The following is a 60,948-nucleotide window of genomic DNA, read 5'->3' as shown; positions in this document are numbered from 1 at the left end:
GGCGTGATTGAGTAACAGACAGACAGAGTTACTTTCGCATTTATAATATTAGTATGGATTTTCTGTTATCTATTATACTACTTTTGCAAAAAATAAGATAAATTAATTGATCATTATTTTTTATGTATAAATTTATTACATAAATGGTTACCTTAGTAACAAACGTGCAACTCAAGGACGATGAGACGAAATTTTATGAACTAGAATAGTAGGATTACTTAAAAGGCGAAAAATCATAAAAATACGAGGATAATTCATGAGACACTCTCAAATTTTCTGTTAGAGATTATATGAATACAAAAACTGTTGGATAATAGTATGAAAAAAAGGGACTTTTCTTCATTCACAGAAGAAAGTTAAAGATAGAAATAAAATTTACTTCAACAGCCTTTTACAAAATACCTACCTATATTACTCTATCATAAAAGCAACGATAAGATTTATTGATTCAAATATTTTATTATTCGATGTATTAGAATTAAGATAATCTGGGAAATACCCTGCTGATGAACGGCGCAAAAACGAAAGTTGAAAATATGTAGAATACCACAAAACGAGCGGTGAGGTCGTGACCCAAACGAAAATAAGATTATTATTGTATAGCTCTTAGTTTTTTGCTTATACCTTAGGCGCCACTTGAGGAAAATTCCTCAAATACTTGTGATACTGCGTATTATTATTTAATAAACATATAAACAAATAACTCATGCTAATGAGACAAAGTTAGATAACATTTTATTTTCTTATTGTAAATTACATTCTTTCAAATCGTAAGAACAAACAATAATTATACATTGATACAGATGTTTAATTAGTTATTTTTAAATTAATGAACCTATGGACCTCCTATCGATAAAGATTAAAGAAATACATTCACCATAAAAAAAAATTCTTAAGACTTCAACATCTTCTAATTTTTCTGGTATCTTTGTTTCTATAGAAAAAAATGCAGCGTCACCATCAGTAGGTTCTTCAATAGGAACTACATTTCACTGGTTCAATACACTCAACAAGGATGTACTTGTACAATTACAATAACCGGATCTTTTGAAACGGCGTCAAATTCAAAATAAAAAAGCAAACCCCACGCAGGCTCATTTGCATCTCGTACATTCCAAAAATCTTGATGCTGATGCATTTTATTGGGATATACAATACAATTATTTTTGTGAAACTTAATAACACTGGGAATCAATGAGGAATAACGAAACTCTACATATATACTCTAACATCATCTATCTACATAATATTATATCTCTTAATATTATTTAAAGTAGGCTCTAGGATTCTACTAGCTAATAGAAGTATATTATATTTATTTATTCATTACTCTTTAATAAAACTATACATGGGAAATTTATTGCTAATTTATACCAAACAAAACAAGAAAAGTATAGTTTATTAGGCGGCTTTATCACTTAGAAGTGATCTCTTCCAGGCAACCTGGGCAAAAGGTAACAAGCTTACTGAAATTACGATGGTAGGTAGAGAAAAAGGAAGTATATTGTAATTAGTTTAACAACTGGCAAATTTTTATTATGTATTAGTTGTTTTTTGAAAGAAATTAATGAAATTCAAGCGAACATTCCTGCTAATTAGGAAATTTTACCTAAAATTAATTAAATCTTGCAGTCGTGTATAACTTTTATTCACATTAATAGGTTCGGCTAACTGGTATACTTCATGCAAGTCATAATTCAGTTATATTTCCACATCCTACTAATATTATAAATGCGAAAGTTTGTGAGGATGTGTGTGTGTGTGTGTGTGTTTGTTACTCTTTCACGCAAATTCTACTGAACCGGTTACAATGAAATTTAGCACACATTTAGAGGGTAACTTGGATTAACACATAGGATAGGTTTTATCCCGGAAATCCCACGGGAACGGGAACTATACGGGTTTTCCTTTGAAAACGCGGGCGAAGCCGCGGGTGGAAATCTAGTTCAAGATAAAGCTAAAATTATCAACTTAAACTAATATTATAAAGCTGAAGAGTTTGTTTGTTTGAAAGCGCTAATCTCAGGAACTACTGGTCCGATTTGAAAAATTCTTACGGTGTTAGATAGCCCATTCATCGAAGAAGGCTATAAGGCTATATTATATCATCACGCTAAGACCAACAGGAGCGGAGCCACGCGGGTGAAACCGCGGAGCGCAGCTAGTTAAACATACATTTTACCTTTAACGTTTTAGCCACATCACATGGATTACATATATATTTCTCGAGCAAAGTAAATAAAACATTTATTTATCAATTAGTAACAAGGTTTAGTAAGTCATAATAATTCAATATTTATCAAAAGTTATTCACCAGGAATCGAACCCACACACCGAGGGTCAGACAGGGTCACTACCCACTTCGTCAATTGACTGTCAAATTGGTCTTAACAGTGATAGCACTCTAGTTCAAATTAGCAGGGTTTCTATTTAGTTGTCATGTTAATAAAATGCGTAGGCAATTATAAATATTTAATATTTCCAATTTTAATATCACTAAACTAACTCAAAGATTACTTACTTAAAGATTCAACGCCTACTCTATTATATAACAAATCGAAGACATTAATAATTCAGACAAAGACAGTTCTATAATTTACGATGTCAGCTTAATATAACAACTTTCTTTTTATTATAAAACCATATATGCAAAATGCATACATTTTTCATACTTGTCAACAAATAGGTATTTCCTATGTGATTGTAAATTTAACAATAAATCTTATACTTACAAGAAACTTGCAAGTGTTTGTTTTATATTTTCTATTGCCAGAACTTTAAAGTAATTCATCGACTCTACTACTATTTCAGCATCTCTATATTATAGCGGTAGTTCCATTCATTAAATTTTTAATACGTATATTGTATATTAATTATTCATTTATAATAATTTATTATTTTGGATGCACATCGCTGCCTGCGACACAGGATTAGACGGCTCATGAAATATGTTGGAAAACTGAAACAAGAAGAAAAATCCTTTTGAGAACAGACTAAGCTGTGTTTCAGCTAGTATATTTACCTGATGAAAATAAAACACTTGGTGATCTTCTGTGTAGCAATAAATAATTAGATTTAAAATATATAGATGTAAAGTGTAATAGTGAAGTCCCATGTCCCCTAGTGGGGTAAGGGGCAGATGCATTATTCATGTTTCACTGATCGAATTTCTTTAAAGACATGTAGGTGACCAGCTTTCTGTGTTTGTCTGTCTCCACCGGAGATACCAGGACCCCTCGGTTTTACGCTCACGCGTCAACCACTGTACCAAGGAGGCCGTCAAAATATATAGATGGGTACAAGGTATAATATTATGCTCTCGAAAGTTCCAATCTATCTTTATTTAAGATTTTATTTTTGAAGTTAAAATGTAAGAGGACTATAATTAAGTTTTGCATCGTTGCTAATCGATTATATTGACGGCAATTAGAGAAATTACCATGTTCTCCATAGCAGTTAACTATTTTGCATAGTTTTAAAATTAATTCGCTGGGCACATTTATTTCCTAACGAGCTATTCTTACAAATTAAAATTTCTAATAGGTCATTAGTCACGTATAATTTTAAGAATTATGTGGCGATATAATATTAAAATAAGCTATTATTAATATTAAGGGTTTTATGCGTATTATTTATATTTAATGTGACGACGAATTACCACGATGAGGGGAGTCATAATTATGTATTCGTGGACAGATGGGATACCAATGTCTTGAGACATTGGGTCAAAATCCATGTCTCAAGCAGGTTGTGATGTAAGATTGTTTTTAATATTAGATAGAATTGTAATACTAACATAGTTTTTAAGGCCAATTACTAACAATTATATGGATACTTTATCTGAAATAAATGAAATAAAAAAAAAAAATAAAAAAAAATAACTCAAAAGTGAGTAGACCAAAGTAAAGTCCAAAGCAAATGACGACTCCAATACATTTACGTAATTATTTCAGAATAACTTCCTGACCAAACGTTACGTGGTTAATCAGACAGTTTCTAAGGACGTAAACGGATCTAAGAACTGGTAATAATAAAAATGACGTTTGTTTACATCGGAATGATGAATCACCCGTATTTCCCTCAAATTCCTTACAGCGTCGTGACCTTCATAAGGCCGTTTACACACTGTGCGACGCTTTCTTCAAAACTACGTCTTATGAACTAGTTTTACCATTTCAAACGTTAGTGTTTTATCAATTTATTTCGCGTAGTAACAACTAACAATATATTAGATAGTATATAATATTTTATATTATAGATTTAAAGCCCAATAAATTTAATATTCAAGGTTCGCAAATATGGAAGGATAAAAATTAAATGACTTCCTTCAAATTTGAATATGAACAATGAAGTGGAATACATTATGCTTTATAGCTTCGAAATTATATCGTTATAGAATTAATTATTCAGGTTATAAAAAGATCCACGTGAGGTGAATAAGCTATAAAACACCTATTAAAGTAATTAAAAAAAAAGATGAACAGATTTTTAATTAAATAAAACATACGAAAATTGAAATTTAATACAACATCATACTTGACTGCGATAATCGCTCGCGTACGCAGAATTAATTACTTCAACCTCAATAAGAAAATCTCGAGTAATTTAACAACAAAGTTCATTAAAGTATTATCCGCGTAAACGGATTAATAAACAATATGTTTTGCATATCGCCTTTGATATTTTATCGGCGACGTATATTGTATTTTGTTCGTCGTAGTCGAAAGTATGTGGCCGGCCGGTTGAGCATAAAAACATGTGTAAGATACGCAAATGGTCAGTCTCTCTTGATATATCTTAACGGACGAAGCCTTGACACGGCTGTATCTGCTAAAAATTAAAATGGTGTCGAGGATTGTGTGCCTTGCGTTGTTAGTGGCTGTGGCGAGCGGAGCCACGTGGCGGGGCAAGCTACCGCCGAAACCTGAACATCTTGGTGAGTACTTATCTCATTACAGTCAATCATTTTATTTAAATATAGTTCATGAACAGCTGACGGAAGAATCATTAAATTATAGGTCCGTTTATGTATATTGATATTTATCGAATGTTTCAATGTAAACATCCGCATATACCGTTATTTTGTATTTGCTACAATTTGAGGACTACATTCCATAAATTCCATACATTTGTGTGATAGATAAAACTTATGATTCGCTGTTGCTTCTGAATAATGAGCTGTTTGAGGAAAAATGTGTTAGTAAAGCTCTTAGTACACTTTATTATTAAAATTTTTGATTAAGTAGGTATTTGTTTGTGTTTCTGTGGAATACTTAGGATCATTTCGCGGATATACTCTTACATTTCTCTGTATTGATTTATTATAAGTGATTGATATTTATTATGAGTGATGAAGTGAAGTATACTCTACTTCACTTCAATATATAAAACTGAAATATTAATTGCGATATAAGTTTATTTGTACAATTTGTATTTCTATAAAACGATTAAACTATGTGACATGATACGTAATACACTCAATTAGGCTTTAATTATATCCTGTATCGTGTAACACAAGAAAATAGCTAGTAATATGAAACTTTTTACGAAGCGCTTTCCCGCTGAAATTTAAAGTTGTCTGTTATACATTTTGGTAGGAATTTACGTAATATAAAGCCTCTTTTAATCTATATTTCAATATGTAAAATGATCCTCTTTGTTATTCAACGAAATTTTTAATGAAAGGTACTTTCATAGTTTTCGTTTCTTTTTAATTCACAATATTTTGGACATTGTAAAGGATTTTATAAATTTAATAATAAGCTTCAATAATTAAAGTAATAAGTTCAATATTTTAAGAATTGTTATGTACTTATTCGTATATTACGTATGATTAAAATTTTTAATACGTCTGTGGTTACTTAAAGTTTACATAATAGTGATAAGCCACATATTTCGGATGATTATGAATAAATTTAAATGAATCGAGTACTATAGAATGGATTATATATCTTACTAGCGGTCCGCCCCGGCTTCGTCTACGCTTCGTTTAGGTTTTTTTTCATAAGAACCATCCTCGTACTCCGCAGCGCACGCGATGACAGAATTTTTATTAAGGAATTTTTTGCACCTTGGGTTATATTATTGCATTTTTGCTAAGTATCTCTAATTTTTTTGAAAATGCAATATAGCCTATGTTGCTCAGTGAAGATGCAGCTTTCTAATGGTGAAAGAATTTTTGAAATCGGTCCAGTAGTTTATGCGTGAAAACCATACATACATAATTACAAACCTTTCCTTTTTATAATATTTGTATAGAAAACTGCTTGACCGATGTGGCTAATTCTTACACATATAAGAAAATGTTGGTATTTTACTCTATTCGATTTATAGCTGCCATTTATTTTTTACGAACTCGTTACAACTTATATAGCGGGCTCATTTTCTTAGATTTTGGAACTTTTTCATTATCTTTTCATGCTCATTTATCCTTGTTCTAAATAATTTAATAAGATATTGTCAGCTTTGTCGATCGATGTTGAGATCATGCGATCATGAACTTTAGGGTTATCTGTCATTTCAATAATCACTTGAAAGGCCAAGTGTGTGTAGTATGTATTCATCATGATTATTAGGAAGGTTACTTCGTCGAGATCGTGTTAAATGTAATAAGTGCTCATTTAAACTTGCTTGTAATTATATATTGGCAATGTAATTCAACAGCTTTGGTATTTTTGTGTCATCAGGGTCGATTGATTATTGTTTATGTTTACATTGTATTTATTTTTATTGTACTCTATATTGTAAGCTCTACCTCCATGTCTCAATAAATATAATATAAGTAATATTTCCAGAGTTTTAGAAATGATTATTTATTATCGACATTATTAATTAATCAGTCAGTACTTTTATTTTTATCGAACAAACAAGAAACGCGCACTTTATAAAAAAAAACTAAACATTTTTACAAAAATAACATTTGGCTCATTCTGAATATAATTAATTTGTTATTCAATAAAACGATACAATATTACGGAATTAAAAACACTAATAGCTAACGAAGCGATGTGAAAAAATTAATGAATTAATCATTACATCGTCGGAAAATTCATCACTCATTGACAAGGATGGCAAGCGACGCAGAGACGCCATTTTGCGAGTCAATTACACGTTAAAAGTAAAATGAATGGCGACAGAACGGCGCCAACGTGATTTAAAACATCGATCCAGATCTTTTTTCCGCGCGATTGTCTTGTTAAACGAATAAAAAACACATTTGCATATTAATAGGACGGATTATGTAAAAATCGTAACGATGCGCGACGTCTAGTCTTTGGTTTGGCGCCAATTCTTTATCGTGACGGATCTTTGTTTTTTTTTCTAATTGTCTACGTCGAGGATCCTATCTCCATAAACATGATGCTAATTTAACAGACACATTTTAATTCTAGAAAGTTTCTATTTTTAAAAATAACATCCCAATTGAATTTTTATGATGGTATTTTTTTAATAACGTCAAGAAGCACTCAATGTTATGTTATGTATTGAACGCACAACGAACATACACAGTACATTAACGCTGAAAGTTATGTTTGCGGATTTACCACCGTGTTTTGATGACAATGTGTATTTTTAACTTGAAGCTTTCATCCAGAATCTTCCTCGGAAAATATTTTTTCAAATGAAAACAAAACCCCCGTATTTCCATTGAAGTTAGCGTGTATCTTTCATCACGAAACCGAAAAACGTACCTTTATGCATGCATACTTATTTCTCAGCACGAATAAGCTGGCTGAGGTCATGGTCCTCATTTGTAAACATCCTTCGAGTTACTATTGAGGTTTTGACTGATAGACGAACTTTTTGCTGTTTACTTGTTTATTTTGGCATCTAAGGATTGTCAGTTCCGCTTTAATATAAACAAGGTTGTTTTTTATATGTAAACAATACCGGTCGTTGGTTTTGGCGTCACTACGAATTTATTTACATTATGAATAATCGCCCATTTAGAAAATCCATATTACAATTTTACGTTTTAATCGATACTTTGTTTTTGAAATAGTTTTAATATCACTTTAGGAATATAAATAAAAATAGTCCATGGAAAAATAATATGCTAATTAAGTTATTGATATTCATACGATTTGATAACGTTTTTAATCCGCTCAAGTATATTATGCATTATTATATAGGATTATTTAAATATAACTATTGATTGAAAATCCATTAATTAATTTAATTGGTTAGCAATATTTTTAAATATTTTATTAACTTCCTTTAATTATATAGGTATTTTAATTTAAGAACGCGAATGCTTCGTAATTTTTTCATATTTATTTTAACAATATTTTTTTCTTTATTTTCAGCCCACAAAGAAGGTTGCTATGTGAAAGAAGTTGGTGACGTCATACCTTTCGGATCTTACGTTTCCCCTGTTGGGGTTTGTTATAGAATAGAATGCGGCAAACACTTGATACATTATGCCTCGTAAGTATTTTATTTTAATCTAACTGAAACTTTAATATTTAATTTCATAACACATAGATAAAGTTACTAACTACTGGTTCTCAATAGAAAAAGCTGACAAGAAACTCTACTGATTCTCTTTTCAAATCTTATTTTGATTTGTTGTAACTGGTTCAATATTTACATATACAATATTTTAATATAATTTGCAGGCATCATACACATTAAATTGATCACTTTGTATTTGAAAAAAAAAAAACAAAGAATTTCTCTTTAATCTTTCTGTACCATACAGGTATTAAGTCGAATATGTTTTTTTTCAGGTGTGGCGCTGTATTGCCACCCGAGGTACCAAACTGTTATCTCACAGACGTTGACCTGAGTAGGAGCTACCCAAGTTGCTGTCCAGATATCAAATGTGATGTAGATAATAACCTTATTTAATAACCAGAGCCAAAAAAACATAGAGGAAGTTTGTGTCTCTTTGGAATAGGAGGGACGAGAAGCAATGGTTACCATGGCAACGTTAAATGCCAGACATTAGAAGTTATCTAGGCAAAAACTGAATTTAGTGGACCAACACCAAAAATAAGACCGCATAGAAGTCACTTCGGCGTAGGAGGTTTCCAACGGTTACCATGGCAACGGCAAATGCCAGACATCAGATGTGACGTTGAAATTAGAGTAACCGGCATTAAAACAAGACTACAGAAAGAAGTTTGGGTCTTTTGTGAGGAGGTGAATTATGCGGTACGGATTGCATGGTTACCATGGCAACGTCAAATGTCGCTCACGTATTGGTTAAAACTTGGTTAAAACAGTGGAGTATGTTAGGGTAATTCTAGACGGACAAAACTTTGTAAAGTTTGTCATTTTACAGTGGTAAAGCTTTTTTTACAATTTTATGGAAATGTCCCAGAATATAATATAGTCTAGGCTTACTTGAATTGGCATTTTAAGATTTTATTTAAATAACAAATGTAAATTAAGAAGCACCACTTGGTAAAAGTTAGAATGTTTATATTTGAGAATATATTAATATTATAGTTATTTTCCTGTTGAAGTTGCGAGTATTATGAAAAACAGTATAAATTAACAAAAAAATAGACATTGAGTGTTGTTAAAAAAATGATTGAATAATCAGAAATAATATTATTTTAAGTATTGTTTTATGTTTAAAAGTTTGAATTCCTTGATAACATTACACTTAGATCAGGTCTATACTTTAATAAAATTTGAATGTAATTTTGGTAAAAATATTATGATTGTAACCTTGGTCATGTGTTTAAGGCTTCATTTAAATTATTCTCTATAAAATATAGAGATTACTCATACACGGACCAATAATATATTATGTGTCTTTCTAAAACACACAGCGTTGGTGAAGAAAGCTGTCTATGAATCCTATATATCTCTATGAAAAAGGGTCACCTTACCGAATATCGATGGATCTTTCACCTCACTAGCAAGAGCGCGTCCCTAGTATGTCATCTGTCATCGCCAATTTGACATCACCTTTGAAGCGCTGTCATCTGCCTCTGCCGGCATAGCGTTTATGAATTCGTGCGCAATAACATCGCGCAGAATATAATTAGTATTTATCTCTAGTAAAAGTGATAAAAAAGTGTTAAAACACATTAAGCGTTAAATTTTAGCAGTAATTGGTGGTTTTCTAGTTGTTAGAAACGTAATTAGTTCCAATATGAAACACAAAAGACCACGTTGTCGGAAGAAAATTCGAAAACCGGTGCTTTGGTATGTATAATAGTGGCGGGAACTCTTTGTCGTCCTCGGAGGACGAGAAAAGCAATGGTTCGTTACTGCCCAAGAGACCGGGAGACGAGAAATTCCGTAAGTACAATCAGACTTGTCATGACATGTCCGGACTCGTGCATAGAATTCCATGCAACACGTGGCATACATTTCAGTACCTATTTGACACAAATACATCAATATTTAGATGTAGGTAATTAATAATAAAACACAATGCATACAATGCATGCAGACACATTGGTTACTATGTCAAGTATTGCTTTTAATCAGACTTGTGAGATAGCGTTATTACTTATTCTACCTAGGTAGAAGGTACTTAGGTATAAGGAATCGACCGTGTTCCCCTATGGCTAACGAGCCCCAGCAGCAGGTAGTGAGGTATCTCAATCACTTTGACCATTCAATTGTAACTACCTCAACAAAAGTGAGTACCTACTACTTAGATTTTAGACAGGTACAAAACCAATCTATTACAATATTCTAAAGAGAAGAAATTGTTAATTAACTATTATAATATTATTTCAATATTGATACATGTCACATATAGATTTTACATTACTTAACTGTTTTAATATCATTTCAATATTGATACATGTCACATATAGATTTTACATTACTAAGGATATGATATAGAGTGTATAATATGAGCAACAGTCTCACACAATATTCAGTAGGAGCTACTTATTATTGCAAGTTGAGATTACCTAATTTATCTTATGGTAAATAATTCTTAACATAAAGAGCTTATTTTCATAGTCAATTGATACCAGAATAAGCCTTGGTTCTATGGGTACTTATTTGAATAGTAGTGGAAAATCATAAGAAATAGACATGGCATATTATGAGAAGTAGATATGATATACACTATCATCATCAAGGACCCATATTTACCGTACCCCGAACAGTTGAATGACATCATTCTTGCTTATAATGTTACCGATGATAATGATGTTTATCTAGTTCCTTTCTTACTTAAGTGAAAGAGCTTGCCTTAAAATTAACACTCAGGCGTGATAAAATTTTTATAATATCAACAGTAAAGTAACCAAAATCTTTGTATTTTTTATTTGTATCTTCTACAAAAATATGTACTGAAAATATGTACAAGGCGTCCTTAGCCATGATTAGCTTAGTATGGTTATGCTGAAAGAACTGAGTGTCCAGAAAGACACAGAAAAATATATGCCATACTTACATTCAGATATGCTTCTGGCAATAAGAGCTGATGGCTCCGCCAGGTTGATATTCAATCTGAGACACCTAAACACCTAGGTATTAACCAGGTAATTTTGATACATATCACAGGTTATAATGGTAATTAAATTTTTACAAAGCCAGGATTGGCTTGTAAAATTAGACATCATTGGTAACAGTAATGAGATTCTTCCAAGGCCAGGATTGGCTTGTACAATCAGGCATCATTGGCCTATTTTCTGCCTGCATATTGCAGCCATTTCAAATGGTCGCGGAGACCCTACAAGCTAGAGGTGCCCTCTTTCTATTTTATTTAAGCTATTAAGTTTGGTCTATTGATACCGTTACAAAATTAACTTCACAGGTCTTGTAGACTGTGAGGATTTTGGAAAAGCTTGATTGGCACTACAGCCACATAAAGTCCATTGCCTTCTGGTTTAGTTGGACAATTAGCTTTTGGGTCTACCATGACTAATCCAATTTAATTTCACAGGTCGCGGAGACCATGGAGGTTTTGATAAAGCCTGATGGGCAGGACTATTCCAATTCAACTTTACAGGTCGCGAAGACCATGGAGATATTGGTAAAGCTTGATTGGCACTCCAATCACAAAAAGGGCCACAGCCCTCTGATTTAGTTAGACTATCAGGATTATTCTAATAATTTAACTTCACAGGTCTCGGAGACCATGGAGATTTTAGTAAAGCCACAGAATGAGCCACAGCCTTCTAGTTAGACAATTATCTTTTTGTCTACAAGGATTGTTCCAATTAACTTTACAGGTCCCGGAGACCATAGAGATTTTGGGAAAGCAGGTTTGGCACATCAATTACAAAATGTACATTGTAAACCTGGATACTTGTGCCTCATGTGTGAAAGTATAGAAATGTCTGTGTTATTGCTAGTCCCAAAAGCTTCAAAGATAGAGCATACTGTGGTAGTCATTAAGAGGACCATGTCTTGCACTAAATAAGAGTTGCAGACAGTTCTAGACATCTAACACTGAGAGGACTGTACAGTTGTCGCCTCCAGGTATTTCTCTAGAGTTTCGCGCACAGCAGACCAAGAGAGAAAGGCTTCCCCTCTACATGCTATACAAGACTTACGAGCTGTGGAAAAGACAACATACACAGAAATGTCATAGTCTTTGTAAAAGAACAAGTTTGTCACTTCCTAACTACAGACACCGCGGATGCGGGCTGAGTAGGACATCTGAACAGTACTTACCTGTCAGAGAAATGGAGAGGGAAGCAGGGGACTTGGCCTTAGAATTTCTGACTTATATGTAGTGTACCATAGGTATGCAATAAAAATGCTTCTGAGTAGATTGAAAGGGGCGCACATCCTGTAGCCCAAGCAACCAATCAGACTTTGGTCGCCCACATACAAAGGTTGCTAACTCTCTTAGCCCTCACAACTGAGTAACTGTACCTAGCTGAGAAGTTCAGAATAGCTCTTGGCACGCTTCCAGGACGCCTAAATGGCTTTTGATTTAGATTGCCTCTCAAGAAATCTACCTGTACCGGAGTGGCTTCTCCTACCTTGTACAACAGGAAATATATTTTGGAGGCTCCTGATATGGTCCATTCCGCTATCCAAAGAGGTGCTTTAGTGCCAGGGCATATTTGCCAAAGCCTGCTCCGAATTTTGCGACATCTGCAGTCGTTGATAGAGCTGACGCCTAGGCTGAATATTCACTTCCAAGGATAATCCTCCAAGTGTACTAGCGCACCTCACACCCCGGGACCCGGGCAGATACATAGCACCCACGGGTGGCTTATGGTTAATATAATAAATAATAATAATATACGGGCATTTCTCCGCAACTCGATGTCAAGCGCCTAAATATGGCTTATGGTTATTGACTATTATGGTTATATATGGTTATTGACCCGGAAGTCAGGAGCACTCAGACCATTGGTGAATGGCCTTACCCCCCAACTGCTCAGTCAGAAAAGGGGGGGGGGAGAAAAAAGCCCAGTGTAGAGCAAAGGAGAAAGAGCAGTTAGGTAGTGGTGCCCCTCCACAGTGCCAACATATGATCCTCCAAGCAGGAGGTGACTTTCATAATGCAATGCAATGAAAAAAAAAAAAAAAAAAAAAAAAAAAGAATGCATGTAATCTAGTGCACAGAGATTCTATTTAGCTAATTAAATTAAATTAATTAATTTTAATTAGCCTAGGTCTATCATAAGCAAGCTGACCCTATTCTCTCAGGAGCTCTTATGCTATTACTGGGGTCAGGCCGAGAAGCTCATGACATGAACATGACTTCTGAAGATCTCAAAATAGAGTTTTTTATCACAGCAAAATAAGATTATAACCTGACCTGAATTTGGATATAAAATGGATACAACAACATATTATCCATCAGGGGTCGGTTGTAAGGACAACCAGACACATAAATATGCCCAGTGACCCATGTGGAAAGGTTGGTTCAAGTAACAAAGGACTGATTTTCAGTCTTAAAAGTAGATAATTGATTCTTATCTATAAAGGGGCGGACCCTTTAAGCTTGCAACACAAACCTTTATGTCTGGCTAGATAAGGTCCTTCTAGATCTTAAAGACAGTAGCAACTCTGTCCAGCAGTGGCTTCAAAAAGGTGGTAAGGGCACCAACCTGTTGAGGCAATGGAAGGACCATACAGTCCTTTATAAAGTTTTACTGTCAATAAGTCAATTTAGCCAGTGCCAGTGAGTCTGGTTTACTTTAAGGTAACCTTAAACTGTTTAATTAATTATTTAATTAATTGTAATTAATTTAAGATCCAAGTAATGATCAATGTGTAACATACATGCTTAATGCTTAAGGCACAGTTGTGTTAACATTGGTTATTATAGTTATTTTATATACAGATGTTATTTACTGTAGTATTTAGCCTTAGAGGCTCCATTGTTTATCCTTGATGACATTGATCTTCCTTTGAGTTATAATTTTTAAAAGGTTATTTTATCTTATTATTTGAACTTTGATTTGTTTCAAAGATACAGAGAAATAATGAATCAGTTCTTAGGTTCTAAGACTTAGTTCATTAGTATTGGCTTATGATTATCTGAGGAGAATAATTTAAAATTTAGAGGATATATGGTTAGTTCTTACATGAAAGAAAAACTATTTTTGTTGTTGCTACATAACCCCCTTGTATTGTTTTTAGAATTTAAAATATAACTTTATTTTACAATACAAGAGGTTCATTTAACATTCTGAAAGGAATGAAATTTAAGTTGTTAATACTCTTAGGTATTACAATATTAACAAGATAATTTATTTTCAACATAGCGTTTGTATGTCTTTCTTCACCAGCAGATATCAAACACATCTTCACCAACGCTGTGTGTTTTAGAAAGACACATAATATTGATGTTTTGCATTAAAACAAAACATGTATTATGTGTCGAATAAAACACACAGCGTTGCAGTTTACTGCTTGCTGATGAAGATGCTATGCCGGCAGAGGCAGATGACAGCGCTTCAAAGGTGATGTCAAATTGGCGATGACAGATGACATACTAGGGACGCGCTCTTGCTAGTGAGGTGAAAGATCCATCGATATTCGGTAAGGTGACCCTTTTTCATAGAGATATATAGGATTCATAGACAGCTTTCTTCACCAACGCTGTGTGTTTTATTCGACACATAATACATGTTTTGTTTTAATGCAAAACATCAATATTATGTAGTATTAGTCTACTTGATAAGTTGAAAATGGCGTAAACTAGAGATAAGGCTCTTAAAAATACGTGCGATAGCTCATTTGATTCGGAATGACGTCTAGAAAAATGTATCGGAAATGTTTATTAGCACACAAAAAATTGCAAAAGTTATAGGCAAATTAAGTTTCAAAAAAATAGGTATTTCGTTTATTGTTAATAACTCCGAAATTATTAACATTTCAGAAATTTTGAAAAAAGATTCTTAAAGAGGAGTAAATTTCCAACGAAAATCTCCCAACTCCCGGAATTCTATCTCCATTATTTATAATTTTAATTTAACGCTTAAAATAGGCCTCCGCGCGGCATTTTTAGTTAGCGCGCGCGGCTTCAAAACCGAGCACGTCACACTAATTATTTTTTTTAAGGTATTAAATATTAATTTAAAAATTTAAAAAAATTATGGTGTATTCCGAACACTTCAAAAAATTTGCTTCCGTTGGAAATTTTACTTAAAGTTAATTTTCCAACAAATGAGACAAATGTTAACTAACGAATTTTTTTCGAACTTCCGTCCTTATTGCACATTAAAAAAAATGTTTAAATAATTGTCGGTAAAATTTTTCACTTCGTGGAGCCCTTCATATAAATATACTTAACAAGATCGCGCCATAAAAGTTTAAAAAATGTTAATACTTTGTTTATAATAATTTTTTCAAGTTAACAAAAAACTAGAAATTTCTAGTTTTTTGTTCAAGTTACTTAACTTTAAAAAATTATTATAAACAAAGTATTAAAATTTTTTAAACTTTTATGGCGCGATCTTGTTAAGTATATTTATATGAAGGGCTCCACGAAGTGAAAAATTTTACCGACAATTATTTAAACATTTTTTTTTAATGTGCAATAAGGACGGAAGTTCGAAAAAATTTCGTTAGTTAACATTTGTCTCATTTGTTGAAAAATTAACTTTAAGTAAAATTTCCAACGGGAGCAAATTCTTTGAAGTGTTCGGAATACACCATAATTTTTTTAAATTTTTAAATTAATATTTAATACCTTAAAAAAAATAATTAGTGTGACGTGCTCGGTTTTGAAGCCGCGCACGCTAACTAAAAATTCCGCGCGGAAGCCTATTTTCAGCGTTAAATTAAAATTATAAATAATGGAGATAGAATTCCGGGAGTTGGGAGATTCTCTTTAAGAATCTTTTTTCAAAATTTCTGAAATGTTAATAATTTCGGAGTTATTAACAATAAACGAAATACCTATTTTTTTGAAACTTAATTTGCCTATAACTTTTGCAATTTTTTGTGTGCTAATAAACATTTCCGATACATTTTTCTAGACGTCATTCCGAATCAAATGAGCTATCGCACGTATTTTTAAGAGCCTTATCTCTAGTTTACGCCATTTTCAACTTATCAAGTAGACTATATTGTTACAACATAGCACAGAGAAATAAGATGGTATGCATTGTTACAACTTAAATCCGCAAATAAATAAATATTATGTTACGATTTTTGAAATAGCCTTAAAAAGCGTATTTTTTTATTTGTAATTAGCGGACCACTTATTAGGAATAGAAAATAGTTATTTAACGTTGCTTGTTTAAGGGCTGATTTTTCAATCTAATCAACTTATTCGTCGAATAATGTATAAAACTACCATTTTAAAAACGTATTCTAATTGCCCGTATTTGTCAGTTTACGTGACATTTTAATATTATCGTGTAATACTTTATTGGACGGATAAGTTTTAACCAAGCATTGAAAGATCGGCCCTAAGTGTATTTGTGAAAAAATAAGTATTTTAAGTTTTTAGTACGTGTGAACGAGTGGGTGCTCAAAGACTTTTTGTTAAGAGTTCCTTTTTTTAAGAGTTTGTGATGATTTCGATATTATCTCGCTCTAGAAGCTATCTTGCCACCAAATTGTTATTATTTATTTAATTAAATAAGTTATTGTAAATTGTTCTTTATTTTAATCTACTTAAGACATCGTATTGATTATCAATTTGGTTTCTACGATGTTAAAGGACGATTAAAATGTTATGTAACTTAATGTTTAAGTGATTTTATTTGTAACTAGTATAAAAGACTAAAATAGAAATTGTAAGGTTTTAAAAATGCAATAAAGTACTTTGTTTACGTTTAATGGTGTGTGTTTTGATTTCAAACAATATTTTACCCAAATAGGTAATTGAATAGTTTAACAAACAAATAAATAATTTAAGAGAAGCAATCCTTAAAAGTTTCTTTATAATGACAATCATTAAATTATGACAAGTATAGTAGGTATTATCTGTGCTATGACCTAAGGCTCATAAGTCATAGTAGTTTTACACTAACGTATTTGTTCCCTGAAAATTAAGAAACCCGCATTTTATAACAATCAATAAAAAGCCAAAATTTCCTATGACTCCTCCATTTCTTCACATATTATGTTTAATGGAAAATAATGATAATCCTTATCAGCATAACTGCTTATATGGTACTGACCTCAATGGACTTATCTGGACGACATTGGAGGAAGGAAGGATGATTCGTATACGACATTGTTAATACGACATTGTGACATAATTAATGTGATAAGGAGTAATGTCTTGTTATTTTGATAAGCTTACTTAGAGGTATTTTAAAGTGAAGTGAAGAAGCGAAGTCCCGTGTATAGGGCAGATTCATACAACCGTTTCACTGATCGATTTTCTTTAAAGGCAATCCCCAAAATATACAAATATTAATGTTACTTATCTATAGGAAATATTAAGAAGTTATTAACAATGACTTTGTTTTCTAACAAGCCTTTTTCTCCTTATTACATGACGTATCAAATGCCTGCATTGGGCAAGCAAATTGATGATCTAAAAAATATATCTAGGTAATTATCATTTGTGGCCAATGCTGTCAGGTCTCCTATGATAATTAATTTAACTAACTGAAAGTAGTACAGCATGCTGGTCTAGTATGACATCTATAAACTAGGCAGGCGTCTGAGGTTGTCAAAGTTCTCATCATATTTTCTTTCATCGATAAGCAGTAATTGTGGGTGTGGAAAGCCATATTTTGTTGAAGTTGAATGCCTTAAATGAGCCAACATTGCTCATTATCTGTACACTGCTGTTTTTGATTTACATAAAAATAAAATAGTAAAAATAAATATGGCAAAAATGTGTACGCATACAATTTCTGTGTTGGTAAAGACTTTAGCCACCATGACATTTCAGCCAGAAGGATATGTGTAACAATCAAGTTATGTAATCTTAAGAAAGTACAAAGGTTAGTTAGTTTGAGCTTAGAAGTTTCATACAAGGCGCATAGCTAGCGAAAGCAGTAGGTACCGAAAATTACATGGAACTCTGAATTTAAGCGGATCTTAGAGAATGCACGTTTGCTTGCAGCACGGTAAAGGTAAATTAAACTTAAGTAATAAGGAAAATTACTTGTATAATATTTACTTAAAAGCGAAATAATACGTAACTTTTCAATACAACATCTGTTTCTGTATACATATTTAGGGAAAAATCATAATTTATTTCGATTCATGTGTGTCAATTTAAATGTTACAACGGCATAATAATGGCTCTACGTTATTCTATTAAGAAACGACAGTTCTCTCCAAAATGAAAAACAATTTTTTTACCACATTTCTATTCAGTAAAATTTTCTCATTTCGATCGCTATCAGTTCTATAACGTTTTCTATTTCACATTACATTGTATGCGGAGAAACATAATAAAAAATTGATATGTCAAAGCAAACAGAAAGAACGTAGTGTGAAAAGACAAAGTAATATTCATCCTTTTGAGATAAAAGGTATGTACGGAGTTTCAGTTGATGTTTTATATGCGTCTACTTTATTTGGTTGCAGTTGCATTCGCAAATGGTTGGTATATCACGCTCCGAGTGCGCATTTTGTAAATAGCCAGCTTTGGTCAGGATTGCCGTTTTTATTGGATTGTTTATTACGAAGGTGGTGGTTATAGATCAGGTATTTGTGAAGTAAATGTATATGCTTGGAACAAAGAGTGTGTTAAACGACGTTTTCAAAAACAAAGAAGTAGACTGGTTGTTTGGTTTTCGTTTCCGTGGGTTTTCAACCGATTGATGGATTTTTTATGTTTTACAGGAAAATTGTCATTTGGTCCCAAAAGAATCTGGAGAAGTACCTCCCCCAGGAATTTCGGTTACTTTGTTGTAGAGAACATTTATTACGATGAAGATATGAGGATCTGACAACTACCTACGTGCTTATTGTATTTAGGGCCGATTTTTCAATGCCCAGATAAACAGCTAGATAGACTTTATTCTTCAGTTAACAAAATATTCAATTTTTCAATAGACGAATAGGACTTATCTATCGAATAACTACGTTATTTGAGGAATAAATCTATTGGCCGCTCCAACGGCCAGATAGCGCGCTATTCGACGGTTAGGCGTTTGAGTTGACAACTGACGCGTCAAATTTGGGATATTTTCGTATGTCATAACATAGAGCGTAGAATTATTAACAATTAAACCTCTTTCTATATAATTATTATCAACTAAAATCATATTGAAATTGATGTTTTTGATAGTACTGATGACCATGCCATTGAAAATTTGCCGAACGCTGCCTTTAAGTATGTCGTTTCCATCGTAAAATATATAAATTGAAACACAAATTTAACCAAACTCTTTACTCGAATCAAAACAACAATCAACAATCATAGAAGACAAGTGCACTCCTGACGTGAGTCATAATGACGATTGTTGACAAATTGCAAGAGTTGACACTATCCCGCTCTAACCTGACTAATTTAATATGTTTGTTTCGCCACTCCGAGAGCAGAGCTGCCAATATGGAAATATTTGGTCAGATAGTTATTCATCAAATAAATCACGATTGAAAAATAGGCGATCCGTTATGAGTTAGATAAATAATTGAATAAATCTATTCGAGGGGTAGTTATTAGACTGTTTATCTCGGGATTGAAAAATCGGCCCTTAGGAAATAATTATGATTAAAATAAGTCGTTCTCTTGTTTTTACAACGCAAAAGATGTCATTAAGATTTACATGAGTTAAACGAAAATAAATTAAAAAAAAGACGTGTGGCACTCGGGGACTGCCGCGGTAAAGCTATTGCATGCTATGCCTTCAAGCCACACTTCCGCGCCCGTCGGAGTGGGGAGCGTGAGGTTTTTCGTTACTAAATTTCTGGATTCGGTCCCCGCGCTCAAGGCCCGCAATAGAAGCTATGCAATAGCTTAAAAATACAAAGCAATTCCGGCACAACCATAAGTAAGTAGTATTAAAGTGTTTGCGTGATCAAATCCTGGACACCGCTGAATCTCCGTTAGAAATAGTCAAAGCACTTAAAGTAGGATCAATCTTGGTATTGGAAAACGGATTGATAGGATCGGGCTCCGTAAACTAAACCGCAATTTATTTTTTCAATCACTCCCAACGCAACGCTAAAGGGTTTATTTTGCAATGCCGCAAATCGAAATCCATGTTACTGCAACGCATTTGCACGAAAACTATTAATATTTTTGGACTTAAACGACTTTGATATTGCGTTCGCTTGCGATATGAGATTTTGGATTTGGAGTTGGAATTATTATTTTTCTTTGCGGTAAAAACTTGATGTTTCAAAGCGTACATTTACAGCATCTTTTTATAGAATGCATAGCTTAGAGCTTCTTGCTTAGGAAAAGAAGTGAATTATTTCAGACTTTATAAGATAAAATGCTAGGAAATGAACATGAAACCGAACTGAAAAAGGATATAACAGTTAACTCAAGAAATTTTGTGCTGTATAATTCTACAAACTCCTTAGTCAATTCAATAAAATACGGTGTCACTGTGAGTAATAAAAAATTATATTATCCGAGGGAATACGATACTCTTTTTGTTCAAAACGTCTACATTTACAATATTATTTAATGGATATTTCGTTAATAAAATACGCGTAATGTCTGAATTTATGTTTATTTTTTGTCTTTGTTAACATTACAATTATTCTAATAAGCTCTAGTACCTACTTTTGTCTTCAGTATTTTAATAATGTTAATGTTATACAGTTTTAGAATAAATTCTCTCAATGCGCACATTAAACCTAATTAATTTAATTTGCGCTTTCGTATTCTTAAACAACTAGGATTTAGTTAAAGAAGAATCATAATAATTATTAATTTCATTTTTAAATAACATAATAGTAGGACGGAAAATCGAATGTAAAAGGACTATCAAGGAATAACATGAGTTTAGTGGAGCGAAAGCTCTATGGAATTACATCCAAACAAGAGTCGATTCCATAAATCTGTAAGGTTCAAATTCATCATAATACCAAAATCCGAAAGGTTATCACAGCTCCCCAGGCAATCGGTGAAATAATAGCTTCATTTACACTATGTTTTAGATAGGTCCTTTTCTGTCTTTTTTTGTCATTTGTATGAAATAAAGGGAAAACTTATCACATTCCTAATCGGTATTACCAAAGCGGTCTGATTTTTTATAATTCTTAAGGAAATAATTACACAAAAACAATGATGAGTTTTTTTTATGTTAATAAGTTGAAATATTAAGTGCTTGTGTATCGAAAATATTATTGTATAAAGTGTTGTGTTTATAATTGTATGTGTTCAAGAAATTGTATGAACATATTCGAATCTGTAATAAATAATAATCCGGAGTCTTTAAATTTGTGTTTATCCTTCCCATATATAATCAAATCAATCTTAAATTACACCCACACCCACAGGTTCCACTTAACAATATATGAAAGGAATCAAGATTTAATCTTATTATTGACAATACATTTTCAACACAGGTAATCCGAAATCCGGTCAAAAGGTCACAACCTCTAACCAATAAATAAATAAATTATGTTCCAATAATAAGATAGAAAGTTCCGGACATAAAAAAGAAAAAGAATAATCGTTAGAGTGAAATTAACTTAGTGAGGTGTTGGTTTTAGTTTCCTCGAGAGCTGAATTTCTCAGTTTCCATTAAACTTTTAGGATTAATTCATTCAATTATTTTCCTTATTACTCGCGATGGAAACAATAAAAGACTTTCGGTTTGAATGTTAAACAAACTTGAGACGCGAGGGCTGACGATATTGCATTTGGAAATAATTTCAAGTTATCATTGAGTTTGTTATTTAAATAAATACAAATGCTTCTTACTAACCGATTTCAAAAGGAGGAGTAACAGTTATACATAATTATAACGATAAATACCTATAACAAAAACATACGGAGACATTTAACAATAGAGACAGTTAAATATTTTTAGTTTTCATCAAATCGACATGTTAGCTTTTCCTGTTAGCTATTATAACGATTGAGAATTTTTTGTAAGGGAAAACGTTTAGCGTCTCCTGTAAAGGAAACCACTCAAGAAAATCCAAAAGTGCACGCCTCATAATTTTTTTTAATAATTATTTATTAATTATTATTTTTGTTTATTTAATAACAATTAAACCACATCGAATCAGACCCTGAAAAATGAAAGGGTTCTATTCCTGAGCATACTCAAGCGTAAGAGAAAAAAAAAGACTCGATTAGTAAAGTATTTCGGTCGCTATCGTGTTAACAAGAAAATCCTCCGCACATACAGACACACGGACGTCCAAGACAGAACTTTTTTAAACTGTTTTTTAACTAGTTTAAATAACAAAAATGACATCAAAAACATCATGAATGTTAAAAATAGTGTTTTTTCTTAATATGTGTGTGTATGTATTATCTTACAAGTGCAATGTATGATACATAAAGACATTTTAAGTTTGACAAGATAAAAAGTAAAACAACTAAAACCCAACTACGACAAAAAACGACGCTGAAAAAGTATAAAACAAAAGTTAAATTGATGAACTAATAAAGAAGCTATGAACGAAAAGATGTGAATTATATGCTATCAGCCCATGAATACAGGTAAAGTCACAAGCAAATGCTAGTAATATATATATATATATATATATATTCAAAATGTGCAAGTAAAAAGCTTTTAAATGATACCAAACACGGCATATTTATCTTAACTTTATTTTTTTACTCTGTATGTTTTGTCCGCTAGAGGGCGCCACATTAGATTTTGTGAAACCCCATATAGCCTATAACCAGCGGACAATTAAGACGCTTCTAATGATATGTCATTTGTCGAATTCTGATAAGTAGTTTAGAAGTTACGAGGGAACAGATGAACATACATACATACATACATACATACATACATACATACATACATAGCCTGTCAAAATCATAACCCTCCTTTTGCTTTGCCGTAGTCGGGTAAAAAATCAGATGTTTTGCGCGAAGTGACAGTAGTACCCACCTCAACGCTTCGCTTATGAGGCGTGCAACAAGTTAAATAGGTTTGATAGTAATCAATTATAAAAACGATTCAGGTATACCACTCTATTGTCAGAGCAATACCATGAATATCAACTAAATACATATAAAAACTTTAGTTGATAAAACTTCATCATCAGGATGATGAATTGTTTTTAGATAGTTGACTGCTTTTTTGAGATTGTTGCCTCGACTGGGTGAACCGATTTGGATGATTCTTTTTGAAGGAAAACTTCTTTAGGCTCATTGAGAGTAATATTTCAAGTTCGGGTCATGGAGTAAGGCGACGATTTTGGTATCTTTGAATTTTGCCAAAGAATTTTCACTTCTGACACGTGTGCTCGACCCACACACGCTCTTTTGAATTTCTAAGCCTTCCTGTTAGTGTTTTTTTTCAAAATAGAATTATGTTATTCAAACACTAAATATCTTTAAACAGTACCAACCCTGGACGATTTTACAATTCTTTACGATTATTGCAACGAGGTGAGCGTCGCTAAAATTATCCTATTTGCTCTAATGTCCAGGGTTACTGGCTTTTCTTGCTTTTTCTTATTTTATAACATACTCGAAACCATTCCATAACCTTTCAATTACAGCTAGCATTTTCCACAACGTTTATTTTTCATATTAAACATTAAATCCTCAAGACAATAGCTAAGCTACCGATTTCTATTGTTCCGTATAGCGGATAAACAGTTTATGATACAATATTTTTGTGAGACGATCATTTGGAACGGCCTCGTTAAATTTTAGATTACGTTTTATTCAGTCTGATAAGCTTTTTGTTTGTTGTTATTTAAGAAATTTCGAGTAGTATTTCACGAGTTATGTTGTAAAATTTACAACGACAAAGTAATTCTCAACTAAGCACATTTTGTTCTATGATAGATAACTATGAGTATATATGGGTTTTAAGTGCTTGTATGTATTAAATTCTTTGAAAATATCAGATTTTAGAAACACTAGTTGGAAATAATTAAAAGAAGACTTCGACTGTACTAAAAATCAAGTTAAACGGATAGACTAAGAAAACAACATAATAATATTTTATTACTTTATGGAATTCAAGCTTAAAGAATTCAAGAAAATAATAAGAGATAATAAAGTTCAATCATCACATAGATTTCTTTGTAGCACTCTACAATATTTCTAATAACTCGATTGTTCAATTTGAAATGTTCAATTCGATTGCCACTACAGGTTCCTTTATTAAATTTATCTGATATCGGATTGGAATAAGTATTTTTTGTATCGTTTAAGGATATAGATACAAATTCTAAAAGTTTCTTAGGACTTGATGAACTGAACGAATTATAATTTCCGTATTAAGTAGATTATTAATCAATAAAGATTATCGTTTCACATTCCATTTTTAATTTGAATTTACGTTTGAATTAGATTGTATCTGTTTATGTAAGTATGCAAAATAAAGTTCGATTGACACTAAATATCGACTACCTAGAACTACTACTTACGTTGTAAGAGATACAAAGTTGAAAAAGATTGGTGTGTTAGCTCAAAATACGAACTACTCGTTTCATTAGGTATCTTCTGGTATCTTTTCTAATATTATAAATGTGAATGTTTGTTTTTTCCTAATATTATAAATGTGTATAGAAACACGATGGAATAATCTTAAGGAAATTTCCTTTGACGACACGTACAAAACCGTGGTAAACACCGTAACAGCTAGTATTTTATATTGGAAACTACCAACTTCTACGAACAGTGAAAACCATTATGTTTGAATTACTCGTATGATGACTATAATGACATCGTTGTAGAAATTAGAATATAACTGCTAAAGTTAGAACAAAGTTAGCTATGTACTATTTGGTTGTTAGCGCTTAGGGTTGACCATTTTTAGAAAAATAATAAAAGATATAAAATAACTGACACACACAATAAATAGATATGTAATGAATGACTGAATGACTTTGTTTTATTGACACAGAATTGAATTCATGTATAATTTCAAATTTAAATAGTAGCCAAGGTTTGTTCCATAATAAATAACGTCAATTTTGGTACCTACGACTACCTAACATCGACACTATTAAATGTTAATACAGAACAACATACTTACGTATATCATATTGAGCAGTAAAAATAAGTTGCAAAACCCATTAGTCAAAATTAACGCGGAAAATAAAGCTCCTCGCAGTAAAGTAAAAAACAGTTTCAGGATAACAATGATTTAATGAAAACGGAAAAGTTTAAGCATTTAGTTTTAAAAATGATCCCCGAGACGCGGTTACCGCTTGGTTATATACTGTTAAATTTGTATGAGTTTTTCCATTGAGATTTGTTTTTGGGTATTTGGCTGTTTGAAATGAATAACAAGGAAATATAACTGCAGCTTGCGGTTATAATGAACTCTAAAAATGGTATTGTTAATAAAATTCTCTTGGGATAAAGGTAAACATGTTTATAAAGCAATTTTTAGAACAAATTATGGCTTATTAGTGATTCTTTAGAATAGAGCGTTACATACTTTCAATTTAATAGAAAACGCGGGATACAATCTCGCCTGCTTATCGAATTTTTCTTCTTATTAGAATGGGTGTTATTTACAAACATTTTACGTTGGATTATCTCTAAAGAAGATTACATTAATTCTATCTCTTATGCCTTTAATATTTTATAACCTTTTATAATAATTGTATATTTTATAACCTTTTATAATAATTGTAAACAGAATAAAAGTTTAAGTTAAATTGTATTTCACAACGTAAATGCATTGTTCCTTTTATATAGGTATATCATTTTGCATATATCAACCTGCATAAATGGAATGTACTTGACTAATGCGTGTTATTTCCGTAGCCAGGAATTAACAATGTAACCTGTTTTGTCCGTTTGTCCATTGTGAGCGGGGGAATAGGTCATAAGCTTGTTATATCAGTGTATGATACAATGTTTTCTATATACAATACGTATTAACGATGTTCAATAAAATTATTGTAGTGTCCATCTTGGAAACCGGAATTGTAGTTGCTTAGTTGTTAGCTGTGACTGTTATCAGAAATCAAATCAAATCAATCAAATACAGGGTTTTGTTGAAGACGAATAGCAGAATAATCTTAACTTTATATATTTTTATCAAATTGGCATTCCAATGGTTATTGATTCATGTGAAACTTGATGGAAAATGAAGAGCTTATAACACTCCATTACTAGAGAATTAGCATCAGCTCCTTGTACAAATAAAGAAGAAAAAAAGAAGAAGAAGAACCATGATGTATTTCTTCGTCCAGTTCACCTTTTTTTCCTCTTTCTTAGGACTTGGATACTTACAAGTATAGAATATAGTATTATCTTAGTATGTTGAATAGCAAATAAACACCAAGAGCATGATTAGAATAAGGGTGTCTACATTTTTAAGTTTGTCATCCATGCACTTACTTTTCTATAATATAAAAGATATATGGAAGCTGTTGTAACATATCAATATGATGGGATTGATAAACCAATAGAGATATTAAAACGGAATATTAAAGCGATACTGATATCGTTGAAATGGCATCCTATCTCATTAAGTTGATTATAATTGACACAATTTCATTGTAATACACGTTTCAGATATGTAACCGTATTATGTAGGTAATTGTAATATAATAAGTGTTTGAATATTGGTGTTGTACTACTAAATATATTCCTAGAGCTAGTAGTATTTGTACTAAATGTAAAAGTACTGTTTAGGATTGTGATGAAACTCCCTTTAAACGTCATTTTGTTGTGAGTGTGTTGAGTGACTTTTTGCAGCCGGAGATCGTATACGAGTGCTTAGAACGAAGAAGTTAATTTATGACCATTATAAATAAATAAATAAATAAATATTTCGGGACTATATTCACACACGGCACGATCTGATCCCATACTAAGCTTTCGCTTGTGTTATGGAAACCAGATGGCTGATAAACATACATATATAATTTTAAATAAATACTTATATATAGATAATTAACACCCAGACACAGTGCAAACATCTATGTTCATCACACAAATATTTTCCCCGGGTGGGAATCGAACCCACGACCAGTGGCTTGGAAGGCAGGGTCACTACCAACCAAGCCAACCGGCCAGTCAAATTCAAGTCATTCCTTTTATATTTGCAACAACTAGAAGAAATTTTATCGATTAAATGATGAATATCCTTTCAATTGATACAATGTCTTATAGTATATCATATTTTAAACGACGAAGTGGGCTAAAATAAATTCTATCACAAATCTCTATTATTGAACTCCACTCATACAATAAAAACTTATCAACATAAGTACCAAAAAACAAAACATTACGTGACCACTATAAAACATAATTTCAATACTAAGTACTAGTATAATTATTATACTGTTTTATAGTGGTCACGTAATGTTTTGTTTTTTGGTACTTATGTTGATAAGTTTTTCCTTAATGAGTCGCTAACATATTCAGATTAAAGATTGTACAACTCAAATAAATAGTGACTATAAATACAATAATGTCGTCCGTGACTCGTAACTTCCACCACCGCCTTCCTGTCCACATGTCTAACCGCTGCAATTTAAAGCCATTGTCTTAATGAAACAGCTTGGCATTCTTAAGTCGTTTGTTGGGCAAACAAGGGCTCTGAACGAAAAATTAATTCTTTTGTCATTAGGCTGGTAGTGGAAACTATGCAAATATAATATGGTTGACTAAATATTGACTGAAAATGTGTTGGTTTTACGTTGTCAAGTGTTGTTTAGTGATGATTATTGCAACTTCTTAGTAGTATCCAGTAGTATAGTATATAGTGTTTGTTTGTTTTATTATGATGCTATTGCGAAATAAGTTTCAATATTAAAAACAGAATTACGAACTTCAAAAAGGCTTTATGTATAAGGAGCTTTCGAGTATTCTTCCAATATATACAATAGGTATAAGGAGGACTCAAGTATTCATTGCTCGTGAGTGTACTGCTTATTTCTTCCTCTAGTATCATCAGATTGCTCTCAACGTTTAATAAGACACGATAATACCACCAAAACAGAAGCCCACCATCTTAAACCGCTCTTAAACAAATCCTTTAAATTTTCATATCGAGCGTCACTCGAAACAGAGTACACTCGAGTACAAAATTGTTACTCGCTTTATGCATATTTTATAATATTACCACTTGAATCTTCTGACGGTACTTCACCCGCTTAGACGTTAATAAAATAATAATTTGCTATGAAACAATTTCGCTAAGATCGTCCGAGCGTACACCTGCAAGAAATTGGAGCACTATTTTGCATGCAAATTGTATGATTTTAAACTAGTTCAGAAAAATTACGGGTGGAGTTATTAATTTTTTGCTGACTAGAGCGCACTATGAGGCCGGGCGTGGAACTCTTCTAAGATGCATTTTGTTTGAATTCTTAATGAGATAGATATTAAAATAAAAACAAAGTTGGCTTTTGTAGGGTTGATTCGAGTGGGCATCTCGGCTATTGAAAACTTTTTCTAATAAGTTTATTAGAAAGTTTCCAACAGCCGATATTATTGAAAAGAGCTGGCTTGCCTTGGATAAAATAAGATGAAATAACATAACGATTCAAATATTCGAATTGTATCTTTTGCGAAGCTTTTTGAAAAACATCCATTAAATTGGAAATTCCAGCGTCTATTTTTTATATTATTAGTGGCGCCTATAACTTTTGCATATTTTATCGTCTTGTATTTATCACATTTTGGGAGAAATTACTTAATGAGGTGAACTTGAGGTGAACGAATGAAATAAATAGTAGGGGAGCCCAGGATGCTAAATGTGGATTTACTCGAGCGTCACGGGAACCTATTAGAATTGGTAGATTAGACCATAGCGAGAAAAAAAGGTCCTATAATGTTTTCACTTTTAGCGGTGGGGAAGGGTTTTTTGATTTTTTTTAATTTAAAAAAGAAAAAAATTGGCTTGGAAATACTCAAGCGCGTTAGATATTGATATTTTGCATGCTCCAGGACGTCACTGAAAAAAAGTATACGTTAATCTGACGATTTAAGTGGCGATTTAATCGCTATGAAGAAAGGGTAAAAAATTTAAGTAATATTATTCGAGCGCGTCAGATTAATATATGGGGGGGTTAATCTTATATATAAAATTCTCGTGTCACAATGTTAGTCTGCATACTCCTCCGAAACGGGTGGACCGATTCTCATGAAATTTTCTGTGCATATCGGGTAAGTCTGAGAATCGGCCAACATCTATTTTTCATATGTACCACGGGCGAAGCCGGGGCGGACCGCTAGTCTTATATATAAAATTCTCGTGTCACAATGTTAGTCTGCATACTCCTCTGAAACGGGTGGACCGATTCTCATGAAATTTTCTGTGCATATCGGGTAAGTCTGAGAATCGGCCAAAATCTATTTTTCATATGTACCACGGGCGAAGCCGGGGCGGACCGCTAGTTATAATATAAGAAGTCCCCATTTCGCTAATCTGACGATTCGAGCTCAACCTTAGGAAATTATGGATTATTCAAATTTTCCAGCGGGGCCCCTGAGCGCACCCACCAACCATAACTGCTAATATTGACTAGAGGTACTAATGAATAGCTAAGGTACCGTCCCTTATAGTAATCTGACGCGCTCGAGTAAATCCCAAAATCCCCTCTTGGGCTCCCCTACTAAAACATTTTAAAAACTCAAAGCATGATGTTATTTCATCTCTGGCCACGGCATATCAGACAGGCATAGGCATGATTGATTTTCAACTTAAGCGACATTATTTATTAGCGAATCCGATATTCCAAATCCCACATCAGAAAAAAATATATAACACGTTCGCACGCGAGATGTTCCATTCGATATTTTTAATATTGCGGATGATAAAATATAATGATGGGCATAACAAAATATCGGTACGGTGATTTACTAAATGTCACCGGTGACAGGTGGAGTCGATTGCCGGGGGGTGTATTATGGAATTTTACACGGAAAATTACGAGCGATTTAGACATAGCCGCTTTAAGAGATTTCTACCCTATAACCGTATCTCGTTATTGGAGAATTGAAGGTGATATTTTATTTTGTGTCGTAAATCGCTTTTTGTTACGAGCGAAGCTGGCTGTAATAAAAATGAAGCTTTTTTATTTCTTGCGATTAATTGAAGTGTATTTTTTTACAGAATTTAAATATATTTTTATTACACGCTTTATATTAGCTTCACCTGTATGTTTGTAACCGACTTCTTTGGGCGCGATTTTGACCCACTTTAAACGGCCAGATTTCGTTCAAACTTTGTAGATTTATTGAGGACCGATGACAATACACTAATTTGATAAAATTTTCTATTTTTTAGTTCGGTTTTCTATAAAAAGCGTGTTTTTTAGTTTTTTTAAACTATTATTATTATGGTTATTTTGATTTTGCTGCAAACTTTATACTTAGATAAGGTCTACAGATAATTTCATATCACTGGTTTACATTTTTTTTGGAGTCGTGCGCTAGACGCGTTCGGAATTGGACGTGATTAGTGCTAGCACTGCAGTAAGGAATAACAATTCGCGCCACGCGCGGCTTTGCCGCTGCATGAACTTTTATAATGAGTTGTAAAACACTCATTGTAAATGAGCTGTTGGCGTTCATCCAAAATGCCATCGATACAATGGACGAGGTTAGCATCATGCAAATCTGCAAAACTAACTTTAACGAGAAGGAAATCAGCAGTGGCAAGGTGCTACTCTTCCAAACGCTAGACAAGATTGCCACGATGCCGTCCCGCCGCAGGAACGGGGGTGAAAAATGCATACAGGACATCATCAGCCTATTGAAGGTGACTGATCCCGATGACGTGCCCGATTTCGTCGCAAAGGAGTTGCATAAACTTCCACCGGTGGGATTCGACCACGTCGATGTTACGAGGCTCCTTAAGGACATCACATTCCTTAAGGCGAGTCTGGCCGAGGTACACACCAAGTTGGAGGCCTCAGAGAAGACCATCTCCGATTTACGAGTCGAGTTAGCGACATATCGCGATGCGCATGCAATATGTAGGTCACCCGTGCCGTCATATGTGAATGCACGTCGCGGAGCGCAAAATGCATGCGTCGGCATTTTAACTGCTGATGTTGACGTGTCGCCGACCGCCGATGACCCGAGTGATGCCTCGCGCCCCGCTCCCGTTACCTCTCCCCCGGAGAAGACATCGCATGTCACGTTGCCAGCTGCTCCTCAACGTGACTACGCCGCCGCAGCCGCAAAAATGACTGCGACCCCCAAACCAACAAAAGGAGTAAACGCACCCGTGCGGAAAAGTTTACCTTCAAAAACGTAGGGCGTCGACGAGGATGGCTTCACAAAAGTCCAGAAGAAGAGGAAGCTGACTCGTCAGAACAAGTGTGGCACCGCAACGAGGGATCCAAACTTGCGGATGCGCGCAGAGGTGCCGACAACGCCGCTCTACGTGTCTCGTGTGCACTACTGTACCAAGACTGAAGATGTTGTCGAGTACTTGCATGCGAAGACAGGTTTGAGTCTGCGAGTGGAACGGCTGGAGTCTCGCCATAAAGTGAGCTTCAAGTCCTTCGTGGTGAGAGTACCGACCGCCAAGCTGAGCGTCTACATGGACGAAGGGTTTTGGCCGCAGGGAGTTGTGTTTCGCCGCTTCCGCGGACGGATACCCGGAAATCGCCCCCCGGAATCGCGTCACACGCCGAAGACATAGCGTGTATTAATTTAGTTTAGTTTTAAATTATTATATGTATGTTAGTCTGTAAGGTATTTATTCTATGGGTCTGTACAATTTATTGTCTGTTACCTGAAATAAATGTTATAAATAAATAAAAATAAATAAAACAATTCACCAAAATATTTTTGTTACAGCTTTGGAACTCCTAATACAATGTACATATTGTATTCTTGTAGATAAATTATTATAGGCAAAGGTAGTTCTTATTAATTTCCTACTAACTTTGCACACATTCCTCTAACTTACAAAGATTTCAAATATTCATTCAATATAATTTAAATGAAAGCAACGAACCGTTTCCCCTATTTCAGATATATCCCCGCGGTATTACGTTTCTTTAGAAGGAAGGGAATTTAAAGATTTAGATAGACACCGCGGTTTTAAATATATTTTATTATATACTTCAAGACAAGAAAGTATTGAAGAAAAGTGGGTTATACAATATGGAATTGAAATTATATTTATATTATGTATGCTTTAACCGACTGCTACATAATATGAAGTTTTTTTTTGGCATAATATGTTAGGTATTTTTATTTACTTATTAAAGAGAAACTTTTATTACATCGTCTCAAACTTTTTGGTCTGTGTAGCGCATGTCGCGTGACGGTCGGCTGCCGAGTGGCGAGTAGGTATAAAGCAGTGTTCGGAACCGTTCGAACAGTTTCACTTTTACCGTGGTTTCATAAAACCACACAAAATTTTTTAACACTTTATTGCGCAATAAACCTTAAATTTTAGTATTTTATCTACGTCATAATATACTACTAAATAATTACTACGTTATCTATGTATTTACTTTGTAGGTTCTGTAGCGGAACAGAAATGTATTTTTTAGATTCTGAAATATCGTTATATACCTTTTCATTGAATGGACTAAAAATTTAAACTCAATAAAATAAATAAATAAATAAAATCTTTATTTTGCTTTAAACATGGTATACAATGGTGATACAATTATGTACAATGTAAATTTTCTTGAAAATTTCAGCGTGTCTGGAATAATGGATGATTTTAAATAATTTATAAGTTTATTTTACAAAGCCTAGGCTTTGTTTTCCAATAATTAATTGTTAACAAGTGAAACCTTTGAATAAAAGTAGAGATTCAGAGTGCTTGCTAGAAAATGATTTAATCTATACATATAATAAAATCGTAGGAAAGTCAAAACTGTACATTGAATATTTTTTTAAAAGAATACTTGATCCATGATCTATAATCGATATAGAAGCCAAAAATATAGTTTTTAGAATTTTTGTCTGTTTGTCGGTTTGTCTGTTTGTCTGTTTGTCTGTATGTATTTCCGGGCTAATCTCAGAAAGTACTGCATAGATTTACTTCAAATTTTGCATGAATATTCCTAAGAGGTCGGGTGAGGATAGTTTAAACATATTATCATGATATCGCCTTCGCGGGAGGAGCTGTGAACCTTTATTTTTCTTACATATTCCGTGTACTACGACAGCGTGCAATCTAAAGACTCATGTTTAAATGTTGGTTTCGAGTAAGCCATGCTATTATCTAGCTTTACAAAATAAAAACTATGTCATTTACGTAATTTGGGCAGAGAAACAGTTTAATGAATTTAGTTATAAAGACAAATTTGAAACAGCGCCATCTATGAGATTTTGTAAAAATCAAATCAATTTACATGTTATCACTACTGAACAACTGTTGAAAATTAATAATTTAAATATAATCATGTTATTTATTTAACTCTTTAACCCATATCTTCCCTTCCCTATAAGGTGCGCTTATATTTCGTGTGAATATACTACATTTTTAAAAGTGAGGGTAGATGTTTATTATTTTAAGTCAAACTAGACACCATTACAATTAATCTAATATTGATTGTGTTCATTGGTTACATTTTTAATCTTCGTGTTTTATAAATTTATAAAGAATAGAAAAAATTCGATCACGAGGCGGGACTCGAACCCACATAATTTCGTGATCGAATGTTTCTATTCTTTATAAATTTATTATTTATAAATTTATATTTATAAAGCATTTGAATAAATAAATAAATAAATAAATAAAATTAAAATAAATGTCATAAAACCAAAAATATCAAATTCAATCTTCGTGTTTTGTGAATTTTCACCATGCGTTCCCACAAAAGGTAAGTTGTTACTTTTATAGGTATTTTTTTTATAATGATAGCAATTCATGTTTTTTATTGGTTTTATAATGGTTTTATATTACACTTTTAGAATGAAATAATAAAATGATGAATTCTTTTTGACTTTTACAAGATTTTGAGGTGCGTTGGGAACAGTAGTTTGTTGATAAAATTTTATTTGTAAGTAGCTTTTTTTATTGATTTACAATTATTAACGTTTGATTTTTTATTTACAGATTCAATGTTCATAAAATTATATCGCCTTTGGAAGACTATTTCTGCTGACAATTTTACAACACCACTTGAAAATTGATGATTTGATGATGAAGATAGTGGCAGCAAGGATTAAGTGGAAATTAGTAATCATCCGCTTCGTCAATTTTTGACTGAAGTTAATGTCCAACGTATGGTTCAATCATTGGAAGTATCTCGGGTAATTTTGGAGGATATTTTTCAGGAAGGAGAGGAGGGGCAGCCAACTATCAAACTACTACGTTTTAGTACCGAAAAAAATGTTATTGCCAAATGAAACATAAATTTTGCACTCACAACTGTACAAGTTATGATTTTTATTCTGACTTTGCTGTTATCTGATTATAATATTTATCGTTATGGCTATCGAGGTACCGACCGTACTGGGATGAGAGTACATGATATTATACCTACTCATCATCCAGGATTGCTTAGAGCATTTTCACACTGAAAAAGATGTTTTCTTTGAATCGTAGTTGCTTCATTTATTTATTTTTAATCATTTTACATAATATGTTTTATATTTGCCCATTTTCATTATATTTTATAAATAAAATGGAACCAACATAACTTTGTTGTGTAGGTATCATTTCTCTATTAATAATCCATAGGCATATTTTCCGAGCACCCCATTTAAGGTGCGGTCCTGAAATTATAAAAATTTAATGTATACTTTTGCCTAATATAAGCTCAAGATCATTTTTAGATAAAAATAACAAAAAGAACTTATTTATTAAAATTTAGTAGATAAAAGTAATTATGTTACGATTTTATAAGAAAACACAGTATATTTATTAGGCGGCGGTGATCTCTTCCAGGCAAAAGATATTCATCAGCTCAATAAAATTGAATAGTTGTTGTTAGTTATTCTTTAAATTCACTGATTGTAATGAGCATTTCCGCATGCAAGTTGTATCGTAGTTTAGATATATCATAGTTTTGACACATTACAGTTCCAACAAAACCCTCAAATTTTTGAGCAGAGTTGAGCAAGATAATTTAAAAAATGTGCTGTGTTAAGTATTATAGAAAAGGTTAGTTCGTTGATAATTATCATTTCTTCATCATTTACATGGGTGTTGTTAAATGTTAGTAAAAATAAACTTTGACTGTTAATACTTTTGTTCAGTATTTACCTGTATGATTATTGCTTGGTAATTAATATGTATATTTTCATGTCGTATAGCTAATTATAAACATAAGTGTGATGTGAAACTAGCTGGATTTATTTTTACACACTCACAGCCATATATTTTATATTAAAATAGTGTAAATCATAATATTTTTTCACAATTAAAAATATTTCCTTTTTTCTGATGGTGTTGGCATCGAATTAAACCGCGCTGTCGTTTCGTTCACTAAAAGTGATGTTATGAGGACCGAATATGTAGCCGCCTCAACTTACGGAAACGAGAGTAACCTGCGTTGTCTGTTAGTTATTGTATAGTCGAATTTAACGTTACATGGAAATTGGAATCTAAATATATTATGTATACTTAGGTATATTAAATCTGTACATGAAATATATTTCCTAAATAACTATCACGGGGTGATTAGGGATCGACACTGATGCCAAAGAAGCAAACAGTAAAATTTTTGTCCGTATAACCGGTATAGAAACAAAAACTACTCGACGGATTTAAACGAAACTTGGTACAATTATTTTTCATATTCCTGAGCAGAGCAGTAACTCCATTTTTAAGCTTTCGTCGCGTGTGCAACCTTAATGGTTAAAGCTACACAGAAATCATGTATGAAAGAAATGTTCTCCTTATTATATAAAAAATATCTCCCGACATCATAAATGTCTATCTTTTATGGTTGACTCACAATAACACGTGTAACTTCCGATAGCTTAGGAGTTCGAAGCTTTCTGATTATATTTGTCTATAACACTCTCAGTCCGTTTTAACTCAATTTTTATTTTCATGCATCAGTGCCACCTAAAAAATCTTTATCTCGAAATTCGAGCAAAGCTAAGAAAATGAGAAATAAGAGTTCTCAAGAATCGTTAGAGGCTCTAGGCCGAAAACAACACGTGTTATGCCGAGAACCTGAAACCGCTTCACAACGAGAATTGCGGCTCACAGCTGACCGCGAACGGCATGTACTATCCCGTGAGACCGAAACCTTCACTGAGAGGGTATAACGTCTCACAGCTGATCACGGCCGTCACATTTTATCTCGAGAATCTGAAACTTTTACTCAATATGAAGACCGTTTGACAAATGATAGGGTGCACCATAATATTATTCGATCTCTTGAAGATGAACATGAGCATAAGCAATGACTAGAGTAGGGACGCGAATATTACAATTAATTGAGACAAAAACGATTATTAAGTTTGTTTAATGAAAGATTAAGAATTGAAACTATTCGGTCTCTGGAAACGGACGAATAGCGAGAGGCCCCTCTTACTGCAGACAGATTTCGCATAGTCTTAATGACTTAGAGGTAAACATAGAAGATCAATCTACGAATTCGGTGGTGGGGTCCGACAAATATAAAAGTGGGTTTTCTTATAACCTCACAATTGATTACAGATCATCTTCTGTATAGGCGATATTAACGTAGTATGTTATTTTTGTAATGCTTTAAAGTGGAGTAAGGAGTCGGCTTTCGTTTGAAGATACACCGGAACCTTTGAAATCACTACTTTTAGAGGAACATGACGTGCAATCTAAACAGTTCTTAGACAATATTCGCTCTTATAGTAGTGCGTTTCAAATGATCCTTTGGTGCTCAACAATTATCAGAAGGTCCTTTCATGCTTACTTTTAAGATACAAAGTCAAGTTTACCATTTGATAGGATCCCTTTTGCCTGAAGGCCAACCTAAGTTTCTTTAAATATATTTTGTATTCGACTACAACGAATAGTCGAATACAAGAATTATCAATATTTCTCGAATTTAAAACTGAACTCATTTCACAATTTTAGAACATGTTTCATCAGGTTAATTCGTATGTATGCAGTTTTAAATCGACATTAGAAGCTTTTCCTCAAGATGGTGATATTAATATAAGATTGTTATAAATGCCGATAGACGGACATCTATCGGCACTCAGGAACTCCCTGGGCGTGTATAACGCCCAGGCCACAGTATTACAATTTTTCCTACAGCAGGGCGACGAATGTATTTTCGCATAGCAAAGGAGGGGAACTCGCGGGGGGTCAAGTGACGCGGGCCACGTACCATTAACATGCTTAGTTTGTGGTACCGAGCGCGAAAGAAAGTCATCGTGTTTTTGTTTTGTTACTATGTAAACTAACGTAATTTAATACTTAGGTACATATTCTATAACGGTGCTCTCAAACTGTTAATCTACATTTAATTTAGATTATTATTTGAAATACTAAGTAATGTAGAATTTTAATCACATTCCTTCATGTTTTCCTCAGATTTTCAATTTTCTCCGATTTTAAGATTTTCAGAGTGTTCAATTTTAATGTAGTTAAATTTTATAAGAGACAATTAAGAACATTCAAAAATAAAGTGTCACGTATTTTTTTTAAACGACGAATGACCTAAAACGACGTAATCGCGGACGAAGTCGCGGGCAACAGCTAGTAATCATAATATCATGTTACCAATAAATCAAAGTAAATTAATTTATAAAATTTTACCGAAAATTACGCTACGAGTTTAGATAAATAATAAATATTTCAGGACTTTTTTCACACACAGCACAATCTGATTCCATACTAAGCTTTCGCTTGTTTTATGGAAAACAAATCGCTGATAAACATACAGACGAGCATACATAATTTTTGAATAAATACTTATATAGATAATTAACACCCAATTCACCACACAAATATTTGCCCTGGGTGGGAATCGAATCCACGACCACTGGATTGGAAGGCAGGGTCAATAGTCAATACCGACCGAGCCAACTGGTCAGTCAAGTACAGTATATTTAAATTATGTACCTAACTTAAGTGAAACTTGTGAAAATTACTGACCACTTGCGTACTCATATCCCTATGTATTGAACTTATTTCCATACTATAAAGATATAAAAGTATCATGTTATCAGTATACCTAAAATGAATAAGGACCAAATCCACCAAACCGTGAACGCAAAAGCGCGATTTAGAAGGTAAGTTGAACGTTTGTTTACGTTGAAGTTTTGCACATGTAAGCGAGGTCTTATCTGATTTATGTAACGTAATGTATTCAGAATAAAGGTTAAGTGAAAACTGGCTTGCATTGGGATTAAACTGACGCATTCCTTACCTCATGTTCTTTAAGGATTACTGCTCCCTTGTAAATTCGCTTTCAAATTTTTCCCAAGCTTTGTAACACTCAAAGGTATTCAGAGGATTATATATATTGAATCGAGTTTTTTTCCGTTATTAATATATATTATCAATTTTGTTATGGCTTTTAGATTAATTATCTATCATCACTTGCTAAAATGTCAAGGATTTATAAATCATTATAACGGCCTTGGTACGGGAGTTGATATTAAATAATAGTGGGTTATGGGTATTGTTTATTTTTTTACATTGTAAAATGATCAGCTTTAAAATGAATTTATTAGTATTCCGTTAATCTTACACGTGATATAGCAAATATTCATCAAAATATAGCTTTTTGAGAACAAAACAGAAGTATTTAACATACAACTTAAATATAAGACCAAGAAAAAAGTTGGATGATATAAAAAATTACAATTTTCAGTATTATCAATTTTTTAAGATTTTATCAATTTTTTGATGCTGGCGATGAAATCTAGAAAAGTAAATTTATCTAAGCTTACTTGTTTCGTATTCTTTTAGTTTATTAATTTTGGTAAATAAGGATGCACAAAAGACTTTGTTATTGCGTCCGTCCACTTATCGGAGGGTTTTATAACGCAATACACTTACTGATCCATTTGTGAAAATCAATGTTCAGACGTTTACAACGAGAACTTGGTTTTCAAGGAATTTGTAAGCTATGGATGCGGCACATTCTCGATATATTTATGTATAGCATGCAATACAAATATTCTTAAGGTGATGAATTAATTTTTCTAACATTTACGGCCCTTTTCAAACCTTCGTAATTTTTATATTATTAAAGTTGTCGTGATGAAAATTCTTGACAAGAAAGTTCAATAGTAACACAATACGTCTACCGTTTTAGAAACATGATTCCATGATATTTTCTCGATAGAAAAAAAATACAAAGTTATCATTGTTATTTTTTTTTAATCTCTGGCATCTTCAAAATAACAAACGTAAAGTTACGACTTTTTGGATATTAACTATAAAATATACAACCTATACGTCTACCGTGTTAGAATTTTGAAATATGCGATGGTTTTGAAATAAACAAGAAATACTTGAAATTAGCGCGCGACCAGCCAATAAAGCGAGAGCCGCCCTGTACCTTCCTACCCCGATCGCTGCACGAGTCATTCCCGCTACGGCCGTCACACGGGGAACTTGTGTCGCTCGCGCAATCGTAAAAAAGGGTGACAACACGATAAGACAAAATGAGACAAATGGGGACAATAAAGAAAATAAGAAGAAGAAACATAAAGGTTGGAGGAAAAAGAATGCTTACAATTGGAACAAATTAATGAAGTAAATTGGTTTTATTTTAAATTTGATGATAATTATATTATAGACGATGTTTGATATGTACCCCTGTTTTAAGTACATAACGAATGTGTAAGATTTTTTCATTTATAGCATAAATAATCTGTTCAGAAATCCGGAATCCAGAAGGAAAATAAACCCACTGATTGTTCACAATGTGAACCCACTCCTTCGTAAGTACCTTTATTCAGTCAAAAATGTATGTTATCAAAGCTCTACTGGTTTTATCGCATGATTCCATTTTTAGCAAAAAGCAACAAAGTGCAAAGAAATAAAAAATCATGGTGAACTTAGTGGAAGTATGGTGGACGTAATATGGAACAGGAGCTCATTGGAGTAGTATTATATTTTAAAAAATACGAAAAAATTTCAAGAATTACATTTCTTAGTAGGTGGTAGATAAGTATGTTGTATAAAGAATTTGATGTTGATATTTATTTCATTTATACTTACTACACCTGTGCGGGAAATTGCTTAGTACTAAAACAGGTTTATATTCATATTTACATAGTAATGTGAGTTTTCATTTCGAAAAATTTTGTGTAAGTATATTAAATTGAGTTCCTGGGTGATCTGGAAACACAATTGGGCCCGGAAGATGGCGCTGCAGTCACTCCTCCTAATGACATGAACCGATTTGGATGAATATTTGTGTGCACATTTCATTTTTGTGGGATGATTGGTTGATTCGCTTTCACATTAGCTAATATTATGTATTTTTGTTTTTAGAAAGTAAACTTAATTTAATGTTTATAATACATTATTATTGGTATAAATAAGCCAGTGTTCGTCTCACATTGCTGTACCTGCCTACCTACCCTACCAGGGCCTAACTTTGTTCTGGCTATTTTATTTTGATTATTATAATAGAGTGCAAAAAATAAATACATGCGTCAATATATTTTGTGTTTTTTTTTAAACAATTTTTTTATTTAAAAAAATATCATTCCGACCGCGACTTTGCCCGCGTGGAATTAGATTATATCGTGAATCTTGTCTTATCCCACAGAAGTGTTCAGTTCGGATAAAAAGTATCCTATGTGTAAATCCAGGCAATTAGCTATATTTTATCAAAATTGGTAATGTAGTCTTGACGTGATTAAGTAACAACTAACAAAAAAATATACAAATTAACATCCAAAGTTTCGCATCAGTTTTACTGTATTAGTGATATCTTCCACTCTTGACTTTGACTGAGAAGAATTAGGGTTTATTACTTCTTTCAGAAATATTACCTTTCATTTCTGGGCATGATGTAATATCTACGTCAGCATCAAATTCTATCTAAATCCATTAAGTAGTCCGCGTTATTGAGTACCATTTCATTTTTTCAGAGTAACAATATTTTTTGTTATTTTAAAGATTATTTATAACCTGTATTATTTTGTAATAAAGTAAACATTACGAAATAATAATAATTATTAATAATGTCTAAGTAGTTGTTAAAAAGAAGATTATTTGTTTATAAGCAAGAAAATAAAACCAATAAATCAACAATTAAATATATTATGTATAACAATATTATAACTGTATGACGACTCCATACATGTTTGTCCCGAGTCGGCCAGCGGCAGCGCGGCGAGTTTGCAAAGAATGACATCGCGCACACCCGCGTTCGCGATAGCGAGCTATTAGACTCCGCCCGCCAAGCAGTGGATTTTTTTTTGTGTATCGTCTTAACTGTCTTGTCATAATATATTGATTTGCTTATAAATAAATTAAAAATGTCCGTGAAACTCTACCATTACTGTTTCAGAGAGTTCATATGTGTAAACTATTTCCAAAATAAGACTTGCATGTATGTTCTTATTCTTCAAAAATTTTTTTTTTCAATTAATTGAATTTTACAAAAGACTTTATCATAGATTAGTAATTATAGTTTGTTGTTAATGTTCTGAACTCATTTTCATTTTTACTTCTTGTTATTTACGTACCTACTCAATCGATCCAACACAATATCTTATACCGTATCCAAAACGTGCGCATCTTACCTCCATCCTCTTTTCCTTGTTCCCAAGTATTGTAACCCGATAAAGGTAGGAATCAGCAGCATCTGCTCAATTTTCTCCGCTCGATCAGCTTTTGTTTCGGACATGCCCGCCAGATATTACGTCTTACATATTCATGTGGCTAATAAATGCTTAGCTGGAAACATGAGTATTGAGTAGTTATGTAATCTTCGTATTTGTTGTATTTTTGTGTAGGTTTTGGATGAGGAAACAATAATAATTTGGATAATATCCACCCCTTGAAAGGAGACTTTAAACTGCAGCTTTTCAGAGTCACAACAAATTCCTTGTTTTATTAGACATGTCCTATTAATAAGTAATAATTACAAACAAACGTAGTCTTAGATATAATTCGTATATAATCAGTTGATTAATTTTCTATATGCCTACCTGTTTTGATTCTACATGTATATTCACAAAGAGTTACATGAAATCTGTACCCTTTTGCACAAACATTCAAATTGTTAAAGGTAAAACAAGACTGCTAACATGATAAATAAGGCCAAGCCATGAATCCTCTAGTTCTACTCCTTGCCCGTAAATCATTCAACCCTAAAAATGTAATTCTGTAGCATCTCCTGTTTCTGTGGAAACAGAACCGGATTAATGCAGGACAGTAGCTTTGTGCGGGGCCTCAGTATGATTAGGTACTTTATTTCGTAAGCAAGATACGGCATAATTTAGAACTATTACCAACTACTAAAACAATCTACAATTTTATTCTTTAGGCGCGCTGAAAGAAAAAATTCTTACTTTTCCTTCCTCCTGGATCCATCCATCCTTAGTCTTGGATAACACGGCCACTTCCGCCGGGTTATCCAGGACAAAAAATAGCGAATAGTTTACCTTTTTTAGTGAAAGAATTTTCACAATTGGTTTAGTACTTCTAGAAATTGCCCCCTACAACTCCCACATTACCTCTCTATAATATTACTCTTTAAAATATACTCAGAACCCAAGTTTTAAACATAATAAATCGTTATAGTGAACTCGAAAGTCCAAAGTCCATCTGGGCCCCTAGCGCGACACCTATCGGCCCCTCTGCGGCTTTCCCTACCGGTAATATTTTAAAATTTTCAGACTGAGCCCCGCAGATTTACGATCGGATTGTGTAAATTGGAAACTTTTGGAAGACGTATTGCGTCGGACGGTGAATTAATGCGGGTCCCGACTGACGTTTTTTAAAGTTCACCTCATCATTTTGTATCATGTTTCATATAGTATACGTAGGTAGATAGTGAACAGAGATAGATAGTGAGTTACTGTGAAATTAAAATCAAAGAGATTTTAGTAAAGGGACACCATTTATAAAATGTAAACTAAATACTAGAGACTACGCGTTATCGAAGTAATCAGAGTCCGTCTCATAAGAAATATCGTACACAATAATATCTAAAGGAAAAAAGAAATATCTGCTGTAAAAACATACCTCACAAGTCACAACGAATGTCTCAGTTGAATCTTTAAAATGCTCACTCAGCTATTTTACAAAAGTGTACGTAAAGAGAAACACGATATGAATCAGTTAATGCACAAATTTAAAGCCTTCACAAAACACGGGAACTATAATTCTCCATGGAAATTGGGACCATTCATAATAAGCAAGATCCGATGCATCGTTTGTCAAATGATTTACGTGTCTCCGGCTTTGAAATATGGTGCGGCAGTTTTTAAAACGAGACGAGTACGAAAATAGAAATATTATGAATGAAATGTTCGCGGAAATGAGGTTTTGTGTATGTAGTTTTAAAGTGACGTTGCTGGCAATAATAGATTTTACGTTAAACGAGTGTGAAAATGTTACATTAATGTGCAACTAGTTCATAAAGTTTGGAGGACTGACCATTTTGATAATACATACCTACGGCTTTCTATTTGAAGTTTTACTAAATTGTATGAAAATAGAAATTGTAGAAGCACATTAGTCTTACTAATGTGCTTCTACAAAATTTCTATTTAAATACCCAAATAGATAAATAAGTGCCTATTATAAATGTTACTATAATATTGCATAGCAGTCAATTAAAATCAAAGCAAAGTTTGAGAGGAAATTGTTATAAGCAATTTCTAAATAGAACAACGATAGCTAGAAATATCTGTGGTTTTCTATTCTTTGATATGACCAATTTAACTTGAAAAGGCAATTGCCTATTAGCAAAAGAAATTATTATATAAATATGGAGTATAAAGGGTATGAACCTTAAGTTATGAATGTCTTTATCAAAAACTCTACACGAGTATATTTATATATATAGAAATTTGATGATAATTATATCACTTGTAATAATTTCTCTTTTTATAGATCTTCTATTTGTAAAGAACAAGAAGCACCACAATATATTATATTTATTTAATCATGATAGGTACAACACCTAAACATGTACTTATATTATATAAAACGTATTTTTTCTATGACACATTATAGAAAAAATACGTTTTATATAAGTTTTGCTTCAAAATATAATAATTCCTCACTATCTTACATACGTTGTATTTATCGTTGTCTTCAATAACAGGAAATAAATATTTGTCTTCTATTTCTAATTGATTACATAACTAACAGTAAGCTTTCATAACAAAAATACGTAATAAATTAACCTTATAAGACTTATTTTGACAATCAACAATACCTTACAACACACACACACAAAACTTTCCTACATAATCTTCTTTACACTTATGTTTTTGCCACCACGATTATATTTACGGAACAATTTCAGCTCATGAACAGAACAAGAAGTTTTGTTTACGGTCAATTTAATGACGTTTCCCTCGCATTTATCACTGACAACACATTTGTGGGTGTCTTCGCACCATCCGCAGCCGTATTCTGGAAGCAAACTTGTACAAGACACACAGTTCTTCGCCAACTTTTCGCATTTGTAAACCAATACAGGTATTTCGTTGGAATAAGGATTCACACCGCCCCAGATCAGCTTGAACGACCCTCTGTACTTACTCAGATTAACATCATCTATAGTAAAGGGATAGCAATAAACAAAATTCGATACAATGAATCCTTTTAGTTGCGTGACCCTGTCTTGCAATCGAATTTGGCATATGATATTCTTCCTGTATATGATCGAGTCAAGGACATGTAGTTTTACTTTAAGATTTGTTCGTATACCAGCTGGGATGAGTATGTCTCCATCGTGTTGTATATGAGGGCAGCTGGAAACGCCTCTGTCGTACATTCTATCGTCCATTGTTTTTGGGCAGAGATTATAGGGGTTGGAAGTGCAGCCAAAATCATGGCACCATCCGCATTTATATTCTTCGCTTTGAACACAATGATAACAGGAGCGAATTGATCTACAATACGAAGCCATACCTTTACTATCTTGCTTTTGTGTGTTAGATAGTGGAATCACATCGTCTTTAAATACATTATTGGTTGCATTACGAGGTATATAATCAAAATCTGTAATGAATGTTTGGCTATCTCCTGAATCTAGGTCGATTGCTAACTGGCCTAAAGTATACATTGTTACGAAGATATTCACAATTGTAAGTAAATTTATTAACTTTATCATCGTGCTTTATAACTTTATAATGGTTGCTTTGAATTGTTTCCAGCTCTTTATATAGGAAGGGACGATGAGTTATGTTTAAACAAGGACGTGTTATGAAAAGGCATAAATTATAGAAATCTTGCGGAAACAATACATTTTCTATTTCTATGGAAGTGTTTAGAAAATTATATGGACGTTAAACTTGTAATTGTATTTGTATTTGACAATTAATTAAATATCTTATAGCAATAAATGGGGAAAATTTTGGACAGTACCTACAGGTTCTGGGATAACCCTATCTTATCTGGCATCGCTATATTAAAATTCAATTTCAAACTCAGGCATTTAGGGGTTTTACTCTACATTATTTGATTAAGGAATGCACATTTGGTTCATTCACGTTTTATGCTTCACAGAAAAAGGAAAACGAATCAATGAAAATAGAGGTTAAAAATACTACCTAGAAAATGATCGCAAAGTTTAACCTGAAAATAAAAACGTTATTTTTGACTCCCATTTTATTCGTCGTAAAAGCGAGAAAGTTTAAAGAAACTTGTAAACATTGAGCGGATTTCGCGACTGAGGCGTCTCTGCGAGACACGTAATGAAAAAGTTTGCAATCGCCTCTCGGAACTCAGAAACTGTTAGCTGGTGTATTTAGGACACTCGTACTAATGGAGTTTTCTCATAAAATACACTGCTACGTGTCTTGTCAAACTATTTTTATTGCTAATGTCTTGAACAATTGTCACGTATTTTGGGCACTGAATACAGTTAACAGGCTCGATGCTTTTTTGTTTTATTGGCTTCTATTTTAAGAAATATGGATGGATCAATACTTCCTAAGTATAAACTAAGGATTATAATTTAACAACATCATTGTGTAAGCAAATTAAATTTGAATTATTAAATAGAGTCCAATAATTATGTATGAATTTAGATTAATATTACTTATAATTGTGTAGAAATTTACATTGGTGAAATTCCAAAATAAATACTTCATCTAATATTTTAAACTGTTCTGTATAATGATTACTATTTCGTTTAAATGTAACATGGCAAATTAATTCTATCGCGATGTTAATAAAATGTATTAGAATGATAGTGGGAAGGGAACTGTTATTATAAATTATCCCTGTTGAAAGCTATCATGTCATATGTCATTATGCTTGTCTTGCGTGCCTGATTGTCTTCTGTCTGTATGTATTGATTGACTTTAGTTAATAAAGACTTGGGGATTTTCTGTAATTGTTTTTGAAAGGGATGACTGTCTAATTCGCTCTATACATATAATGTACAAAAGGTTGTTTTTATATGTACTTAAGATTCTTATATTTGTATAAATTCTTGAAAGTAATCGTAATTTAAATACCCAATAATACGTTTAAAAGAAGACAAAATTTAAGAAAACATTATAGGTATAATATTTTTTCAACATCGAAATCAAAATTTACGTAGCAGCCGTAGTCGCGTCCATGGTTTTATTAGTATCTGTAGCATTTCCTGAACCTACATGTCCATCTAGGACGACAGTTGTTTTTTCTATACCCTTTGATTCTGTAGTAATATCAGGTGATTTAGCACTAGTAGCTGTTCTTGGAGGTATTTTGTTTGCACATCCAACATAGACGTTAACAGATATAGGGTAGCCGTATAGAGATGTAAGGCGTAGAACTAAGTATTTGTGTTGAAGACCGCCACGAATTATTTCAACCTTTGGACCTCGACCGACGCCGAGGCGGTCGACCACTCTGAAGTAGGTTATCTGAAAATTGAAATATAGTGCATTAGTGGGTGTGGTAATTTATGAAAAGCTTTTGTGGGTAAAAATGCATATTAAAAAGATGTTGATTTTGTAGTTTAGAAAGATTACGTTCATAAAACTTAACAAATTACATACTAAAACCTTCCCTTAAAGCGTTTTTCTATATAGATAGAGATATAATTATACGGACAGACAAGAAATTTTTTAGTCTACGAAGTGATAATGACTTTAATATAGACATTGAAAAAACTTACAGGACATTTAAATAACCTTCCATACTTTGCATATATTTTCCTAAACGGCACCTTTTCTTTATACAATCGGTCCTGGGCCACCAGAATATCATTTCTCTTAAACATACCTACATAGAAATCTCTACTTAAAACTATTTTTAATATATAAAATAAAAACAACACTACATAAGCTTTCATATCGATATTTTCAGATAAAAGAAAAATGAATAGTGAATGCGTAAACATTAATTGAATAATAAAATTTTACAAGGTGATTATGGTTTTATTATGTTATTAAATATGAAATACACGTATTGCTATCGGTTCACAGCGTAATACTTATACAAGAATTTTGTTCGGGAATTTATATTCTTACTGATATTATAATAACTCACTGGTATATCAGACTAGCTTCCCGCCCGCGGCACGGCCCGCGTTTTAAAAGAAAAACCCGCATAGTTCCCGTTGCCTTGGGATATCCGGGATAAAACCTATCCTATGTGTTAATCCAAGTTACCCTCTATATGTGTGCTAAATTTAATTGTAATCGGTTTTTCTTTGAAAATACGGGTGAAGCCGCGGGCGGAAAGCTAGTAAGTATTTATATATTATGTTTAGGCAATAGTTTTGCTCATTTTTAGATAAAGAAAGCATGTCTGCATGTATGAAACGTGAAGAAAATATATAATTAATTATTCGTATTCACTCGCTTCTATTCGAAGAAAAGCTATATATAATGTATAGCACGCAGTTATTAATTCAGAGACTGCTTAGTTCATCTCGCTAACCACGAGAACTAAGTAGGTTGTAGGTAACCTAGCTTGTAGCAAATCTAGTACGTGACCTGTATGTAACTAGCTTCCTGTATTTTGTAATAAATTTACCTATTACTAAAACATTAGATAATATTATTTACTTATAGGGTTTAATTGAACGCTAATATTAGCATATAATGACATATTATTATAATATACTAGCGGTCCGCCCCGGCTTCGCCCGTGGTACATATTTACGTTTTCTCTACATAAAAACCATCCTCGTACTTCAAGGAATATAATAAAAAAAGAATTATCGAAATCGGTTCAGCCGTTCTCGAGTTATGCGCTTACCAACACATTTTGCGATTCATTTTTATATATAAGATATGATGTTACATATGTATTTTGTAAAATTAAATTGTAAAACTGACATGATTTAAAAGAGCAACTATGGAGTTTCTTGCCGGTTCTTCTCCGTAGATACTGCTTTCCGAATCGGTGGTAAATGTTAAAAATATGTAATGACGTTTCAAAAGTGCTTCTATAAGAAGTCTAATTGAATACAATTGTTTAATTTAGGGCCGATTTTTCAATGCTTGGATAAAACTTATCCGTCCAATAAAGTATTAGGGCGTATTCAGAAAGAAAGCTTGAAACTTATAAGCGCTTATCGGCGCTTGTCATGTTCATATATTTTCCTGCGCGGGTTACCAGCACTGACAGGAAAATATATGAACATGACAAGCGCCGATAAGCGCTTATAAGTTTCAAGCTTTCTTTCTGAATACGCCCTTACACGATAACATTAAAATGTCACGTAAACTGTCAAAAAACGGGCAATTAGAATACGTTTTTAAAATGGTAATTTTATACATTATTCGACGAATAAGTTTTAACCAAGGATTAAAAAATCAGCCCTTAAATAAAATTGCGAATAAATAATTAAAACCTACCTCCCTTTTCTAGTTTATTGTAGGTATTGTTCTTTCAGTTGCAGTTGGTTGCCTGGAAAAGATCACTCAGTAGTGATAAGGCCGCCTTCTGAACTGTTTTTTCTTTTAGTTTTTTTTTTGCATTGTAATTATTTTGGCAGCACAATAAAGTGTAAATAAATAAATAAATTAAATCAAAATTTCTATTCTTTATTATTATTATACGTTCAGGAACAGCTTTTCTGAGTTGGTCAATAATTAAGAAACAAGAAAACATTTTTTAAAATCTTTAAGATTAATAAAACTCTCCATACAAAATTCCTAAACAAATACATTCTCAAACTTCAAGATACAATATATTTGTTCAGAAATGTTATTGAAAATTGATGCATCGGATTATTGTCACGTCACTCGAACACGGCGTTCTTAATAAAATTTTCCAATATGCATTCGCGCGTATCTTGAAGCCTGTCAATGGGAATTTATGTAGGGTTTTGAATAATATAATATGTATAACTACGTGTTGACTTTTATGAAACACACTTTTGAGCTTTTGATTTTGTTTATATTGCGGTTAAATCAAATATATTTGACATCAATTCTTTTGTTTGAAATCTTTGTGTAGATTTTTATTTTGAGTTGTAATAGGTAAAAGACGTGTGGCACTCGGGGACTGCCGCGGTAAAGCTATTGCTCTGTGCCCGTCGGAGTGGGGAGCGTGAGGTTTTTTCGTTACGGAATTTCTCGATTCGGTCCCCGCGCTCAAGGCCCGCGATAGAAGCTATGCAATAGCTTAAAAATTTTCTTCGGCGAAAAGTTGAGCTTCAATTAGGGAAGTATAATCGTAATGTCAGTTTGAAACATATTCTATACCTAGTTAATTGTTTATTAAATACGTTTTTTATATAAGTAGCACGGTTGCACATTTGTTTTTCTAGCACGTAATACAGGGGAATGAACCTTAAATTCGTTATGAACTACTAACTAGTAGGTAATTACTATTGAACATTCGCGTTTCCTTTGCTGAAACTTTCCTACTTCTGCTCCAAATGTATTTCACATCTGTTTTTGTATACTATGTTTATAATTACTAAAACTGTAATCGTATTACAGTTTTAATTTGCAAGTCCATTGATGATTGTATATGTCTCTTCTATCTTAAAGTTTATACAAAGAGAACGATGTACACCAAATAGTCAAAAATTGCCGAGTAAAACCTGACCATTATAAGTCATCTTTTGTTATTTGTTAGTAATGACAGATATTTCGACCAGACCTCTTGAATCGCACTAATTGGCTTCCACTTGCCGTGAAATAATTAATCTTGAGACAAACAATAGTCCGGTAGTCAATCTAATGTAATATAGGATAATCTTGTAAATGGGATCTTTTCTTGGGTAATGGTACAGATGAAGAAGATTAGGTTTAATATGAATGCTGTTTCATTGAGCTAATTAGGCGGGTTTTGAGGTGAAATGTGTTTTGGTAAATTATCCTGTTGTGAATTGCGATTCCACGGAGCTTTTTCGCTGTGAGATGTTTCATTATTTAGTAGATTTTTGCGTACAGTTCATGTTTTCATTTTATTATCGTAGCTAAGTGGATAGCTCGGCTTCTACGAGGTTTTTTAAATCGTTCCATCAATCGTTTTCGATTTAAATCATAACATACATACGAAAATATTAAGAAGTAATAACAATAAATATCCTTTAAGACCTATACTTACCTACGAGTAGTTACGTTAAAAAATAAGATTACAAATCAATCCTACTACTATTATAAAGGCGAAAGTTTGTAAGTATGGATGTATGGATGTTTGTTACTCTTTCACGTAAAAACTACTGAATGGATTTGAATGAAACTTTACCACAATATAGCTTATACATCAGAATAACACATAGGATAGGTTTTATCCCGAAAATCTCACGGGAACGGGAACTATGCGGGTTTTTCTTTGAAAACGCGGGCGAAGCCGCTGGTGGAAAGCTAGTAATATATATCTGCCTAATGAATAATATATATCTACCTATACGTATTATAAGGAGAGACGTTCAAATTCTTACCATACGAGGTTTTCATCATTCAGCCTCGGAACCTTATGTGCTGAACAAAGCTTTATCAAATATTGTTGAAAGCACATACACAAATCGATACCAAAAAATTCAATCACTTAGTTTTGTGATTGACATAACTAAATTGCACTAAAATGATTGGATCACGATTCATTTATAGTTTAGCAATAGCTTATCAACTAACGTTTCATCAAATATTCATATTTTCAATAGATTTTATTTAGATATTTTATACTAGCTTTTCGCACGCGGCTTCGCTCGCTTTGTCTAAAACCTAAACTAAAACCATCATCGAGAATAAATATTAAAACAAACCTAATCATTTGCTATATGCTGCTCCTATAGTAACTTTATTGTTAAATTTTTTGTGTAAATACCAAAATTAGAGGAAGATGTCAGTAGTCCTTCAAAACAAAGTAAATACGTAATTGATTTTTTTACCAAAATATTGGGTTATGGGACGCTTAAGCAGCAGCAAAAGAAAAATAATTAATTACTATGATTCCTTTAACAACAAGAAAATAGCCATAAATAAGGATTTATTTAATCACTATTATAGTATTATGGAACGCAAGATCGAACATATAGGGGATAAATCAGGCGCATATCGACGGGTTAATGTGTTTCCTGAGGCATGGAGTCAAATTCAGCTTAACTAAATACAAATCATAATTAGTTTTACTTGAATAAAAACACAAATATATTTAACACATAAACATAAATTCAATAATCAAGTTATTCCTGCAAGAATAAAGTCATGTCAAATATGCATTTTTTAATCATTCGTATTTATCTCTCAATATTTAACAAATACCAATACACAAATAAGTACGCGACCAACAAGCTACTAAAGATCCAGCGATGATACACAAAACTCGAAAAATGAAAACAATAATAGCAAACTTTCTTGAAAAAGAAATGAAAATACTCCCTCATAAGGGTTTAGGAAACTCGGGGATAATACACAATGTATGATGTGAAGTGTTAAGTAGGTACTTAAGACCGACAATAGAATCCGGGGAAATGTTGTTAGCGCTCTCAAATCCGGCTTTCACACTAATGTGTTTATTTATAAGCAATTTCCTTTATGTCGGTGTGGAATGTGAGGGTATGCGGTTGGTTGAAAAACGCGCTCGATTCGATTGAGAGCCATGGGTTGATAGAGGGAGTGATTCATCGACGTATTGTTATGGTTCATTGTTTTCATAGAAGACATTTGTGCAATGTACATGTAAAGAATTGTTTTTTAATTAAATATGGTAACTGTTTTTTTTTAATAATTATTAATTTCCATAATCATATGAACCATTTTGGATTATAGCGACAGTCCGAACTATGCTATAAAAAATTTCACGTTATTATAATATTGAAATAGGACTAGCATTACAAATATATTCCTCTTAAAAGTTTAAATAAGCTTATTAAAATAAAATGATTAAGTATGATTAACTTACCAAATCTATACTAATATTATAAAGCTGAAGAGTTTCTTTGTTTGTTTGAACGCGCTAATCTCGGGAACTACTGGTCCGATTTGAAAAATTCTTTCGGTGTTAGATAGCCCATTTATCGAGGAAGGTTATAGGCTATATATCATCACGCTACGACCAAAAGGGATGGAGCCACGGGGGTGAAACCGCGCGGAGCAGCTAGTAAAATATAAAACTGTTAGAGATCGTCATAAAGTAACAGTACAAAATATAGCTCCGTATGTTTACATGATCGATAACAAGTTTAGGGTGCTAAGATTCCCGTAATAATAATAATGAATGAGGGATCATGTTTAACGGGGTGCACGTAAAATGCAACTATAGGATTCGGATAACTTTTTCATTTGCTGTTTAATCTAGGCGATTTATTCAAAATAATGACATTATTTCAAGCCCCTAGCCAAAATTCATAAACTGTAGTTTTAAATTACTTTAATTCTTTTTTTTTTCAATTTAATTTTTTTTGCTTTTAAATGTAACGTCTGTCCAATATCTATTTTCAGAGCGGAATTTAAGTTATAAATAATGGATGAATTAATTCACGGAACAGCATTGCTTTATCGGAAACTTCCTTCTCTTTAAGATACTTTTTTTGTAATAAAATTTTTTAACATTTCCATATAAAATCAATTCCCTCTTCGATACGTAAATAGATATTATATTAATAAATCAGCTTTGCTTTCTTCGTTGGTATTTATAATATAAGTAATAGTAGAGTCTATGGCTCTGTATTTTAGTGTTACCGGATTAAAGCAACGGTTCATAACATTTTACACAAGATGCAGACCGTATTACATAATCCATATTAATATTATAAATGCGAAAGTAACTCTGTCTGTCTGTCTGTTACTCAATCACGCCCTAACTACTGAACCAATTTGCATGAAATTTGGTATAGAGATATTTTGATACCCGAGAAAGGACATAGGCTACTTTTTACCCCGGGACATAGGATAGGTTTTTCTTTGACTGCGCGGGCGAAGCCGCGGGTGGAAAGCTAGTATTTAATATTTATGCTTTAAATAATATCATACATGTAAATATAGCTTTGGGTTTGTCAAACATTGGCACAAGCTTACACATTCGTATTATTCTGTAACGGTGCATTTAGACCAAACGAACATAGAGCTAGAGCAATAGCATTCTTTCGTGATATTTTAGCGCAAACGAAAACTCGTATTCAATATTGTATTAGAACATTGCATAGAATCTTTTCGAACGCACTAAGAACGACGAAAGTATGCTCTACGCCCGTTTACAATAAATGAATTTGACATAGTGGAGTAAGAATGAGCATTCGCTCGTTTTATCAAAATGCTCCTTAATAGTACCATATAAAATATTATATGCTAAAGTATAGACATCAGTTTCAAAGTAAGACAGCATGCAAGCAACGTGCATGTTGCAAATATTTGCATGTATCGCTCTAAGCGCTGAGCAAGCAGTTAGACGTAATAGCGAGATGTCCAGCGAACTGCCGGTGTAACTGACAAACATATTATTAGGAAACAAAATACACTGCTAACACTAAAATTTGAATCATAACTTAAACAATTCAAAAAAAACGCGAGCTAAAATTTTTACATTACTGTTTAGTTTATATTTAAATGAAAACTGTATAGCATATTATAGTCTGAGTGATAAGTTGAAAATGGCGTAAACTAGAGATAAGGCTCTTAAAAATACGTGCGATAGCTCATTTGATTCGGAATGACGTCTAGAAAAATGTATCGGAAATGTTTATTAGCACACAAAAAATTGCAAAAGTTATAGGCAAATTAAGTTTCAAAAAAATAGGTATTTCGTTTATTGTTAATAACTCCGAAATTATTAACATTTCAGAAATTTTGAAAAAAGATTCTTAAAGAGGAGGAAATTTTCAACGAAAAACTCCCGACTCCCGGAATTCTATCTCCATTATTTATAATTTTAATTTAACGCTGAAAATAGCCCTCCGCGCGGCATTTTTAGTTAGCGCGCGCGGCTTCAAAACCGAGTACGTCACACTAATTATTTTTTTTAAGGTATTAAATATTAATTTAAAAAATTAAAAAAATTATGGTGTATTCCGAACACTTTAAAGAATTTGCTCCCGTTGGAAATTTTACTTAAAGTTAATTTTTCAACAAATTAGACAAATGTTAACTAACGAAATTTTTTTGAACTTCCGTCCTTATTGCACATTAAAAAAAATGTTTAAATAATTGTCGGTAAAATTTTTCACTTCGTGGAGCCCTTCATATAAATATACTTAACAAGATCGCGCCATAAAAATTTAAAAAATGTTAATACTTTGTTTATACTTAAACTTTTATGGCGCGATCTTGTTAAGTATATTTATACGAAGGGCTCCACGAAGTGAAAAATTTTACCGACAATTATTTAAGGTTGATGTTCCGACCGTCCCTCCATACATTTTTGATTACCTCTAAACACTTAACACAGACACTATTTCTTTAAAACTAATCATTTTATCACTTCTCTATAATGAAATGTGTGCGCGTTCGACCTTTTTAATCAATAATTTACAATATTTACTTAGAAAAACAACAGTAAAATACCGGAAAAATTTGACACTTCTACAGTAGTGTGCGTGACTTTTGCCAAGCGAAACACGACATAAAGCACGACATCTAGCGCATAGACTATATACTTATTACAGATCTAGCGCGTCAATGTCTAAACGAAAGGCGATGTTTAGACATTGACGCGCTAGATGTCGTGCATTCGCGTTCGTTATCTTATGCATAATGAGCATAATTCTAATAAATCAAAGTTCTGTGTAAAAATTGAGTAATTTCATTTCCAATCGTTCAAAGAAAATAACAATAAAATAAAATAAAACTAATGACCTTAGAAACTATGTTTTTTTTTATTTATTACTCATTATTGTTCGTCCGTCGTAGGTCTGTAAACTGTATTGTACACTGAAGGTAAATGGTACTGTAGGTACTTTAGTTCGGCGTCGTCGCTCGTCGGCTTGATATAAAATTACATTCTTGATTTCATTGACACGCGCTATGATTTGCGCGCGGAATTTCTTGTGTTGTGAATTTATTTTTGTATGCTATGCATTTTAATTGATTCAAATTGCAATGTTTCTCTAGTATGCATTTGAGACTATATTGTAAATTGTAATAATTGATCGTGGGTATAGTAATTAATTATTGTAATAACGCAATTAGTAATATATGTATTTTCGGTGGGATTCAAAACAAAAAATTGGCCCGTGATTTTTATGAAATTTCACCACATTGCAAATCACATCAATCATAGTTCATACACATGTATGACGAAAGTGATTAGTATTGTGGCTAACATTGACTCATCAGTTCATCACTGAAACCAGTGATAAATCAGTACCTATATCATATTGTGTTTGAATATTTTTAAACAATGATATAAGTATACAATTATTATAAATCGGTAAACTATCAAAGTAATCACAAACTTGCAAACATTGGTAAAATGTCCAGTAGTTTATGAGCCTATTCATTACAATCAAACAAACAAACAAAGTTTTCCTCTTTATAATATTAGTGTAGACAAACACTATGAATACGATCACGAATGCAAATTCGGGGATTTTCTAATTATTGCTAAATAATAATTGAATTCGTTTTGAAATACTCTATAATTTTTAGTGTATAAATAGACATTTATAATGTGGTGCTCATTTTTTTTTGTACTGCTAACGCTATTGTAGGTACCTATTTTCGTTGTTTTATTTCAAGTGAACACGGCCATACAATTTTGTCACGAGCCGCCTATGATTGTAGGTACTTTTGTTAGGCTCCTTCGCGTCGTCGTCCGCGTCGGCTCGAAAGTTCTTGATTTCATTGTCACGCGCTATGATTTGCGCGCGGATTTTCTTGTGTTGTGAATTTATTTTTGTATTATTATTATTTTTTATTTATTTTTTTATTTTATTAATTCAAATAAAATATTTCACTAGTATGCATTTGAGACTATATTGTATTATGTATAATTTATCGTAGGTATAGTTATTCTTATAACGCAGTTATATTTTCGGTGGGACAATTTGACCCGTGATTTTTCTGAAATATCACCACGTTGCAAATCACATCAATCATACACACGTATGACGAAAGTATAGTGGCTATAATTGACTCATCAGTTCATCACTGAAACCAGTGATAAATCAGTACATATATCATATTTTATTGTGTTTGAATATTTTTTAAACAACGATATATACAATATTATTATAAATCGGTAAACTACCAAAGTACTTCCGAATTTTCAGACAGACAAACAAGTAGTTTGAACACGCAGTTTTCTTATACTAGTAGCAAAAATCAAAACCATAATATTATGTTTCCCTACTATATTTTACTAAAAGTCGAGTGCGTCGAAATCGTAAATAATAATATGTTTTTCACCTTCCTGGTTATTTTCCCATAGTAAATAGTGTTTTAGGTTTGTTGTTGTAGGTAGGAATAATAATAATTATTCTTACATGTTGGTTATGAAATGTATATTGAAATAATTTACTTTTACAAATCATTAGTGATATAAGTTTTGAGTGAAAATGCTTGGATCAGCATAATATTATATGGTACTTCAAATACATGTTTTGATAAAAAAAACAATAGTGTAATAAAATAAAACTGCGTTTTATTGTAATCAATGTTGACAATTTTAAATTCCAAAATTATTGATCAATAAAATAGTTTACACCAACAAATATAACTTTTATTTTTATAACAATCGTTCATAATATAAATTATAAACCGTAGCAGGTGGCGTTTTGAAGTTCTGTCTACTCATACAGAAAAATGGAAAACTTGTTTTTTTTGTAAACAATTTATTACTCATGTTGTTTGGCAACTCGAAGCGTGGTCGTCCGTCGTAGGTACTTTTGTTCGGCGTCGCGTCGTCGTCCGCGTCGGCTTGATATAAAACATTCTTGATTTCATTGACACGCGCTATGATTTGCGCGCGGAATTTCTTGTGTTGTGAATTTATTTTTGTATGCTATGCATTTTAATTGAATCAAATTGCAATATTTCTCTAGTATGCATTTGAGACTATATTGTAATAATTGATCGTGGGTAGGTATAGTAATTAATTATTCTAATAACGCAATTATATTTTCGGTGGGATTCAAAACAAAAAATTGGCCCGTGATTTTTATGAAATTTCACCACATTGCAAATTATATATTATACAATTACAATTACAATTATTATAAATCGGTAAACTATCAAAGTAATTACAAACTTGCAAAATATGCTTTTCCGAATTTTCAGACAGACACACAATTTTATTAGTTTGTTTTAGCAAAGTAGGTACCTATACCTATACGCTTACGTCGCGCGTCGCGTCGTCGAAAACGGTGCGCCCAGAAACAAACATACCTAATTCAGTTACAATCCTTTTTTTGTTCCGTAATTTATTGTATTTATTCTAATACGATTTTTTTTATTCGTCGGCCAGTTCTACTAGGTATAAAAAGATAAAATTGAAATATAATTATTGTAGCGACAGCCATATTATGTTACTATGTTTTCGTAAATATGTTTTTCACCTTCCTGGTTATTTTCACATAATCTTATCTTATATATAAAAATGAATCGCAAAATGTGTTGGTAAGCGCATAACTCGAGAACGGCTGAACCGATTTCGATCATTCTTTTTTTATTATATTCCTTGAAGTACGAGGATGGTTTTTATGTAGAGAAAACGTAAATATTATGTACCACGGGCGAAGCCGGGGCGGACCGCTAGTATATATATATAAATGAATCGCAAAATGTGTTGGTAAGCGCATAACTCGAGAACGGCTGAACCGATTTCGATAATTCTTTTTTTATTATATTCCTTGAAGTACGAGGATGGTTCTTATGTAGAGAAAACGTAAACATGTACCACGGGCGAAGCCGGGGCGGACCGCTAGTCTTATATATAAAAATGAATCGCAAAATGTGTTGGTAAGCGCATAACTCGAGAACGGCTGAACCGATTTCGATAATTCTTTTTTTATTATATCCCTTGAAGTACGAGGATGGTTCTTATAGCTAGAGAGCTAGTTAGTTTAGTTTTAGTGCAGTGGCAGTGTAAATGTTGTTGTTGAGGTTATGTAAATTTAACACTTTAGTTAACTACCAAGATATAAAGAAATGAGGATAGGACACAATAACTATTGGTTGAGGTATTTATAAACTCATAATATACTTTTAAAAAAATCACGTTTTAATAAATTTCTAGAATTAAATTAGAACAGCTGATTCAAAATAGCCTAAAAAATCTTAATAATAATAATTACGCTTCACAGCAAGAAGAAATGTACCATATGTACCCGCACAAAGTCGATATTGTGTTGCCTACCGTTCGACTCAATGGCTAGGGTTGTAACTACCTTTAATAATTATTACCAAACTAATAAACCGAGTGATGCGAAATAACCATAATTCTTTTAGAGTTTGATAAAATGATCAGGCAGGTATTTTCTTTAATCCTCTGAATTCTCGGTTACTAAATTGTATCGTTGAAATTATTCTTAATCGCGTAAATTTAATAAATAATCATATGGAAAACACTTTTCATTTGTTTTTTTACTTTCACGCCCAACTACTATACAATAATTACGTTGTTTCGGTATTTTGACGAGAAAACGCAGGAAACATCCGTTGTATCATTTTAGATAGATTGTATATTTTGTATCTGTAGAATTGAAATCAAAGCTATGTATATGTTGTCTCCATTCTTTTCTTATCGGATTGTTGATCCCAATGCGAATGCGTCACTTAAATTTTATAAAAGACAATTAAGAACATCAAAAATAAAGTGATACGTAAATATTTCACAGTGCAATATATTATGTAATTAATAATAATTATATATTTATGAAAAAATAATTACATCAGATTTAATAATAGCAATTGTTTTGAATGTACATAATATGAATAAATGATTACATCATAATAGTAATAATCACAATTGTTTTATTTCCCATTTGTTGCAACCCTAGCATATTTTCATGTAGCAGCAGAAGTACCTACACTGGCGGCGCGGCGGCATCGTGCGACATCAAAGGCATTGCCTTACTAGGTAAGTTTATAATGACTCATTTCTTTTATTATATAATTTACGTTTTACTTTTACAGAATCCGATTCAATGGATTATGAAGACGAGTCACACAACGCCATACGATAGTGATGATGAATGAACATTTCAATAAATGCATGCGTGTTTTTTTATGTTGTTTTGTAATTGTTAATTGTTTCTTAAATAAAGAAATAAACTAAATATTTAAATGATGATTTGTTATTTGCAACACAACTTTATATTTGAGATTCTTTACAAATGTATATTTAGTTTTGTATCATCAAATTTATAAATTTTATTCCATAGTTTTCAAAATTAAATGTAAATGACCATAAAAACATTAATAAAGTAAATCATTGATGTAAGGTCAGGGAACGTAATACATATATACATCTGACCATGTAGAAGCTAAGTCTTGTTGACTGCTGAAGTCTGTAAAGTTTTGTTGTCTGCTGAAGTCTGTACGCAATGAAAATGTCTGCCGTTTCGAAAATAAGTTTTTAAGACCCTAATAAATAAAATATATGAATGGCAGATCTGGTCAAATACTTTCAAAATTGTATTTTTTTCAGCACTTTCATAAGTGTCTGCCAGAATGTTATCCGCGTGATAATGGTCTGCCATTGTTATTTTCCGATAGTAATAATAATCTATTTTCAAATATCAAAATGGCAGACGTGGTCAAATGGTTTCAAAGTTCGCCAAAAATTTCCACCTGTCTTACCTAAGCGCGCGCCCCGTCCACCACTCTGGGCTTAGTGACTCCTCATCTCATGTATAGTAGGTATAGGGGAATCAACACACAAAAATCCAGGTCTGGTCAAATACATACAGGTAGCTTTGCGCTAGCTCTCTAGCTATTACTTCTTATGGAGAGAAAACGTAAACATGTACCACGGGCGAAGCCGGGGCGGACCGCTAGTAAATAATAAAATAATAAATAGTGTATTAGATTTGTTATTGTATCTTGTATACCTACGAATAATTATTCTTACGTCTTGTTGGGAAATGTTCAAATACCTACCTATTGAAATAATTTACTGTTACAAATCATTAGTGTTATTAGTTTTGAGTGAATAG

At 32.6% G+C, this 60,948-nt stretch overlaps 1 protein-coding gene, 1 long non-coding RNA gene and 1 pseudogene across 2 annotated transcripts; all 3 read left to right on the top strand.

The window, feature by feature from the left end:
• The first annotated feature begins 4,782 nt into the window (after positions 1-4,782).
• On the top strand, positions 4,783-17,175 carry LOC149486938 (uncharacterized). The gene is made up of 4 exons (XM_089697179.1): positions 4,783-4,936; positions 8,307-8,427; positions 8,730-9,761; positions 16,458-17,175. The coding sequence occupies exons 1-3, from the start codon at positions 4,843-4,845 to the stop codon at positions 8,848-8,850; spliced, it is 336 nt and encodes a 111-aa protein (XP_089553305.1). The 5' UTR covers positions 4,783-4,842; the 3' UTR covers positions 8,851-9,761; positions 16,458-17,175.
• A 13,636-nt stretch (positions 17,176-30,811) lies between these two features.
• On the top strand, positions 30,812-32,036 carry LOC149486937 (uncharacterized; annotated as a pseudogene).
• A 7,420-nt stretch (positions 32,037-39,456) lies between these two features.
• Positions 39,457-40,861, top strand: LOC149486936 (uncharacterized). The gene is made up of 3 exons (XR_016315837.1): positions 39,457-40,010; positions 40,137-40,198; positions 40,273-40,861. It is a non-coding gene; the product is annotated as an uncharacterized LOC149486936 (long non-coding RNA).
• Positions 40,862-60,948: the final 20,087 nt, after the last annotated feature.

This window comes from Colias philodice, chromosome 7 (genome assembly GCF_061535455.1).
Source record: "Colias philodice isolate Cphi_HAF_F1 chromosome 7, ilColPhil1 Martin Lab GWU primary, whole genome shotgun sequence".
NCBI classification, from domain to species: domain Eukaryota; kingdom Metazoa; phylum Arthropoda; class Insecta; order Lepidoptera; family Pieridae; genus Colias; species Colias philodice.
This window is presented reverse-complemented; position numbering and strand designations above follow the sequence as displayed.

Excerpts from the sequence above, each read along its gene's own strand:
- LOC149486938 (XM_089697179.1), top strand. The coding sequence starts at position 4,843 with ATGGTGTCGAGGATTGTGTGCCTTGCGTTGTTAGTGGCTGTGGCGAGC. Across the intron at positions 4,937-8,306 it reads GCCGAAACCTGAACATCTTG|CCCACAAAGAAGGTTGCTAT; the intron begins GTGAGTACTTAT and ends CTTTATTTTCAG. Across the intron at positions 8,428-8,729 it reads CACTTGATACATTATGCCTC|GTGTGGCGCTGTATTGCCAC; the intron begins GTAAGTATTTTA and ends GTTTTTTTTCAG.